The 55,794-nt window shown below is 38.1% G+C and overlaps 1 protein-coding gene and 1 long non-coding RNA gene across 3 annotated transcripts; one reads left to right on the forward strand and one right to left on the reverse strand.

Moving 5' to 3' along the window:
- Positions 1-11,473: 11,473 nt before the first annotated feature.
- Positions 11,474-53,380, reverse strand: LOC122820333 (inactive ubiquitin carboxyl-terminal hydrolase 53). 2 transcript variants are annotated; one of them, XM_044097661.1, is made up of 17 exons: positions 53,223-53,380; positions 35,703-36,346; positions 32,881-32,973; positions 32,222-32,356; positions 30,520-30,630; positions 29,423-29,505; positions 29,163-29,247; positions 28,781-28,927; positions 27,554-27,703; positions 24,975-25,146; positions 23,959-24,105; positions 22,333-22,479; positions 18,923-19,832; positions 18,376-18,443; positions 14,285-14,348; positions 13,564-14,189; positions 11,474-13,042 (listed from the first exon to the last, which is right to left on the reverse strand). In XM_044097661.1, the coding sequence occupies exons 2-17, from the start codon at positions 35,844-35,846 to the stop codon at positions 12,966-12,968; spliced, it is 3,159 nt and encodes a 1,052-aa protein (XP_043953596.1). In that variant the 5' UTR covers positions 35,847-36,346; positions 53,223-53,380; the 3' UTR covers positions 11,474-12,965. The 2 variants fall into 2 exon arrangements, with proteins under 2 accessions (XP_043953596.1, XP_043953595.1); XM_044097660.1 differs by lacking the exon at positions 53,223-53,380 and adding an exon at positions 46,733-47,001.
- LOC122820334 lies at positions 47,084-50,191 on the forward strand. Its single transcript, XR_006368768.1, has 3 exons — positions 47,084-47,207; positions 48,789-49,017; positions 50,019-50,191. It is a non-coding gene; the product is annotated as an uncharacterized LOC122820334 (long non-coding RNA).
- Positions 53,381-55,794: the final 2,414 nt, after the last annotated feature.

Raw genomic sequence — 55,794 nt, forward strand, 5'->3', positions numbered from 1 at the left:
ACCGTTAAGCCGCTGCGACTCTTCGACAAGAAAGACATCTTCCATCAAATTCTGATCCCCTTTCCTCCTCAGAAATATAGATTTGATGATACTCATCTCTCACTGCTAAAATAAGCACAGACAGATGTCTGATAGATATCAGGACATTTGTCAAACTACTACTTCCTTGTCTTGTTTTTTTTTTTTTTGTTTGTTTGTTTTTTTCACCCCCTTCCTGTCCAGGCAGCTGCTGACAATAAATCACCGCATCTGATTCCGGCTGTCAAAATGTCTGCACAATGTCACGGGTTTCCAGACGGGTCGGCGTGAGCAGCGTGGGCAAACGTTAGGTGAAGCGGCCGCAGAGGTGGTGCGTGCAGAGAAAAACCCACGCACGGGCACAAGGAGCATATGCACTTTGCATGCCGTCTCTGCGTGCAAGCATGTCCACTCCTGTGTGCAGGGGCCTTTTCCAAACAGGAATAAATCCAATCCATTACCTGCCGCGGCTCAGGGCAGCTCAATCGATGGCACGCTCAGTGGCTGCTGATGAACCTCCCTCTCTGACAAGGTGTATCATTCAGACCTGTCGCAGAGCAACGCTCTGGCATTTCAAAGCCCCAAGGAGACTTGTAGGGAAAATTTAGCCTTGTTTGTATGTTTGTTTCTACTTTGGTGAGACGAGGTCAGAACTCGACTGGGTTCACAGGGGGATTCTCAGTTAACCAAAATGTCATCAAAAAATAAAAAACCAAAAAACTTATTTCAGTAATTATTCTCACAGCAAAAGTAGTTTCAGTGTGAATTTCATCCAGTTTTAATGAATGTGGGAGATGGCTAATGAAAATACAAGATTAAAAATCAATTCAAAAAAGGATTTTTAATACAGAAATGTTATTCTATGGCCGACACGACAACGGGCATGACTGCTCACTATAAAGTTGTCCAGCAGGAAGTCGCTGACGACCTCCACAGAGACGGTAAACAAGTTGCATCCAAGTGTTGTGTCCAAGCACATCCGTGGAAGATTCAGTGGAAGGAAAACGTGTGCATTCAAAAAACTATGCCAGTGAACTGCTGAGTATGTGTCGTCAATACTTGGTCAGGATCCTTTTGTATGAATCACGGCCTCATGAAACCAATCAGCCTGTGTCATAACCCATTATGGACATCACGCTGCCATGAAGTTGAGACAAGTTGAGGCATATTTCAAACTTTACTGCAATTTGGCAGTCAGATCCAGAGAAAGCTATCGCTACTTTTATGTATCTGTTTATAAATTACATAGATTTCTTTGTATTGTCCGTGCTACCTACAAATTAACCATCTTTATTCAATGTGTCTTCTGTGTCAACGACAACTGAAATAGTTGTTTTTAAACAGTTGTAAATAAATTCAGGTAATAAGGAGTTAAGAAAGTCCAGGTTGCTTTAATAGTAGCCGTCACCTCGTCTTCGTTGAGTCTGGTGTCTCGTATTCCTCTTGACAATCCTCCATAGATTATGTATGGGGATTATGTCTGCTGGCTAATCAAGCACATGGTCATTAAAGCAGGTATTGTTTTTTTGGGCAGTTTTAACAGGTACCAAGCCGTGCTAGAAATTTCAATCATTCAATCAACTTCTACATAAAGCTTGTCAACAGTGAGAAGCATGGAGGGCTCCGACATGCAGACGACAGCACTGACTTTGCTTTCTATAATAAAAAAATTTAAAAAAACAACAAAAACTGTATCAACTCCTTAAGCAACTTACATTCTTTGCCTCTCCACTGTTCTCCAGACTCTGTGACCTTGATTTCTAAATTAAATCTAAAATTTGCTTTCATTTAAAAAGAGAACTTTGGACTAGTGCGATCCTTTCTCTTTGTTTTCCAGGGAAGACGCTTCCTCTGTTGTCTGTGCTTCAGGAGTGGCAGAGCACAAATGGCATGTGTAGCTCATGTCCTGGAAAAGCTTCTTGAAGCCTTATGAATCTCCTCAAAGTCTTTGCTTGTGCACCCTTTTCTACTACACTTTTTCCTTCCACTTAACTTGGAAACGGCAGCATACAAACAAACAGCTTCATGTACCGCGGTGGAAGGCGGTGTTCACTGGACAATTTTCTCCTCAGTAGTCTTCCTCATGATTGTCATAAGATTGCTTCTGGGTAGTGAAACGTCTTTGCATTATTGACTTTGCGTAATATTAACATTTTCTGGAAAGCAGAATTTGTATTAGCTGTAAGTCAGAAGCATCAAATTGAACTGAAATAAACACTTGAATTGAATTACTCTGTGTACGAGTTTCACTTTTTAAATTGTTTTACTGAACTATATCAACTTTTTGATGATATTCTAATTCACTTAGACTCGCACGTAACTATAATTTCTCCTCGTTTTGTGACTAGTTTGGCAGCGAGTGGAGCTACAATACATGTCCGTGATGTTTGAGCAGTGCTCGGCACTACTGAAAGCATGTATTATCAATTCATGCTTGGGTTGAACATAAACTGTAATTATATTCAGTCACACTGAATAGAAAAACACTGAATAATATCCCGTTGGCATGTCGAATCCGCACTCCTCTGCGAGCGTGATTTCTTATCATCGAGCTGCCACTTCCCTTCAACCTGAAAAAACACGAGAGGGACGGAGACGACGCGGAGGAGCAGTCAGTGTGAAGGAGGAGATCAAATGGCGGGGCAGTTATGAGATGTGGGTCTGATGCCTTTTCAGGCTGCTCTGTTTTGGCTGCCACACCAGTCAATCACAATTACAATGGCAAAGGGAGATGCGAGCAGTGGTGCAGAAAGAGCAGGAGTGATAATTACAATGCAAGGGACAAGATAATGGGAACACGCTGCACTCTCCCAATCATTTCATGTATCAGCCTCTGACTGACCCACCCCCGCACCTCATACCCCCGCTGACAACCAGCAATCACAGGTCATATTTGTGAAATCCAAAATGAATTAATTCGATGACAGCGGTGGGGGCTGTGATCCGTTTTCGCGCTGCGCACGCGTTCGCCTGCGTGCATGGTTTTGTCAAATGCCAAAGAATATTTACCTCTCGCGTCCCAGTCTCCCCTGCGAAATAGGCTCCGCGTGGCGTTATCGCTGCGGGATGAAGAGGAGGGGGCGCAAACACAGCTCCCTAAGCTGCTTGTTGAGAATAAGGTGTCACCAGGCTAGTCAGTCCTCCGTCTGAGAGGGAATAAATTTAGTCTTCTGCATTACAGGCATACGGCACTGAATAAATGTTGCTATTCGATGCAGGCCTTTTACATGTTTCACAGTTCAACAGACTGAAAATCTAAATTGCTCTAATTAGCCAGGATCTGACTAATCTGGAATAATAACATCATACCAAGGCTTTAAAAGATATAGTTTGAAAACTGAGCAAAAAAACCTTGATCACGCCATCCTTACAGCTAAAAGCTGAGGCTGCCTGTTGCTCCAGGCTGCTGGCCCACTGGCTAAGAGAAGAATGCCACACTTCTTCCTAGCTCACAAGAAATAACTTCGTTCAATCACCTATGGAAAATATTTCCTGTTGAGAAAAATTACAAAATCTCATGGTTCAAAATACATCCACTCAAAGTTATGGTGACCAAACATCCTTTTTAAATCTGTTCTATTCTCATAAATCTATTTACAGCACAACTGCAATCTTGAGTTTGAATGAGTGCATCCGCTGTGCGAAGGACGTATCTGAGCAACGCATACACAAGCACTAAGACCTTCTGCCTGGCTCTGATTGGTCGTTTCTGACCGGGAGCTGTGTATTTCTGCAAACTGCATCAAGCCCACTGGGAGAAGACTGAGGAGCTTTTCTTTTTTCTTTTTTTTTTTTTGATATTCTGGTTCTATTGTCTTGTTAGGACACAGTGACAGTTTTAACAAATATGTAAAGAGTGTTTATAAAAGTTACCTTCTGCAGCTTTAAGTATAGTTGTCAGTTTTGTGTGTTCCCTTCAAAGGCGCTCTATGCATCACTTTTTTAGTAACAATGTTTAAAAATTGCAATTAGCGTTATTAGTAATAAGATGTGTTCAAGTGCAAAAGACAGGAAGTTGAAAGAATACATTTTCATCTTAAACCCGACATGACCAGATGCTCCTCTAGAAGGAGGAGCATCTGGTCATGTCGGGATTTCATTTGTACAATCGTCTCCCGTCAATAAACTGAGAATTTCAGTAATACTTAGAAACCTCTGTTTTATTTTGCTGATGTTCTGGAGAAAACTAAAATGTTACTATACGGACATTTTTACTTTAACCACAAATTAGCAGAAAAATATAAGAACTGTACTATAATAGCTTGATGAAAATCCAACATGGAAAGAAGGCTGCTGAAAATAATGCATCGGCCCATAAAATCAAATGTATATGTTGGATAGAGGCACCAAACCTCCCTTGCTGGCTCTCAATCTGGATATTACATTACTATACAGAGAAGTTAATGTGTCCATCTGCTCCTCTCAAGTAAAGTCAGCTGGGAATTTTAATCATAGGATCATGTAAAATAAAAATGCCCCAAAGCATGAAGTAGCTTACTGAAAATGAAATTTTCTTATGGTCATTAGGGTTTCCTCTCTTTGCTCCTCTATGAGGTACGTAAGCTGAGCGCTGTGATTTGAACAACGCCAAGGCCTAACCCGTTCGAGCATCGGTACAATAAGTCATGACACAAACCAAGGAAGATCAACATATAGTTTTTATTTTTATTTTCTTGGTCAAAACTTTTTGTTTTCCTCTTCAAAAATTTTATGTTTCTACATTTGGGCCGAAGATGTTGACACATCGGAAAATTCCTTCCAAAAACTATGTTTCAATGGCACATTTACTCCAGTTGAGGAGTAAAGCGCGTGGAGGGATCCGACCAGGTCACGTCAAGACAGTTGTCCACATCACAGCACAATTTTAAAGTAAGAAGTTAACCTAACATGGATGCTTTGATTTGTGGAGAAAAAAAAAGTCGCTGTATCTAGAAAAGTATCGTGCCTTGATAAAGTATGGTTTTTGATAACTTCTCCCACATTACAGTAACAAATTTTAATGCATTTCACTTGTATTTAATAGAACAGACCAATACATCTTTCACCCAGTCAAGTAAGGTGGAGGCAGCATCCTGGTGTGAGAATGCTTTTCTCTGTGATGGACACAGAAGCTGGCCAGAGTTTCTGAGGAGATGTATGGAGACTAATAAATATTGGATAAAAACTTGTAAAAAAAATGTTTAAAAAAATATGAGTTTCACCTTTAACCTCTAGAACCCGATGGACCCACCGGTGGGTCCAGCTGCCATGTGACCTCGGCTCGCTTAGGGTGTTAGAGGTTAAGCAGGAAAATGATCCCAAATGTGCAGCCAAAGTGTCAATGGAATGGCTCAGATCAAAGCATGTTGGGTTAGAATGGCCCGGCCAAAGTCCAGATCCAAATTCAAGTGAGAAGTTGTGCCACCAGTTGAACACTGATGACCGTACACCTAACAAAATTTTACTCTAAAGCGGTGGTTTTTTTGACAACAATCAATGTCTTCGTCGGCAAACTATCAGTCGAGTGAATCTCGCATCCACAGCTCTGTGAGTAAATACACCAAGGAGGAGTGGAAACATTGTGCCTGCATTATCTGGTGAAATACTTGACTGTGGCAAGGATTCAACAAAAGTAACAAAGTGTGTAAAGCCCTTTAAATAACTACAGGATAAACTAGCATCTGTTTGAGCTGAAGTAGTCGTCAGCTCAGATCCCCCCCCCACCCCCCTCCCTCAAATAGAAACATCAGCACTTGCGTTTTTGTACACATCCGTGCATCTTTGTGTTTGGCACAAACACAGGGAGGGGAGGTTGAAGAGGCAGAGACCACACTGCTGTCAAGCCGCCTGAGGGAGAAGGCAGAGCTAATCCACAGTTATCAACACTTTTAAGCCTGCAGACTTCAGAGCCATTTGCAACCCCCTCCCCTCACCCCACCCCCCGCTGTGTCGGCTCTGCATTGGCTTTTCACACGAAGGATGCTCCTGTTTCTACCTGAATCCATGACAGGCTGTCTGCCAGTGGTGGCTCACTTTTGGGTTTCCAGGGAGACGGTAAAAGCTTCGCGCCTGAACGTACTGGGGGATGCAATGCGTCACGCCCCATTTCGGCTCCCAGGCACAAGCTGCAGAGTTCTCAATCCTGCAAAAGCTTCTCCTTCAACCGGTGTTTACCACATAATCTCAGTCAGTGACAAAGGACAAAACTGCTTTTGGTTTGTGCATCATTCTAAGAGCAAGACTTGGATATACACTATTCCTTTCTCTATATACGAGCCTTTTATTGTATCACAGCTTGTGTAGTATCTTTGTTGTCCCTGAATGGTAAAAAGACCAGTAACCACTAAAACCTTCAAAACTACCTATAATTATGGATTTAAGTTGTGATGTGATTCAAAGTGAAGCATTCAGTGCATCATTGTAAATAGTCATCATAAGCACTAAAATCTTGTTACGAATATGCATCCTATCATATAGTGCTACCCAAGTATGTGATTTTATTCATTCCTTTTTATCTTTAATGTATAATTTTTTTTTTATTACATTTTTGTACATCTGCATTTGCTCGTAATGGTACGCATTTAATTTTGACAATCACATTCTGTAAATTAAAAAAAAAGAGACAGATCTTTAATATTTTAACCATACAGTTTGTTTTGCATCATTATATTTTGACTGATCTATTTACATCTTTTAAAATTGAAACCACTGGCAAGAAAAAGCATTTGTTTTGTTGCAAAATGTACATATCCAGTAAACAATTTTACAACAAAAACTATAGGTTGAGAAAAGGATGCTCCTTTTTCCTTTTTACACAGATTGCAGCTGATGTTATATTTGCATAAATTTCTACAGTTCACGCCAACAACTTGACAGGGCTTATAAAGATCAAAGCAAACAAAAGAATGTGAACATTTTCCCTAAATGAGCACTAAGAAACTATCTGCCGGGGTCAAAGCAATAACATGCAATCAGTGTGGTCTCTGTGAAAGACTGCAAGATTACGGAGAGAAAAAAAAAATCTCAAATAATGAAAGGATTAGAAATTCAAATTGCAATTAAAAACACCCAAAAGTCACAGAGGGGGGAAAGTTAACAGAGCAAGTATTCTTAGAGGCAACAAGTCGAGTCTTTGCTCTGTACATTTTTCTACCATTCTAATCCTCGTTTGGCATAATAAAGAGCTTGAGCTTAAGTCGTGACTGATATTGATTTGTCCGAGGTAAGGATGACTGATGACACTTGATGTGGTTTTAGAGAGACGAGGGAATCTGAAAAAAAAGCCAACAACACCCAATCTGAGCAGCAACACGTGTCAGATTCCAATATAGTCAAAAGAAGGCAGAGTGGTCTTAGTCTAATTTCAGTCCATACATGGAAGGCACCTCCTTCAGTCTAAATCCAAAATGCCTCGTTTATATCCCAAAACAAAACTCTCTCCTATAACACTCTCTCTGCATTCACAGTTGCGGTTTTATTTCATGCAAAAATACTGAAACAAGTATAATGAGGGAAAATGTTATGAAACTTGCAAATGGATTGACGCTGGATGTGATAGAAAAACATTATGTTTTACCTCCCCCTAGTGGTAGATGGTGAGAATGCCAATCCGTGCACGCAACCTACTTTTTTTTCTTTTGTGTTTTATTCGCAAAAGAGAATTGTGGTTTGTTTCCCACTGGCAAAGAATTTAGGAATATAATGATGACAAGGATCTAAGTATTATTTTGACACAAGAGAACAAGAATTAGAGAAACAAGAAATTACCGTACAAACACATTACAGGGCATTAGCAAAGCAGGGCCTCTGAATCCTTGCTGTCCGACGCCTCAAGTTTGAAAACTGTCAAACGAACCACAATGCCATGGCTTCCTCACCCTCTTCAATTTTCCTCCAACCTCACAAGGTCCTATTTTTCTTGCCGAGCAATCAGATTTCACACTTTCTTCAGCCCCGAGTGAGAGCAAGCCTCTTTCTGATAATCCTGTTCCTACTCCTTGTCTAACAACAAGAACAGGGGCCCCTGTGGGCTGTGTGCACATGCGTACGCATGTACATCTTCCTTACTGGGCACAAGAAATACAGACGGGACAAAAAGAGCTGGGAGGGAAAAGAGCAAAAAGAAAATCAAGATTATAGGAAGAAGAAATGAATAGTGAAAAGAGTTTTATATTAGGACAGAAAATTTGACTGAAGCACATTTTTGAATAAATGGCAGTCAAATCCAACCAAAGATTTATATTGCTGTGTACTTTGCCTTATAAAATCCTTAGTAACCCTTAAAGTATATCCCATTTTGTTACATGACAATCACAAATTTAAATTTAAGTGATAGACCAACACAAAGTAGGGCAGATCTGTAAAGCAGAAGAAAAAGCATACACATTCCCTATTATTCCTTTTAGGATTTCTTTGAAGTTCTAGACTTCTCCAAGATTCCCAACCTTTATCTCAATTTAATGACTTGCTTACAATGCCCTAATTATCAAAAAAAATAAAGTAATTAAAGCCATGTTGTAGTATTCATGTTCCTGTTCAATATACTGTGCTACAGAGCCAACAAATAAACTATATTACATAGACAAAATGGTTACAAACAAACTCATAAGACAAGAAAAATCTACGAATACATAATGGTAATAATGACAATTTAAATAACAATCGGACATACAACCATAGAAAAATGACCAACTCCCTGATGTGCACAGATACATTCTCCTTAATTTGTGTTTACAAACAGCCAATTTTCCCTAGTTCGTATGGACTTCTACAATGCACGTTACTATAATGGAATTACTAATTTAAGAGTTGTAAAGGAAAAAGGTAGAACTTTGTTACTGAACTTAAGTAGATTATTTTTAATTAATAACACTTTAACGTTCCAAGAGTTGCAGACTTGAAAACAAACTAATAAATTGTGTGAAAATAAAGGGGCCCCCAATGTTTATCTACAAAGTTTAACACTGTCCCCAATGTTAAGCTTGAGCCATCAATGGTTATTGTTATGTCTGATGTTTAACAGTCAGTGTTATCGTGGCTGTTTAATGCCATCCGGGATGTTTAACTTTATCTCCGATGTTTAGCATTTAATAGCCAGGATATTTAATGTTGTCCCCAATTTTTTATTTAATCAAAGATAATGCTCAACATTATTCTTGATGTATAACTTTACTCCCAATGTTTATCAAATGTCAAATTTCATCTCCAGAAAAGTTTCCTTGTGCATTAAACATTGGAGATAAAGTAACTTTACTTTAATCTGTCTTTACTGTCACTGGTGGAAAAGAATTCCCATTTAAAATAACCAATGACCTGGTGGAGGGAAAAATAAAGCCTGGTGGCCCGCCAGGCTGATAAAACACTGGGAGAAACTCTGACCTCTGGTTGTAAGCGGGAACCCCATCTATATCACCATCTCTAAATAGGAACATATATACATATATATTTTTGTATTTCACCCAATACAAAAATTTATATGTATTTCTTCACTCAAAAACACATTTGATATTCATTGGAAAGATAAATACTATCCTAATGCAGCTATAGGATATGTCAACATAGCCACATTATATTTGTCCTAATAAGTAGGTATGTTATTAAGGTTTATTAGTGATATTTACAAAGCCTGAGCTGAATCACTTCCTGCCTCTAAAGTGCTAAATCCTTGGCAGCCTTCTTTCTTTCACATCACAACTGACTTTAAGCCAGGAACTTCAGATTGTAGTTATCGGATTCTAGTTACACCAAAACCTCCACAGGTCACAAGACCACAGCAAAAGCTTCAAACACAAAAAATCCAAAGACAGAAGGATTTACAACAGCAGAAACCTTCTCAGCTCATTGACTCTCAGCAGAGAATCAAACCAAACCAGCACACCAAGAGGCCTAGCGTTGGCCTTCAACAAACATTAGCATCAGCAGCATAGCACAGCAAAACCCGCAACTGCTCCTACCCTGAGATGTCTTCTGGACCCGCCATTGGAACAGTTGCTTGACCTAATCCGCCAGGCACCTTGTAGGGAATCCTCAGCTTGACGGAAGTGATCCTCACCTTCAGTGTAGTAAATCCATAATCGATCAACTGCTAGTCATCCTCCGCTTGATTGTAGTATATCCATAACCGATCAACTCCCAGCCATCTTCAGCTTGATTGCAGTATATCCATAATCGATCAATTGCTAGCTTCAGATGCCATTACATCTCCAAAGATGTTTCAGGGACGCCAGCAACCAAACAAACCGCCGCTGAGAGGTCATGGTCGGGTCTCTTCTTGTGTGCTGCTCTGTTTAGACACAAAAATGAATTCACTAACGTTATCAGTGGAAAAAGACAAACAATGTAGAATAGGATTTCCAAAAAATAACTTACCGAATAACCAACGCAGCGATTTCAAACATGACCCTCCCGCGGTCTTCTTGCCGTCACTGCGGTCTACTTGTAGGTCAAGTACTAGACGCCAAACTAGGCGTCTAGTACTGACACGATTTCAATCGGATGATCCACAAAAGTTTCAGACAAAAGGCTGGGCGTCCACTCGGATTCCGCGTCATGGGAGATCAGAAAATATAATGTTTAATCCAGGTCCCAAAGTTAATAAATATCAGACCAACAGTTTTGTGTCTCTGTGAGACCAGGCGCTAGCCGCATCTTTTTTTAAACGCTCACGTAGAAGCCGCGTCATATTTTTACCCAGCATGGCGCATGCGCGTCACGTTCATTAATAACAAAAATGGCCACTGTTGCCAGATTTGAAATTCTCCAGTCGAGACTCCGGGTAAAATTAAACCTGTAAAACCTGCAAAGAAGCAGTACGAATCTACACCTCTACTATAACTCATGTTAATAGCACTATATGTTTTATTCATAATCTATCCCCAATATAATTTAGAGAAACAGCAACATTTTATATTTATTTTTTATAGTGTAGGACTGAATAATTTTTTTAAGTATTCAAAGTTTCAAAATGTAAATTTTTCTAAGAACTACAACAGTTTTAGCAAATTTTTTAAAAGTTTAAAAAAAAGGAAAAAGAAGACTTTTGTACCTGATCAAATTGCGTATTAGCATGCATGACAACAGCTCAGTGTGGCTACACCCCCTCAGAACTTTCTGTCAGTTATCAACTGATTTCTTGAATTATGTCACAGCATCATGGCAGCAAAAGTGCTTCCCATACAGGAAGGGGAAAATGTTATTAAAAATATATAAAATACCAACAAAACTAGTTTTCCAAACCTGTCTTCCATCCACACAATTCTACATTTTTCTGTTTTTGGAACATTTTTTCATTTACCCCAAATTTAAGTCATTTCATATGCACACTCCTACATTAAATCACTTCATTTTCCAGATCAGTTAGGATTAACAAAAATGACTCTTATTTAAAAATGAGAAAACATTTTTACGTCATTTAGTCTCATAAAAATCAGACATTCACATACTCTAAGATTAAATAATTGGAGAAAGCCCACAGAAGTGATCTCCACAAGTATGGTTTATTCTTGGTTGAATTACATATCCCTCAAGGTTTCAAGTTAATCTTTTCAAATCACGGGCATCTTCCTGTGTTGTTATTTCCCCTGATTATAAAAACGTCTCAAAGAAAATTCAGAACTTCTCCAAACATGTTGAGGTTGCTGAGCTTAGATAACAGGAAAGCAATGAAACAATTCAGTTTTAATATTTTATCCAAAACTTAGTCTGAAATGATAAAAAAAAAAACAACAAAAAAAAAACAAAAAAAAAACTTAATTTAGAAATTGATCAGAAATATGCTTTTATTTTAATAAATGGCATCTGGTTGCTCAACTTTTAAAGCAGAGGCAGTAAAAACAGAATACAGATACCTTTTTGTTTGTAAGCAAAATAACATTACTGCTCCCTTCTGCACATACGTGTACTAGAGACATGCAAGTTGGCAGACTGCATGGGGAAGATGACGGTTTAACCAGCAGGTGGCGGCAAATCATCACTTTTTACAGCATCATGTTAGACAAATCAGTATCTCTGCTCCTACGTGAAATAGGACCACAGATGGCGCATATAGATATGGTTAAATAAAACTGTTTATTTAGACATCAGTTAATAAAAAATAAAATTAAATGTTACAAAAATTCTTTAAAATCAAAGAGCTGTACAAATCAAATCTTTATCATTTGACCTTGACATAGAAAAATACTAAAGGCACTGTGCATTAGTCTGATATATATATACACACACAAACAGAAAGGAAAGACTGTTGCAACACTTTATCCTTAACCTCCCTTAAAAATAATTAAGCCTTGACTGTTGAACTGCCCATGCACATAAACCGTGTTAAAGAACAACGGAAAACAAATACAAAACAGAATAAAAGTTAATACACAATTAAAAATAATGTGCTGTACACATGTCAAACATTCTATTTATCATAATCACAAGTTGCCTCCTAATTAATTTGTTTTCACCTTCACTGGCATTAGTGAAAGATCTTTTCAAACAAAAAGCTTCTCCTCCAAGAAGGCTGAGTTACTTAAGGACACAGACGTCTGTAAAATAGTGGCTTTTTTAATGTTTCCCTAAAACGACCATGCAAATATCTCTCAAACAGAAACAAGAACCTCTCTGAACGCTACAATGGGAGGAGTTAAATAAAAGCTTCCATAAAGTCTAGACAGAACAAGGAGAAACATGATACATCTTAGAGTGATTTGTTTTCTAATCTCTTCTTTGTTAAAGTGACTTAATCTGACACATTCCTCACCGGTCTAATCCTCCAGACATACAGCAAAGTTCTCAGGACGTTTTGTACCTTTATAGCGCTCTATTGTGCAAATTCACAAAATAAAGACAATCGCCTTCCTTTCTGCAATCTCTTTGGCATTCTGTTTTGCTATATCAAGCGCACTGAGAGGAACCACAGAAAGAGTTGGTGTAACAGTCATTCCATTCAGCGTCCGGATGCAGGAACATTCAAGTTCATTGTTCGATCATAGGAAACCGTGTTCATCCAGAAATTTGGGAGTAACTGGGTTCCACTTTGCAGTAGTCTTAGTTGTAGAGAAGCCTGCAAAAAGAAAAAGATGAAAAGAAATTGTTCAAATAGATAAAATAAAATGTGTCATGTCTCTACTAGAACTACCCTCAAGTAGTACATTTTATTTATGGAACCAATTTCACAGATAAAAATCTAAAAATTAAACATTAGAACAGTTTCCCTGTCCCTTGTAAAGAATTAAAGCCGCAGAAACAATTCAATAAATCTACTGTGGTGGAAAATGGCAGCTTCTTTTATAAAATCTCACATCGGTTCTAGGCATGGCTGACTCGTTTGGTGATTTTTTAAAAAAAAGCAAAATAAAGTTTTAAAGAGTAATTTCAATTTTCAAGTGCAACTCTGCTATAAATTCTGGTTGAATCTTTGCTGCAACACATCTGAATAAAAAGGCTGAATTATTTTCTTGGCATTTAAGGAAGTTCTGCAAAAACCTGGCCATTAACCATTTATTGTGTTCAGTTGTGTAGTAGCAGGGATGCATCCAGAAGTTGTTCTCGAGAACTGGAGTTGCAGTCTCCTGTGCTCTGTACCTGATTCGGTTGTACTGTGACCTCTTCCTTCTGCGTCGCTCTCCCCTGATGAGGTGTGGTCCTCTGCTCTCCTGTACAAGCCCGGTTTCTTGTGGTATTTGGCCCGGTAAGTATCTGTCATGCAGCTGTCCACAGAGAAGAAAGTGGTTGGGAGGACCATGTCTGTGAGGGAGGAGGATAGGGAATCTGCACTGTCCTCCAGTCTGGGTTTTGGACTGGGTAATCTGTCCTCGCTCTCACTGGCTGACAGGTCGTTCCTCTCCTGGTCTGAAGACCCCGACTTAGAACTGGCGTCAGAGGAAAGTCTGTGCTCGACGGGCGTCTCGATCCATCGCCGGAGAACAGACAGGCTGTTTTTGGGCTGGTTGCGGGGGCAGATGCCAGGCAGGTTGGGTTTGGGAGCCAGAGGTGGATGATAGCTGTGCAGGGAGTTTGTGTGGCCAGACTCGTCTTGCTCAGAGAGGGGTCCGGTGAGGTCATCCGAGCTGTTCCACTCAGAACTGCTGGTCTTCAGAGAGTAAGGAGGGACGGGGCTTGCAGGGCTGCCGTCCGGATTTTCCTCTTGCTCACTATCCAGGCCATTGTTCTTTTCTAGGATTCCAGGCGTATATCGGAAGGCTCTTCTTCTGTTAAAGTACAAAAAATAAAAACCCTAGTATTAGTCTTGAATTTGTCAAAAACATGTTTTCGACACCATAGAACTTCAAGAAATGTTTGCTACCTTTCGATGGGTCGACCAGTGAGGACGTTGACATTTGGTAGATCAGGGGATTTTCTTCCTTGATCTGAATAGAAGAAAAATAAAAACAAGTAATGTGTGACTGTTTTCTATTTGCACATGAATTTCTTTCGGTCTGTCAGTAAAGACATGTTATCCAACAGGGGTCATGGTGAGGCCCGCTCTGCCTGGTGCCGGGAGAGGAAGTATCAAACCAGCTAGTCTGGCACAGCGCCCTCGGGCCCCCTGTGTACCACTCTGACTGTCTGATGCAGCCAAAGTACATGGCCCTTCAAAGGAGGGAATGTGAGTTAATGTGCAGGCCCAGACAGCCCAGGCCAACAGATCCTAAAAGCAGAACTGACCCAGAATGAACTCAAACAGAAACTAAGAGACACAAATAAAGAAGAAAAAGTATATTTTCAGGGTCAAGCATGTGCTATAATGAGTTGTATGGTGCTTTGCAAGTATTTTTACCTGTGGATTCTTTACCATTTTGTTGCATTACAACCAAAAACTTTAAAATTGTTTTAGTATTCAGCCCAATGAGAAAACGCATTGTAGTAACCACACGTAACTACAATTACAGCTGTAAGTCTTTTTGAGGAATGTGTCTTCGTTCATGCAGAAACTGACATTTTTGCCCAATTGTTGTTTTTTTTCCAAATAGCTTAAAAAAATTCTGATTTATTCAAGTCCCAAATGGGCAATTAATAGTACAGCAAATATATATCTATAAATATACCAAAAAATATAAAGTAAAAAAAAACAACAACAACAAAATGTGCCAAAAAAAAAAATCTGTTAACATTAGTTTTAAAGTCTTACCAGATTCTAAACTGGATTTCGGTCTGGACTTTGAGTTGGCCACTCTACCTCATAAATATGCTTGGATCATTATTGCTCTCTCTGGATATTTGTAGTTGTTTCCCTAAATAAGCATGTAACTCCATTCATCTTTCCCATTAACCCTCAGCAGCCTCCCTGCCCCTGCTGTTAGAAAATATCCCCCCCACCCCACTGCCTGCCCAGAAACAAAGCCACCACCATGATGTTACATCAGTGGCTTCAACTGACAACACATGGTGTCCTGTGATGCATGTTGGCACCCGTTACATGGGTGTTGATAGAATGAAGAAGATTTTGTGAAACATCAAGTCCTGTCAGGTTTTTGAAGTGTGTCTGTCAATTTTTTATGCACATTTATGGCAAAATAAAAAAAAAAAAAATAAAAAAATAAAAAATAAAAAGTTAAAAAGCATTGATAGATCTCCTTTCACTTTACTTTGAATGCGTCTATCACATAAAATACATTAAATTGCATGGTTGCTACAGGTTAACGTGGAGAGGCTGAAAAGGTGAACATCCTTCAACTTTCCGGGAGAAAAAAAAACTAATTTAGAAACAAGTCTATGGATTGGTGGGGAGAGGATGCTGGTGGGTGTGATTTAAGGGACTGGAGACAGACATCAGCTGACTAACAGGACAAGCAGCAGTGAGTGAGGACCATCTGTGATGTGTCAGCATAACCCCCTCTTTCCCTCCTCCTCCACTCTTGCTCTCTCTCTCCAAAGCATTAGTGGCTAAATCCTTTGTGCTGGCATGCAATTACGCCGGGGTCAGATTCCCAGACTTTAGATCCCCTCCACAACACTATTGCATTTTTAAGCCACTAAGTCCATGTGGGCAGTTTACAATTTGATGCCCCTGATCTGGAGAGTTGGCAATCCGCTGTTCCAATACGATTCTCAAAAATAACAAAGAGGGACGAGAGTGTAAGTGTGTTCCCTTTGGGAAATCCCTGTGTCTTGATGGTCACATCCACCTTTTCTAGTGAAATGCTTTCAGGAGAAAACTCTGGAAAAACCACATAGGGCTGTTAAAACCAAAGCTTATTTACAACAAGCGTCTTTAACTCTCACATTAGCCAGTTTTATTAGTTTGTTGTTGTTTTTTTTTTACATAAAAAAAAAAAAAAAAAAAAGTTTTTCCACTTTGGTATTACAACTAGAGCAGCAGATGCCAGCGAAACAGATGTACTCTGAATGTCCTGCTGGGAAACCCTCTATGCGCGCCGATTGCATGGATTAAGCTGTGCTTCTGGAGCAATTAGGATCTAAAACTGCAGTAAGTGGTGTGCCATAAATTCCTCCCTTCCCAACATTCCTATTATAGCTGGAAAGGATCATGCCAAGTTGCTAAATAAGATTTGAAAAGGAACCAAGTAAAGCTACTTCTGTTTGATAAAGATGGACCTTCCGAAGATAAAGAGGGAGAAATCCAACCACGAAGTCCTAAAGCACAGATTTTAAGTCTATTTAAATGTTACTTTTCATATCAAAAAATCCCCAAAAAGTAAAAAAAAAAAAGACTGAAAGTCTACAAAGTATCTATGCAGGTCTATAGTTATATTCATCACAAGAATTGATATGTGTGGTAAAAATGTAAACTGACAGCTGCCCTCCCATTTGAACGTGCTACCAGAGGGGATTTCAGACTTTAATGGACTTCTAGAATGTCCTGGTGTGACTCTGAAAAATGCTGCCCCCGTTGCTGAACTCCAGCCAAATTGACTCTGGACGCATTTACTGCAGCTTGTCATTTCAATTTGCAGGCAGTAGGGTGTAAATATCCCAGCTGGATCTTAAAATAGCTTAGGGGACACTCATCAATTGGATTTTAGGTCAGGTTTAGCCCGAGCGGTTAATATTTTAGGACTTTGCGAAAAATCTAAACGAATCTTCTTAAATGCAGTAAGGCTTTCTTCGAAAAAAATAAAAAGAATGATGATACTGCAGTAATTCTCTGGAGACTGTAGGGGGCCTATGTGAGTATATTTGAGTTAGACGAGCTACAGAAGCATCTTATCTTTAGTTTTACCAAACATAGGTCTGAACAACGCTGGGCACCACTAAGTGTGGATTCAACAGCAACATGGAGTAACTGCTGTCTTATTGAAACTGTACTTTGTTGAAGTCATGTTCTAACTCTTGGCAGGTAAACTCCTGATATTTTCTGCTTGGTAGGGCACAGCTGGGAAGCCTTTTACATGTTCACTGATTACCAGGGTTAAGTCAAAGCAGTCCTGTGGTGAAATTTAATGAGTGAGGTTTTTTTTTTTTTTTTTTTTTTAAGCATTTAGCTAATCTGATATTTCTTTCTTTCTTTTGCGCATATGCTGTATACAGCTGAATGTAGAAAATGTGTCCCAGAGATAAACCAGTCTAATCCCTCTGTACCCTAACTGAAAGATAAAATAAAAACACCCCCACAGCATGATTCATACTGAGCTCACAGTTTAATAGGTTTCTTTATTTACCAGCTATGATTGTTTCCAAACTCATTTTCACAGCAGCTTTACCTAATAGATCTACATAATGATGGTGCTACCTGTGAGAGTAAGACATTTTTCACTGCAAGCAGAAAATTCAAATAAAACTACAAGTACACATTAAGTTGCATGTTGCACATGGTGAAGCTGACTCTGGCTGTAAAGGGGTTAAATCCAGCCCATGAGGAGCCAAATCTCAGGCTGTGACCTTAACATTACTGATGGAACAATAAATCAAGAAAACTGCTCTCTGCTATCTTAACGCTGCAGATTCTTACAACATAGACAAGAGCTTTTCTTCAATGTCAAGCCAAAGCCAGGCTGAAAGGGAGATGCTTCAGCCTTCAACATCATCATTCCTTCATTTACATATTTATTTATATAACAGCCAGAGTAATGTTTGTCTTCTGTAAAAGATTGTACAGGGCTCGGCCTTTTTTTGCACTTTGTTGTCAAGAAAAGCCAACAAACACAACAATGTCACCTCACTGTAGGTGAAGGGATCATCTTTTTGCCACTCCAGAAGAAAACACGTCCTTTGCAAACTGTCTCCAACATCTTGTTATGGTTTATCTATTTCAATTAATCAATTGTTCTTTTCTTTCTTTTTTTTGCTTTTCTTTCAAAGACTGGTTGATTCTTATAATTTACAAAGATTGTAATAGTATGGTTTCATTTTAATATTCAAAGTTCAGAATGATGCAATACAACAATATACCAGTTATAGTTTTGAGCCGTTATTTACAAAAGGAAAGTCACTTACCGGTAATAAACTGAGAGTACAACACATCAGGCCTCAAATCATCTTCTCCTCTTGGAGGAAAGTGATCCCTAAAATACAGAGGGCATACATTATTCATGTATGTCTGGAAGCTGCAAAATGTTATAAAACATTGGATTTTTACTAATCACTAAAATGAAATGCGATGCAAGGAGAGGACAAAAAAGCAAATTTACTCCAAAATAACCATGACGCATCTTCACAGAATGATCTGCTGAAAAAGCAACATTTGTCAAGCTAGCAGGGTGAACAACTCTGACATGTCTATATTAAAGCTCTATGTGTTGGAGCAGGAATGGACCAGTAAACCAGGATCATTATCTTCAAACAGAACCTGTGTCGTGATCAATCGGACGACGGCCCACCATAACAAAGTGTGTGAATGTGCCCTTTGTGTGTTTTATCTTAAATAGGTCTCACTATTCTTAGAGATGTTCTTTGTGTTGTGGCAGGCATGAAGTATTTCATACATGAAGTCAGTTTTGGGGCTACAAAAAAAAAAACAACTAAACTTGACGGTTGACCTTACCTCATTAGATGCAGCTCTGGTATGGGCCGGAGGTCCTTGGAGGAAAGACCGTCAACAATGGGGGAGTCCAAGTTTGCTGAACCGTTGCTCAGCCTGTCACTGCTCTCATATCCAGATTCAGTTCTCTGGATCTTCCAGTTGTCGTTGCGCAATTTAAGGTTAGCCGAGCCCTTTGACCTGTCCGTGTCATTGTGGCCATCCCGGGTGTCAGAGTCCAGCGAGCTCCGGCTGCCCCCGGTTTCGTTCTTCTGTTCGTCTTCGTAGATGGTCATCAGGCTCTTCGGTTTGCGTTCTTCCAATGCCCCCCATGTGAGGTCTCTGTCCTGCTCGTGGTCACGCGACGGTGAGTGACTGCTTGTTCTTCTCCGTGGGCTGTGGAGCCGATGCTCCTGTATCTGTGCGTTCCCATCATCAACGCTACTCAAAATGCTGTCCACGTTTAGTGCCTCCCGCATGGGCCTCCAGGCTCTGCTGGAGTGGTTGTTGCTCCTCCCGTTTCGGTCCCGGGAATCTTGGCTGCTGTCCGTGTCGTATCCGTTGATGAGGTGCTCCGGTCTCCGGCTCTTATTCCCGCTCCTCAAAATGGCAGTGCTGGGCGGCACTTGAAGCCTGGTGTGGATGCGCGGCGGGTCGTGAGAGGAGCGCGGTGACCGTGGCGGGTCATGAGAGAGCCGAGGTGAGCGTGACGGGTCATGAGAGAGCCGAGGTGAGCGTGGCGGGTCAGAAGAGTGCGGAGTGTCGTGAGAGGAGCGAAGTGGATCATGTGAGGAGCGGCCGCCAAGGTGCGGCACTCGCTCTGTCCTGATGGGTCCCTTCCCTTGGCTTTTGTACAGCCGAGTCTCCAGGTACTGCTTGAAGCCGTTCTCTGGAGGGGAGGCGGAGCGGGAGTAGGTCCTGTCATGAGCCGGATCTGAGGTAAATAAGTTTTCAAGAGAGAGCACTTTAATTATTACATGGTATGATAATATAAAATAAACTTCACCAAAACTTTGAAACCGATACGTCAGGTAAATTAAGACAAAAAACATGATATTGAAAATAAAGTCTTCCTTTTCAACAGTTCATTTGTAGAAGAACATACGGTACAGAGACTTGCAAAGGTATTGGTAAACTTTGAAATTTGTGAAATGAACCTCTATGAAACATGGTGGCAGTAGCATTATGCTGTAGGGATGCTTCCCTTCATCATTTAGCATAGGCATTAAAGCTGTATTCAGTGTATAAAAAAATGAAGCTTTTCTTCTAACATTAATAAACTTGAGTGATGTAACCAGGTCTCTGGATGTCAAAATGTGAGTAGAGACCCTAAAAACTTGCAGCTGTTATTGCAGAGAAACTAGTTCTCCAAAGGAAACAGGAAGACTAAATTCACACATCTGACACGCTTCTATTGTTCGCAAACATAAAACTTCAATCACAAAAGATTCCAATAAAATCCATGAAAGTTTGTGCATGTTACACGGGAAAATGTTAAAATCAAGAAACTGCAAATAACCTCGCCCCAGTTGAAAGTGGACCTACACAGAGTTTTAAACACCAAGATGAAAAAGCTGCAACAAGGTCCACAGGAGGCAGAGCACGAACATAAAGGCAAAGGAGGAGGACAAAAATAATTGGTGTTAATTATGTTTGCAGATGACAAGAAAGTGTAAATTTGAGTCAACATGAAGTCAATTTTCCTGCAGAGTTTGTTTAGAAATGTCAAAGCAGTGACACTTTTCTGCATAAATGTATGCTTGTTTTAGTGTGTTGTGGTGCCTAAAATACAATAACAGCTACTTTTAAACACAAGTTTAAACGGTAGCTCTATGCATTTTTGTGACTATGCAAGTTCAAATGACAAGTCCCACATATCTTTAAGCATTTTTCTTTCTAATGCGCACAGCAGTGTCATTTTGGCATAACCGTCTAAGTGGCTGAGAAAAATCAATCTACTCCAACTTTGTGTTTTAGTGTTCAAAAATTGAATTTAGTACTTAATATAACTGGCAGTCCTTGGAAATAAGCCTACAGGAGACTGACTCACTTCATTTTGCTGACAGTGTGCCAGAGCTAAATCACTTCAAACTTGGCTCGCTATACGTACAAAGTGTTGAAGAGTTTCTGCCGCCGGCTCAAAGTTATTAGCTGTATGCAGAGATAAGGACAGTTTTAAACATGTGGACTCAAAATCTGATTTTGACCAGATCAGTGAACGCACTACAGCTACGAATTAACAAGTCACTGTGGAAACATAACTCTTTGATTTGGAAGTTGAAACAGAAAAGAAAATTCAGTTATTTATGAGAAAAGTGGAGTCAGTAATAATAAATGAAATTCAGACTCCCTCTTTTAACAGCCAGAGACCCTTCTGCAGATAACAGGAAGGCTGTTCTGTTTTGTCTTGTTGAAGGGACCAAGATTAGGAAATGAAGGTCCAAACCATATCTTCCCCCTCACAACATTAGGCTTTATGAATTTTAAATGGATCTTACTGAAAAACAATAAAAGTGATATGGAGAACTTCTGCCTTTGCAGGTGTTAAAACAAAAGAAAAGAAAAGAAAAAGTCTCGTATACAAGTAAATGACAAATGACTGACTGTTTTTAACTGCACCAACGGCTCAGTTGCAAAACCTGGAACATTTTACAGTTTTAGTAAGTTTCCAATAAACCAGGAGCTGTTTTTCTGATGTTCATTTTAAAATAAACATTTTGGAATAAAGAAAGTTGGGGGGGAAAAATAAATTGAAGTTTTGTTACTTATTTATACTCAAAAAGATAAAGGAATCATCTAAAATCCATGTCAGCATGCCAAAACCTCGGCCAAATGTTGATCAGAAACAGGCTTTTTTTTAATAATCTGTGTATCTTTACTTGTAGAAATTACAGTGTCACCTTCAGCTGAGCCGTTTATCACGAGTGACACTAACTTGTCGCTAACTGACGCCATAGCAAATGATATGAAGCATTAGATGTATGCTACAAACTGTGCTCCATAATCCCCCCCTTCCACACACACATAAAAACACTTCATTAAGAGAGACAAATCAAATCAGTCAGGCACTGATGAAAACATACAAACCCAAGCTGTGAATTGCATTAGAAAACTTAGGGCTAAAATATAAGTTAATAATGGATAAAATGTAAGGGTACTTTTCCGTCTGTGGATTTCAGCCGTTTTCTGTTTTTAGTAAAAGTTGTCAGTATTGATGTAAACATGAGAAAGAAAAAAAGGGAGTTTGAGAGCAAGGAGGATCAACTCTGGCTCAAACAGATGTCAGCAGCTTTAATCCCCTTTCTGACACATTGCTCCAAAACCGAAAGTTACATAAGGGCATGACGAGGGAAAAGGGACAGCTTTCTGTTCCACTACGCCTCATGTTTCTCATGCCGAGTCTCCTATAGACCCACATACGGGTGAAAACCCACCTCTGTGGCGATGCTCCTGGCTCCGCTGACCACCTCTGTCAGCATCTCTCCTGACTGGATGCATTCCTCTCAAATCTATCGCTCTCTGGGCAACTTCTCTGGAAAAATCCCTGAGGCGTCCTTTAGGATCACTGGTCTCACGTTTCACTACAAATTAAAAAAAAAATCAGCAATAAAAGAAACAGCACAAAAATTCCGCATCCCACATATTTTACTTTCTTGAACCATGATTTGTTTGCACTCTGAAAATGAAGATAGGAAAAACACCAGAAAATCCCTGAGAAGGATCTGGTGGAAAATTCCAACAGTGCTGAAATCCTTCAGTATCACATTACTTGGTAGGATCTGTGATCACTACTTCCTCCTGCTCGTCACCTTTATGCTTTCAAGTCTCCAGCAGCCTGAAGGCAGAAAGTGGCCCAGACACCACTGTGCACAGGACACAACTGCTGGTGTTTTTTTTTTTTTCATCTGTACCTTAATTTCATTGTTTATTTATATTACTTTATTAAATGTTTTTATTTCCATATTATCTAATTAATGCTATAGATTTATTACTAAATAACTAACAGCTTTGCAGTCTTATTTGTTTTGTTCTTGACATTATTTTAGGTTTCATCACAAATACTACATTTTGCATTTATTTTTTATTTCTATTGTAACCATTTATGGAGGTTTTACACTTTCAGTGTCTTTCTACATACAACATTTTATTTTCTTCATTCTTCACTATGTGGTCGTTTTTTCTCAAGTTCTCATCCTCATAAATAGTGTGATGCATGTACAATAATTTAAAAATAGTAAAAAAAATCTATTTCATAATTTCTGTTGTAATGTCTGTTGTGTCTGGTTTTAAGATCTTTGCACATTTATATAATAATAATAATAATCAAAAATTATTAAAAATATTAGTAAAATAATCAAGAACTATAACAAAATAACATTTAATTTTACAGCAATAAATTATATGATTTACAAAGACATTTAATTCTCCCTTCCAGTGACTGAAATGCCAAATTTCTACTTGTTGCCAGAAACCGAAGAGAAAAAGTGGTAAGAGAAATGTTAAAAGGCCAGAAAGGGACAGAAATCAAACAAAGTAATTTGTACTTCCAGTTTTTCCTTTGTTAGTCAGTAAATTCCAACAATTTGCTTTTTCTTGACCTCAACAATTTGAATTTGCTCATTCTTGCTCTTCTGCCTGCATTTTCTTTTCTTCTTTTAAACTGTGTGATAATAATATTACGCTACATGTGTGCAGAAATGACTGGTCTTCGTGACCTTTCTCCCCAACATGAGTCCCCAACCCCTTCTGCGTTCCAAACATGGCCAGATTTAGTTTTACAGCAAAGACGTTTAATTATCACTACCCCTGGTTGCCATGCCAGATCTCTGCTTGCTGCCAGATTCTGAGGACAAAAATATTTATCAGCGAGGCAGGCTTCTAATGAGCTGAAAAAGGACGGAAACTAAACAGTGTGACTCATCTAGTTCAACACGTCTAGTTTTTCCCTTAAAAGATCTCAAAATGTTAGTGAATTTATTTTCTTGTCCTTTGCTACTTAATTCTTTGTTCTCATTATTCAACCTGCACTTTGAGTATTGTAAATTACTTCATTCCTTTACCTTGTCCCCGTCCACTGCTGGTCTGTTCGCTGCCCCTGCTGAGAGTCGAAGTGGTTTTCTTTTTGTGAGGCTCGTGGTCCGGCACAGCTTTCAGATTCTCTTTGGTCAATTCAATCTTCTTGGGTGCTGGAATTAGAGACTCAACACCTGCAGGAAAGAAAACACATTGTCAAGCTCAACTTTCTCACAGCGCTATTTTGTTCAGGAGTAAAAATAGAGACTTCAACCTTGAGCATTGAATGAGAATTGAAACGACAGTATCTTCAGCCATCATCATGTAGTTTTTCCGGCTGTTCTGACAGCTCTGATGGATACTGAGCAGCTGCCACAGATTGGAGCTGGGGCACAGCCAGCACAGAGAGTTGGAGGAGGATCTTTAAAGGGGATGAAAAAAAAAAAAAAAAAAAAATCTCCCTAACTGCACAAATCCAGGGATAAATAATCCCAGCAGTTGATATGTTTTCATCACTACCGCCTGGCTACAAATGTAACCAATATGATTTTAAAAAGTGAAACACTTTCAGGTCCGATTTCAAGACTTTTCAAGATTCAACTTCCCAGAGATCCAAGTGGGTCTGTAAAGATTTAACACCAAAGTTTACTATGAATTTAATATGTTTGTATGTACAGGTGTGGGTTTTACTCATGGAACCAGAACAACCAAACTGTAGCAGAAAAAAATGGATAGAGGGATAAACGGATGGCTGGACAGATGGACAATGACTAGAGGAACAAACGGATTGAAGAAGGAAAGATTGATAGAGGACAGATGACCAATGGATGGAAAAATGGACTGACCAACAATAGGCAAAAAATGAAAAGGATGGACAAATTAACAGATTAATGGACTGATGAAGAAAGTGACAAAAGGACAGGTAGATAAGGAATGGATCGACAATGGGCCAAAACTGGGATGAATAGACAGAATGACCACAGGACATTAGACGAGTAGATGGGTGAAAAGAAGGACAGTGGAAAAAAAAAAAAAAAAAACAACACTGGGCAGCAAGTTATACCTGCCGCATCTCCATTGACGCTGGTCTTGTGGGTGTGCGAGTGGCTTCTGTTGAGTCTCGAGGCATCTTCTGTGTGGATGGCACTCCCATCAGGGTTGGAGTAAAAGAGAAGTAGAGGCTGGAAGTGACCTTTAATGCATTTGGTGACCACATCTTTCCACCGAGAACCAATCTGCAATAGAGACAAGAAAACAAAAAATATTGGCAAAGGATTTAAAGTCTAAATTAATATGATCCACTGAGACAAAACTAGGCAAAAACACCAAACTGAGTATGGGAAAAGGGTGCAAAGGTAAGGTTGTTTGATTATAGAATAAAATAGTATAATTACTTAGGTTAAATGATTATTTAAAGGATTTTTCACAGAGTTTGTAAAGAAATAAGCATTTACTCCACTTGGAGAACAAAAAATTGGCTTGAAATTAAAACTCTTCTGATATCTTCCTGTTGAATCTTCACACTTAAAAAGGCATTTCATCAAATGAAGGAAAAATAGATTTAGTACCATTTTACAATTTTTGAGAATAAAATTCTAAAGATTTTAAACTAAATTATTAGTGTTTCAAAAAGAGAAAAAAAAATACATTAGATAAAAAGAATATGTGTCTCAACTAATCAGAGTACAATTATTTTTTATTTGTTCCTCAATTTGGAAATAGTTAGGGTATTATTATTTGTGTCAAGTGAAATAATAATAAAAAAAAAAACACAAGTTACTTTGACCAAACCAATTTGCTCACATTTTAGGTCCCAATCAAGTTCATATCGAGATCCAGTCAACTTCCCTGTTAGTTGTCAAATGTTAAGTTTCAGATGAAAAACTTGAGGATCTGGGGGGTAAATCCTGTTAAATCATTTCGGTGAATTTTTTAATTCCTGCAGTTTTTTGTAAACTAGTTTAGTAATTAGCTGTCAAAGTGAAACTTATAATCACCACAATTTCTACCAGTTTCCCTTAGCAAATATTCCACCAGTTATTCTGGCCAATATAAGGAAACAATAAAAACTCCCTGGCTAATTTAAGCTCCAAAATGCTTACTGTGTTCCTAATCTTCAGAAAAAGCTATTTTATGAAGCTGGGGGGGAAAAAAAAAAACACGGCAAGGCGACAGTGTCGCAGTCATTCTGTGACAACTGTTTGAGGACTCCTAGGAACGCTGGCGAGCTGCGATTCAGGTATTTGGCAGGAGCTGAAGCAAAGTAGCTCCTCCATCTCGCTCAGGAGGGTTTGCACACGCAGCACAAGCTACTGATGGATTGACGCAGAGCCAGGCGGCTGCTGCACCACCGTCCCCGAGAAAATAGTGAGCAGGATGAGACAATGGGCTTGCTCACACATTCGTATCATAAAAATGGTTTAAAAGAGGAAAAAAATCTGGGAAAAAAAACAACTGAATTTCCTTACAATATATATAAATAATACAGTATTCTGTGCGACGTTTTCTCTAACACAATTGAAGGCATCCATTAAAAGCCTCAACACAGACTTTAATACTCTAAATGCAGTCATAAAAGAATTGAGGAGCTTCTCTGTTCTGCTTTCAAACTAGGCCAATGCTCACCAACTCATTAGGCACTAATGATTTAAATGGTGCTATCTTAACCTTGCAATAATCACAAAAAATATAATTTCTTTCTATAATTCTCCCTTTTTAATGTGAAGGATCAGCAATACATTCATGTACAAACAGTGGAAATTTAAGCAAGCTGCAATATGTAATTTAATAGTGCTTAAATTGTATGTTGTGGCTTGCTTGAATTTATTCGTTATGCTTTATTTAGAGCTTAAAAATAAATCTTCTGATAATTTGTTAAATTGCCCCGTAGGGGTCACACAAGGCTTCTTTCTTGGAAGGATCTTGCTGAATCTTTATATTAATGCTTTACCAGATACCCCCATAGATGTTCATGGTAAATGTAAGCAAGCAACACAGTTATTTTATACACACAGAAGCATATTCAAGTCCAGTATCAGCTTTGAATCAAGTTCAGAAATGGCTTTATAAATCTGCAAGTTTCCTTTCATCTCAGTGTCTTTTGAAGGGCTGAAAATCTTGATATTATGAGTCATTTTGAGTGATATTGTGATATTCTGGACTCCGTTTTACCTTTTAAAAATCACAATAAGTCACCAAAACTGCTCAGTTTAATTTTTAAAACCTTGAATGTATAAGACCACAATTGAATCTGGGTAAAGAACTCAATTTAATGAGATTTGAGGATTGTATTAATTTTAAATATGCTTGTTTTGTACATAAAACTTTGCATAGACTTGTTCCACTCTTTTAAGTGAGTTTTCTTTAAATGAATGACTGGAGGGACATAGGCACCAGATGATGATTTAAAAAAACCACATGCAGGAACATTTGGACAAAAAATTATTAATAAAATGTTGTAAATATTGGAAAAGTTTACTATCATACAACAGGTATCCTCTCTTTCTTGTTCTGTCTCTCTATTGTCTTCATTGAACGGGCTTTACTGAAACATATCTATATATCTAGGATCCAACAACCCTAGATATATAATCTTTCATAAGTAACCTCTGTGTCAAGTAGACCAGCAAGTGACCTCCTCACCTCTTTCACTGTTGCATCATCAAAGAAAACCCATTTGGAGGATTTGGTGTGGAAGGCGAAGGCACAGTAGTGGTGGCTGGAGTAGCAGATCATCCCCACAAGCAGCAGCTCTCCCTTTTTGGCATGCTCGTCAGTCACCCTGTAGAAGAGCTGTGGTCGCCAACACACACACAAATAAAATATTTATACCCAGGTGATTGATGCACAAGTAAGCAGGAAATAAAGCTAAAACTGTTGTTCCTTCCTAGCTCAAATAGACCAATAGCAGACCTTCACATCTATGTGCCAATCTTCCTACAGTTCTTGCTAAACCAAGGGTTATTGTCTGCATTTGTTGCACAAACATTACAACGACAGCGTTGGTGAATAGTTTCTCTCAAACATGTTTCCTGAACAATGCGCTTTCTGTTTCCTGTCTTAAACTTAACAAGAAAAAGGAGAGCTTTCAAAGCAAATCAAGAAGGTGTAGGACTCCCTTTAACACCCAATAAAGTCACATGGACTGTTCCAAATGAATAAAATCTTTTGTGGTGGATTAATGTGAGGGCAGGTCTTAACAATTTTTTTCTGATGGTTTGGCTTTGAAACAGTTCAAGAGGGAGCTGCTAAGAAATCAGTCTGAAAAACGGCATGTAATGTGTGGACTGCGTCCTGATCTGAACTCCGCTGATTGATTTTTGCTTGTAAAGTTCAACCACACAGAGAGTTGATGTTAGTAGAGCCACTGAGGACTAGTTTGTAAATTATGTCATATTGTAGCTTGTAGTTCAATATTAATGTCCAACAGGAGACCTCAAGTAACACATGGCCACATTTGGGCCTAATTCCTGATTGAATGTTTATCTCTAAACAAGCTTCAGAGCGTTTTCTTTCTTTCAGTAAAACATGTAAAACCTTCATGTTCACTTCACAGGCATTCTCTCACACAAAGATGAGAGGGGGGCCTTTCTGACCATCTGTTTGATCGCCGGGAATTGGGCGTCAACTGCTTATGCAGCTGCACAGAATTCCACAGAAGTAATTCCCCACTTTATTTCCAACAAATGTCTGATTGTGCTACAATAAACTGACCCTAGAGCTGTCAGAAGGCGTAGTAGTTGCGTAAATGGTAACCAGTACCCTTTCCATACTTTTAATCAAGCCTGATGTTTTGGTGGACCCCACAGAGCTATTTTAATTTAGCTGGAAACTAAATTACATGTAAACCACAGCTTAAATGCGACTCACCGCAGAGAGGCTGAGATGAGGCCCCAGCGAGCGGATGACTTCCTCTGTGAGATCCGATTGTTCAGAGTCCCACACAAAGCCGATGGTAACTATTTCCGGGCAGTTCATCAGGACCTGTCTGATCCGGATCTTCTGACCACAGTTGCTCTGAAAGAAAGAAAAAGCAAAACAACAATTTCAGTCTCATTAAAACCACAGTTATAAAATATTTCAGAAACTGTGAGCAATATCAAGTCGTTGAATATGTAGGTGCACTTCAATTTAGAATACAATAAAAATATATATGTATCACAGTTATACATATCACATTTGAACAGTTTACAAAAAGCCTCCAACAAAATGACAAATCAGTAAAAACAAATGGATAAAAAAAAATACTTACTGGACAATTTCTAAGGTCCCCAATTGTACTTGCTGCTTGTAACAGTTCCCCAAAAGACTCATCACGACGCTGATGCGTCTGTTGACTAAGAAAGCAGAAAACACAAGATTTTTTTTCTATCAAAACATAATAGAAAAAAAAAATAGACATAATATGACCTATAGTGAATAGGATAAAGCAGCACTGCATTCTATTCACTGTAGGTCTCTTATTACCTCCTTTTAATAGGAAAAAGGGGCTTTAAATATTTTGTCCCTTACCAGAGTGCTGTGGTGGAAATATAATGTACCAGCTCTGTAAACGGCAGAGGGTCCGATGACGCCCCACAGCTACGGCACACGGACTGAAGAGGAGAAGGTCAGTGAGCAAAAAGGCAATAAAAGAAAGCTTATATAACTTCTGCCAACGACCATTTTATTATAGGCAGGAAATAAAAAACAAACCATTAAAGATGTATGCAGATGACCAAATGTGTGATTAAGTTTCAGTATTATTTGCTGCTTTGGGGTCAAAAAGTTAAGGGAGTCAGATCAAACGTGTGTTATCAGCTAGATGTAGCGAGAGCGTTTGTTTAGGACAGACACAGAGTCAGTGATGGGCATCAGTGCCACAGAGCAGGCTGGTGTGCATAGCTGGAATTTATGCGTACAGCATCTGTGCCACATCCGGTACAGCTGCTGCAGCAGCAGCATCATGCAGCCTGACAATAAAACACCCTCTGTAATCCACAAGGGGTGAGCCAGTGTGAAAACATGATGGATTGGATTTCCATTGTCTCAAGCATTGATTCATGTAGCACTGTGCAAGCGTATGGGTGCAGGACTCTAAATCCTAACGCCGTCTAAAAGTAAGTTCAGACCGTCCACATGTCAACCCTGAAGGCCAAACAGACACAATCATACATGGTAAAATTGATAGACAATGACCTAAGTAATAAAATATTGAGTATTTGTGAGTGTTAACAGTTGACAATACAATGCTGGACTCCAGTTTTCTCTGGTGCCCTCCATGATTTGATGAGCTGTTAAGCAAAATGTTTTCACTCAGCATTTCTGGGAAAACCTGATCTGATCCAGAGAGATACCAACCACTTAATCTCAGAAGGAGCAATTCTACTTTCTCTAAATATGGTCTAACTTATGAGTCCAGTGCCAATCCACAGTTCAGACCGTAATGGCAGATTGTATATAATTCAATCTGAATCTGTATGATTACGTTGTATGGATTTTAAAATATATCACTGTATATAAATTCTTTTTGCTGTGCATTAAGATGGCATTTGTTGTAAACTGATAGTAGGTAAGAAAATGTAGTTGAACTCAAAACATTGATAAATACCTTAAAGAAACCTACTGACCTGCTCATAAAGTGATATAGCAAACTTCTGATGCGTGATACAAGAGTTGGAGGTGCAGGCATCTGTCTCCTCAGGCACAATATGCAGGTGGATCCTCTCCAATATGTTTTCCTAAGAAAGACATGGAAATGCCTCAGATATAAAACAACAAACTCAATTGGAGTTTTTTCAATAACGTCTGTAACGTCATGGTGTAAACAAGCAGCTGCACTTCAGATTCTTTTTATTTTTACCAAGCCCCATAAAGTGCAAGAAATATTAAAGGCTTGCAAAATACTACGCCACACAGTATAGGCTCAACCTCAGTTTTTAAATGTGACACTGTTTCACAATGTGCCTCTTGGTGTGATAAGACAGTAATAGAAAAACAAACATATAAGAAACAAGTTAAATCAAAACAACATGTGCACATGTCCTATTATCCTTGGAAACAACTTTAAAATGCCTGAGAGTGGCCTGTTCATCTGGAGTACAATGGAATGCAAGTAAGAAAACAAGGAAACAATGCAGCAGTCACATCGCCCAGGGCTAATATGGTGAGAAAATTGTGCAGAACAAAAGCTAGGGAGCTTGTGAGAATACAGAAGGAGACAGGTACAAATGAACCCAGCTCACAAGTAGAACCAGTCAGGTACTGAGATATTCTCAAAGGCCCAGAAAAGGTCAGTAGTAGAAAAGATAGATTTTCTTGCAGCTTGCAAATATGCATCAGGAGAGTGACTTTACATTCAGACACATTTTGGTTTACAAAATTTTTGACCCCAAATGAGGGTCAAAAATGTGCGTAGTACATTACCTACGCTAGTTTTCTATGCCTTACTATTTTGTGTTGCACATTGGGGGACAAGATGTCCAGAAAACACGGATATGACATCCTTATGTCTGCTTAGGGCTCTCAGAATAAAAACAGAAAACTGAGAGGGAAGTAGATAACTGCATCACTAAAACCTAAGTACAAAAATAAGTAAGCAAGTAAATAATAAAGTAAATGAATTAACTAGATAGAAGGTAAATATATAGGCCTTTATATAAGTGCATGTGCAAATAATAGGTGAAACCATGAAAAATAAACATGATAGAAGTAAATAAGTCAGTAAATAATAAACAAGTAGATAAATATTCAAGTTACTAAACCTAAAAATAAGTTAGCGCGGGGAAAAAAATAATCAAAAAGCAAAAAAGAATGGATTAATATCCATTAAATTGATTGCCATGAAATGAGTACTTTTACATTTTGGTCAATTATGATGTCAAATACTATTGTTTCCAATTTCTTAAAATTTCTACATATTGTCACATTTAATGTCTATTTTGAATATTCAAAATAATGTGTGGTTCAGTGCCCCATCCAGGCATTTATAGTCCACAAGAAATTCATGTTGTCCTATTTGAAAGTCTCCCTTTAGATCCATTGTGATGAGGTTTATGCAAAACTCTGATGGGTTTCTAGGAATTAACACTGTAGATAACATAAACTAATACAAACAGACTAAAGAAAACCTTAATATCAAAAATAATAAGCAGTGGTCCAAACACAGCCAAAGTGCTTATATAACCTGTCATGATGATATTTTCTCCTATTGTGGAAGAAGTTGAGAGGGGAGGGGATAGGGGGGACAGAAGCTCTTTCAGTGACCTCCCCCAACAGTTTGTTGCAGAGAGTTGCCCTAACTGCGTGGCAGCATAACGCACAAACACTTACAAAGCACTCTGCGGCATCATCCATAAAGCCCAGCTGGAAGCGCTGCTCGTCCTTAAAGGTCTCTGCCAAGGCGTGACGCAGGTTGTCAGAAGGCAAGGCGCGCTCCCGACTCTGCTGGAACTGGGAGAAAAGGCCCTGACGAAGGAGGAGAAGAGAGGTTCACACATGGACAGTGCCACATTGTGTTTGCAGGCATTCATATATCTGGATTCATACCGCTAGATTTTTATTAATAGTCACTTTAAAGTAAAAAAAAAAAAAAACTTAATGTGAAAAGCACAAAGCAGCAAATGACATTTTTCAGACATTTCCACGCCATCCCTATGTTGAAACATGGTGCTGGCAGCATCATGCTGTTGGAAAGAAATTATTCGGTAAACAGAGAAACTGGTCAGAATTGATTGAATTAAAAGATAGTTTTACGCAAGAGAGCTAAATCATGTTTTCTACTTTGTGTTGGTCTACTTCATAAAATAAAACATATTGATGTTTGTATTGCATGTCAATGAAGGGGTATGAATACTTTTGCAAGGTAATGTACAATATTAATTTCTGTGATCAGGTGTACAATGCATCCATAACGGCAGAAAAAAAAAAGAAAAGCTTCATGGATATTTTTGCGCTTATGCTTATTTAGGAAGTTGCTAAAAATGTCGTACCTTTAGTGCACAAAAAATGCATGAGTCTCCCAGACAGAAATGCCCCGGCAGCTGTCTCAAGCTGCGTCTGAAGATGTCCAGATGCCACAGGACCTACAAAAAGCAAACAGAGAAGAAGGTTAATCTCCAACATCATATCTAATCCTCTTGATTGTAGGAAATCAGAGGATTTCCTACAATCTAATCATGCAAACACTCTCAGAAATAAAATAAAAAATTCTAACAACCAGGAGCAGAAGTTTTGTTTTTGTTGAGTGTGAATAATCTTATGTAAGAGAGCGAAACACCCTTGGGTATATTTTGTTATATGCATGACATTCAAAATGATGTCTCCAAGGTCTCAGAATCGTCTCTCATGTGGAGAAATACAGCCAAAAGCGATGATCATCTCCAACCAGCTCTGGGTTGTCTGAGCCTCTGAGTCATGGTCTTCTTTGAGACTGACCTAACTCATGAATGCTGCAATGAATCATCTCACCAGCCAGGGCTTCAGTGGTCAAAAGCAACAGTAGAGAACATTCATAAACTGCTGGGAAGCTCGGACAGATTTAGACGGTGACTAAGCCCCTGAAATCACTACAATAAAGACAGTCAGAGGGTGGAACATGTTGTACTGCGACACCTATAAAATAAATGAGCCAACAAAAATTTGGATAAACATTCAGCTATGTGATATTTAGGGCAGCATTTAAATTTCTTTTCCATAATTTATTTTAATAGTGTATTTTAATTTACTATTTTCCAGGTTCTAAATAAAACATAAGGGCTGAAAAAAAGGTGATCAGAGGGGCCAGTTTTTAGGAAGTCCTCCTTCTGCGAGTTTCACGGCTTGTTTATGCATTCCTAACCAACCAAGTCTTCAGATTCTTGGTTTTTAACCATTTGTCTTTCTGATGGTTTCCAGTTCTGTCAGATTCTTGGTTCCTTAAACACACACACCACTATTCTGGTAAGAGGGTTTTCTGGGTCAGTTTTGGTTCAAATCAGTGAAACTAAGAGTAGTTTATGCCACTTGAGGCCTATTTTTAACATTTTCCTCTTCCCCTCTTTAGTTCTTTCTTAATAGAAAGTTTCTGTACGATTCTGCAATTTGTTGGCTTCTAGTCTACATTACTACAATGTTCTTTCCGTTTCTAGCTTGTTCCAACTTGCTCTGGGTCACAAGAATGAAATTAGATTTTAGCATTTTTCAAATACACTCAGAACAACAGTTTTTCAATCCTAGTGAATCCTAGATTGGGTTGCGGTTTTCTCTTATTCAGTCCAGATTTCTCTCTGAGTTTTCTAGTTGGACTCAGTCAAATGCTTTCCTAATGTCAAAAATCTCATGAAAAAAAAAATTAAAACAAATTACACTGTATCTATATTTAAAAATGTTTAATATATCACAACCAGTATTTTATCAAATCTGATTCAGGTTTGATCAGTTTATGTATTTTACATTTTCAACTGTCATTGATAAAATTAAGTCCAGAACCTATAAAATCTACTAATCAGAATATTTGTTAATCTTAAAATCTAAATCTCAAACCACATCAAAACTTCAGTGTTTACAGATTTACATCCAAAGACAAAACAAAAATTATGATATCTAGCAGACTTAAAGATACTTTAATTCAACCAGGAAGTCTATTACTAAAAGCTAAGGTTGTTAGTGTTACTATTTTTCAAATTATTAGTTTCTTAAGAGCAGTTGAATATGTCCTTACTTTTTTAAAAGATTAATAAATGCAGTTATTGTGCGTTTTTTTGTAATGATAAAGTAACTTAAGTAGCCGGGGACATGAAGCTTCAGCCAAACAACCTATTCCCCAAAACAGACAGAAATACATTTTAAAATACTTTTTATTATCAGTTATATTGTTACATAATAAATACCACAAGATACAATTTGAAGTCTACATTGCCCAGTTCTTCTTCCAGTCAGAAGTAAATCTACTGGGGTAGGAATAATTTTGAGCTCAACAGTAAATGATCGTTGGTGGGTTCTGTTTGTGCATGACTTTGCACATCATCTGCATGTCAAAAGTATTTTTTTGTTTGTTTAGTTGTTTTTAAATCACAGCCAATTTATGTCTGACTGACATGGCAAAAACTGTACTACAGGCAGTGTGCATTATTTATTTGATCTCATGAATCTGAGTTTTCTGCGACTGTTTTTTCTCCCCTTTAAAATGACATTTGCAATAAAAAAAGATGCTGCTGTCACTCAATATTTGTCCTTTTTAAAACATTTTTACACACACAAAAGCCTTCCTCAAAATATAAACAAAAAAGTACCGTAGTAAGCTCAAAATTTTTGAAAATCTAATATTCAGATTTTTTAATTTTTATGCTAGGGAAAAATATATGTCGAATATATAGGTAAAAATAATGCATGTCAAATTTTCATCTATAGACAGTTTTGATTTGTTGATAATGCAGACCAGGAGATTATTAAAATTGAGTCGTTAAATTTTATTTTTATTTATTAATTTATTCCTAACTTTTTTGTGTCCTCTCTGGATGTTTAAGGTCCTGCAAACCTCTACTTGCCATTTATTTTCCTTCCTGTACAATGAAACTGTTAACTTAAACTCACTAGTCTTGGTTTTAGCAATTATTTAATTTTAATCATTTTAGTTCAAACTTGCCATATAAACAAGAGAATACGGCAAACTAGATTTTGGAAGTTTGAAATTATTATAAAGCTCTTAATCATTCCTGATGACTGAATAAGTCAAACTCAAGCCCTAAGTACAGCTAAAGACAAAAGCTCAGACTTCTCAGACAAGCCACATTTTTGCCTAATACTCCTTTCTACCAACAAATGTTTCACCTACCTGTACAGCACTGTTGAGGAAGCAGCTGTTCTGGCCCGGCTCGTTTAGCAGTCCCTTGGTTGGGGCCAGAGACATCATGCTCCCTGGCTGGTAGGATTTCCCCAGATTGCCCCCCTGCTTCCTGAAGAACTTGGCCCATGCCATTGGTTAGTGGAGTCTGCTTTCAGACCGGTGGGATAGTTAATTAGATAGAGGATAAGGCAGGTTGTAGCTGGGATCAGATCCCAATTTGGCCCAATAGTCCAAGGTTAGATTATTCTACAAGCTGCTGCAGCTCCCCAGCTACACAAAGGATTCTAGTCAATGTCAACAAGTTCTGTTTACCCTCTCTGCAGTTTTAATAATCTTAAGCAACAGAAAAAGGGTAAAATCCAAAGTAAACGTACAAAGGGGGAAAAAAGTTACAGTCCACGTCTTTATAAAGGCAAGGCTTTGGTGGCGAGTTGTGTTTTTCTTCTCAAAAGATGCACTTTCTGGATGCAGATAAACAGTTCAATCATCCGTTAAAATAGCAGGACAAAACTTCAAACTGCCTTCAAAAGGGGACGGTAAAGCTTTCAGCAAGTTCGCCATCATGGTGTACACTTCCAGTTACTCGTCTACCGCAGAAGTTTTATCCAGGTAAAGCTGAAAGCATGTCCACTCTGTGAGGGCAAAAAAAAAAGAAAAAAGAGAGAGTTAGATCCAGAGAGCTGTATGAGGTCAATGTGCAGCTCATTACCAGTGACAGCAGAGAGTTCAATATTATAATTTTATATTAATTGTCGATTTGCCTATTTGGTTTTACAAAAAGAAAACGTGCAACTGATCCAACCAATCACACAAAAATGTGCAGCCTCATTTCTGTTTTCACATTGATGTCGAGCTGATCTTTGCAGGCATGTAAACAAAGCTTACACATTAACTTTTACAGACCATCTTTGCACCAGAGGAGTGTCTAACTGAACTCGGCACAAATTCAGACTGCATTTTGAATTCAGACACGTTTACTTTTAATCGCCCAATGTGATTCGTTATTTAGTCTTTACTTAACTTCTGCTAAAAGATAATAACTAATGTGTAGGATTGACAAGCCAAAATCAGATTTTAACAGACTATGATTGCTTTAAAGCACCTTAATACATAAAAGAAAAAAATATATATATTTATGGTGGAAAATGATGGTCTCTCCCATTTGGGTCGGTGTTAAGTAAAGGGATTGAAAATATCTCTGTCTTCTACATGAATGAAGATGAGGATAGATGAACAAACAGATGGGGGCTTCATCTGCAGTAATGCAGGTGCGGCTCCAGTTTATAAAGTTATTATTTTTAATAAACGTGGAAAAATGTATCTAAGTACATGCTATTGGTTATGGATGCAAAATAGTTGGAGTTGCTGAGTACAATCAATTAATGGGGAAAAAAAATACAGATTTTTTTGTATTTGATCTGAAAAAAAAAAAAAAAAGGATTTATGATGGATCTATTTATTTCCCAAAGAGTTCAAATGTCAAATGTTCACAGAAGCCAGGCATTTTTTTTCTCCTAATCCAACAGTAACACTAGAATTTTATCAAGTCAAAGCGATGTCATGATAGTCACCGAATCAGCCATTTTTGAACCCATTTGCAATCAGAATGCAAGTTTCTTTTGTTAATTTATTCTTGGCGTCCCTTCAAGAGCTAAACTAAGACACACAGATCCGACCCATTTTCCATTTTTGCTCTTTTTATTAACAATTGAACACTTGGAGGACAATAAAATGAAATTCAGATTTTTGGAAGATGTAATTCTTAATTTTAAAAGCAAGACCTGGAACTCAAGAGGCATCAAAATCTGCAGCAATTGTGTGTGTATGCTATGCTCTCTGGACTGAGAGTCTCACTAGCAGACTGTGTTGAAAGGTTTGATGGATGAATATGTTTGTGCTGAGCAAGGCAGTGGATGCTGTCTGGGTTATTACATTAGGGAAAGCACCAAGAGACTCAAGGAGTAACAACTTGTGATTTTCCACAAGTTTGTTGGTGATTTTAAAGGCTGTTTTATTCTAAATGGAAACAAAACTCATCTTGAGGCTCTGGAAATCTGATCTATGAAAGATGTGGTTACAACATCAAACATGTACAAAGCAGCCAGAGTGATAAATCCTCTCAATCAGTTTGCTTTGTTGTAAATTTGTTTCTTCATTTATTTTCATCCCAGTCTACTTCCTTTTCATACCAGAAAAACAATTTTCAACCTTACTGCTGTGTGCAAGTTTATTTATCTCAATAATTATACATTTTAATGAATTATGGACCAAGTTATAGAAATGACAATGCTACTTTCTCACAAACAATTTTTTAGGATTTTCTGAAGATCAGAAAATAATAAACTTCAATGTCACTTGACAGATTGTGACCGCTGATCAAACCAAAATAACTGTCATTATTTACTGGCATCAAATATTCATATTTATCTCTCCACTAAACTATAAGAAAACAATATAAAAAACTCAAATTATATGTATAAAGCCACCACCAATGTGGGGACAAACTGATGCAGGGTACACACCAAACTCCAAAAAGGTAAAAGTTAGTTGATGCAAGTATAAGATGCCCTCATAGTTTATACGAAATCACAGAAGGTAGATGCTCAAGAAAGTCAAGCTAGCCATGACTAAAGACTAAAATAGTACAAGTATAAAATGACTAGAGGGTGAACTGACCAGCACCCACAAGAATTTTTCCTGTTTTAAGCACAAACAGAACAAAGATTTGTTTTGTGTCACTAAGCAGCACAACAAAACGTTCTTGTTGAAAGAGTCCCTCAGACCACCAGTTTCTGTCTAAACCGGCTAAACAACCCTGACTTGGTGGAAATTCAGGAATCATAAATGGATCATTGGGTTGTCATAACATAGTGTATAAACATATCCAACAGTTAATTTCACAACCTGAAGTTTAATGTTAATACAGCAGGATTACCATTCAAACAGGCGTTTCAACCAAGCTGAAAGGCTACAGTCTCGCAGTCTGAACCAGAAGGTGGCACTCTGAAGCAACAGAATTCCAAAACAATCACTACAGCTGTTTTAAAATAGTTTCAGCATAAGAAAGAAATGCGTACAAACCACCCGTACTGTACAGCACTGATGTCACATGTTCTTAACTGCTGGTATCGGTGTGACGCAAGTCTTCAAGCTGAGCCATACATCATGTTGGAATATGATGGAAACAAATAGCAACTACACGAGAAGAGCTTGGAAACTTTCATGTTACAATCCCTCTTTGTTAAACCGTGATATTGCACAAGCATCCAATATGTTCTTTGAGAGTTAAACTGGACTCATTTACCAGAGAAGGAAGCTACATCAGACATCGTTGAGTCAACATAACTCAACGTCAAGCTGATGGCATGGAGAGTGATGCCAGCACATGTTTTGTGTTGTGATGCTGCTGACAACAGCCAGAGTGTATATATGGCTGTGCCTTTTATGAGTCTAGAAATTTTATTGCATTACAGTGGTCCATTTGAAAAGCTGCCAGCCTCAGTTACATTATTTATATCAGCGTTTTTGTCTCAGCAGAACTGGCACTTGCTGACCTCAAGCCAGTATTGCTGTCACTCATCCAAAGGATCATACACTACTTTTTGGAAGATATGGAAACTAAGCAATGCCATTGCAGTTTTTTTTTTTTTATTTAAACTGCATTAATCTGAAAGCAGGATGTCAATGCAATTTTGCTAGCCTGAACTGACCGAGTTGCAGTCCAGGTTTGACAACTTGTAACATGTGTTTGGAGGATAGAAGGAAATATTAATGCGCCTGTTAAATTTGATCACAAGCTAAGTATTTCAAGGTAAAGCAGGAAAAAAAGCTCCATTGTGTTCAGCTACAAAGAAAAATAAAATGTCTGGCTCAATGTTCAGAAACCTTGGTGGAGAAAATGACTGCTAACTGGTGTTGTTCAGATGCCAGGTTTACATCATTGCCCAGTGGAAGCCAAAATGGCTGTTAACACCCTTCCGTTTCAAGTCCAAGGTGTAAAAATGAAATGCTTTTCCTGGGACTGATTGGTCTTCCAACGAACTCACCCTCATAAGTTCATACATAATGCACTTTCCCACTAAAACCCTCCGACTTCATTTCCAGATGCAACTATAACGAGGCATACCTCACATAACACCGATTTGTTTGTTTTCGTGCATTTGGCTTGCATAGCAACTTATTTAAGCTCAGATTGTCTTGATTGTATTTTGGCTGATTCTACACGCCAAAGCAGTTTTTTCCCCTCCTTTGAATTTCAATTTGTCATGTTCTGAATAATCGCATACAAAAATCCAGCTCAGCTGGATGCAGCAGTGAGACTATGGAAGCAGAAGTATGTCTGATATGCGAGAAAAAAATATGAAAAACACATTTCTAAAACGAGACACAGTGCTCAAACAGAAAAAGCCAACCCAGAAATAGGAAAAAAGTTCATCTCATACAGTGCACCTTGTTCATGTTCATAGCTTTTTAACATTTTGATTCATTCAAATCAAAAGTATTAATTTATTTCATTGGTATTATATGTGATTGAAGAGCTCAAAGTACTTAAACATAGTGGAGTATTGGAATAAATGGCTTTTAAACTTTCTTTTTTTTAAAAATACAAATCTTAAAAGGGTAGTCTGCCTTTGTATTTAGCCCTTTTCACTTGGATACCCCTGAATAAAATCCACTAAAATCAATATAACATCATTGTTAAGTTTGTCAAAGTCAACAATAATTGACCTACTTCCCTCTCCCTCGCTATTTTTTTTCTAAGTTAAAACTTATTTCTCACATTGTTATCTAGTGTAGACAGTTCATAGCAAAACACTGCATCCCTTTTTATATTCTTACATTTAAGTCTAGCAGGGAAATGGTGGCGGGAACTTGCGTGGGTGTCATCATGCTGCAAGGAGTCTAGCTTAAAATAACATTGGAGCTCATTTAAGAATACCGTGATATATATTGTGCATTACGATATAGCCAAACTATATTAGACTACACATCAGGATTTTAGATTTTCCTCATACCCACCAGCCCTAACCATATGTGTACTTTGAGCTCTCAATATAAATCCAGCTCAGAAGTTGGAAGAAATACAGCATCAAAATCACCAGGGAACACAGCAGACAACTCATGGAGAAAGTTGAGAAGTTTGAAGCAGACTTGGATTATAAAACAAACCATCTCGTAGAACTCTGCTCAATCCATCAACCAAAAATGACACATCTGCAAACCTACAAAAATATGCCACCTAAAGTGACAGTTTGAGGAAGAACAGCATTAATCAGAAAAGCATCAAAAGGCCTCTTGGTACCCCTGGAGTAGCTGCACACCATAAGCCCGTCTTTTTAATGGAAGAGCAGCAAAAACAAAGCCATTGCTGAAAGAAAGCTTTCATATTGGATACCACAAACATGCAAGAAAATGCTGTCATTAGGTGAGACAAAAAAAAATTAACTTCTTGGCCTAGTTGCAAAAAAGTATGTATTTCAGTAAACTAGAACATTATACCAAACTAAGCATTTTATTAGCAGCATCAGGATGTGAGTGTGCTTTGATTAAACAGTGAGAAGAAAGCAGGTCAGAGTTCAGAAGAAAAACACTACTGAACTAAACAAAGCAAAAAGTATCTATTTGAAAAACATGATGTACTTATTTCTGTAAATGTCCAAAGATAAAATGCATCTAAGATATCAGTTACAGTAAAAAGACACAAGAAAGCAGGGATCCAATGATAAATCAGCCCTGATTTCCTTCATTTTGAGAGATGATTTGCCACATGAGAACTCAATCTTATCACCTCTGCAAAGGTTTGCAAAACTACTGTTACCAAATTAGTGACTGCATTTTGCAACTTTTCCCAGAAAAGAAAAAATCTGTATCCTCCAAAACCGGAATAGGAAGGTTAGGCTTTTGAAAGATTGTGACTGGCCAGAAAACTGCTATAAGTGCACGCCAACTAGAGCCTAATAAAAAGGGTAGAAACTACATGAGCCAATACAAAGAAAAACTGCTAAAACATTATTTAAGAGAATACTGATTTATTAGCAAGTACTTTTACAGCAACATCTTTTATCTATCAAAACAGTGTCAGATTGATAATTTAACTTAATAAGCCTAAAGATAAATCACTTTCTCGCTTCTTCATGTCAACTCGATCAAAAACGTGGAGCATCTCTTTTAGAAAGCCCAAAAAGAACGTTTTTTCGCTTCTTGTGAGCAGTGCGGTAGGAATCCCAGGTTTCCTTCTGTAAACAAAAGCTTTCTCGTATGTCAAACCCAGGGAAGACTCATCCCCCCGCCCTCCTCCCTCCACTTGTCAAAAGGAAAACATCTCAGGCTGACACTTTAAGGCGTCAAACCAGAGTGAGGGGTAAAGCCCGAGGAGTCTGTAAAATATGGAGAAATACGACAGAAAGGCGCGGGGGGTCCCGTTCTAAGATTAATCTATCAGAGATCTGTTGATGGATTGCCTCATTAAGGAGGATACAATTGATCTCCTTTATATGGTAATGCCAGGACCTGCTGATGAATCAATCTGCGGTTAACTGAGTCACACTTATTCGATGGCGTTATGAAGTGAGAACACAAACACGTCAAAGAGAGAAGAAGCACATGTTGTACTTAGAAGGCCTTCACTGTGACTGTTCAGCTTTGACAATCATATCCCCGTAAGTTAATAATTCAACCAAATCATGTGTTTTAAAGGCAAATGAACAGTTTTTTACTATTTTAATCAAAAGCAGCTATTTAATGTCTTTATTGCATTTTTTTCCCTAAACCAAAAACTTCAATAAAATTAGAATTAAAGTTCCTTCACAGGTAGTTTAATTTAAAACATGACAAAGTTCAGGGAACGGATCATTAAATTCGAATTGAAACAATCTGGAGAAACTATTTGTTTACCAGGTAGTAACTTGGAGCCTGTTTCGAGAAAGAGAAAAAGAAAAAAAAACATCTTTTGTTTGTTTTTCTAATAAAATGCTGCTCCCCAAATCCAAAACATTCCTACTTTGACATTCAGTTCATGCAAAGTTTCCCACCACTGAATTCACATTCTTTCTACTGGGAAATGTGACAAATTACAACACTTTGTGTATTTATTAAGCTGCCACAACCTGTCAACACATGCTTCTCATTTCAGAAGCAAGCAAAGTTCTCAGAAGTCCGAAGCATTTCTTCAAAGAATGAAGTCGCGTTTTTTTTCCCCTTTTCTACTGCTCTCTCTCTTTATACTGGCTTTAAGTTCAAGCCTTCCAGGAATTTTTGTGGAGTTCAGGCTTATGCCGAGAAGCTTTTAAAGAAGCAACAATAAAACCTGACCCTGCATCTAAAGAGAAAAAAAAACAAAAACAAAAAAGGAACCAGTGAAACATCTCTAATTCCCTTCGGATAGGATTCAAGCATTTGGGCAACAAAGACGTTATCCTTTCCTGTGTCGGCTTCCTGCTCTTCAGCATACGGTCACCATGATCGGCCTTGTAAAACTAAACTGGCCAGTCACACCACGCGGGGTCAGCCATTATTTCCCATGGCCACAAAGGAAAAGACTCTGTGGAGAACAAAAGCAGTACTCCCAATTCCAGGAACCAGCTCTTGAGTAAAAGTTTTGACTGAAATACAACATCCTCCTGTCTGCTCTTGGAAGTACTTCCATAAGATTTGCCGCTTTAAAAACACCTCGCTATGAAAACCAGTGTAGGATTACCTCAGATCCTTCAACTGTACTAAGCTAAATTACAGCAACAGAGTAAGCATTTAGATGGATTTTACTTTTACACTTGCTACTAAGCATAATCCAGTTTCAAGGAATTCACTGTGGAGAGATTCCCCCCAACAAGCGTTGTCGAGTCCTGTCAGTAACCTGTGTGTGACCTCGAATTTAAAAGAAGGATGAATAACTAAGGACTGCTTTTAAAAGTTGTAAAATTATTAATAGGTTATCATTCTAAGCACAGCTCTAGGCTAGAAGAGAAGGTTTGCACACACCCTATCAAAGGGAACATCCTACATGAACTGAAGGAACCTCCCTTACATTTTAGGAACTTTAGTCATTCCTGATTTCTATTACCTTCAGCTATAAGAATGACATATCTAGTATTATCTAATAAATAGACACTAGGTTGGGCAAGGTCCCTTACTTATTTTGCCTGTATGCACAATAAACTTGATGGTGAAAAAAATCATAGGTCACTGCTGGAAAACTACAGGTATGTCCGGCCTCTTGGGGATCACTAGAATAGTCATTTGATGCTACTAACAGGCCCACTGGTAGTTTGAGAATAATGCCCTACCCTCTCAAATATAAAGAACGAATGTGGGAAAGCATCTCATTCCCACTGTTCAGCATGGCAGACGATTTGTAATTATGTGGGTCTGTTCCTCTTCCAAAGCACAGGGGAACCTTTTTAGAGTGGATGGTATCATAAACATTATTAAATAACACGGCATTTTCATAAAAATCGGGTGTTTTGGTCATTATCGAGTCTTCTAGCGTAATAAAGATCCAAAACATAATACAAAAATCAAAACAGTAATGACTTTTCAGCCAAAACCAAAGCCATATCCTGTAGAAAAATGAGTGAAGAGAGCCAACAAGACGAGAGCATGAGGATAGACCCAGGTTAATCTACAGAGTTCCTGCAAAGAGAAACGGTTAAAGATTCTTCCCTCTGGATACCACAACCTAATGAAATGTCACAGGAGAAGATTAAGTCCTGTATTCTTTGTGAAAGAGAGTTTAAGTATAGACAGCAGGGTGGTAATAACTGACAATTGCTTAATTACAAAAAATAAATAAAAAATTACTACTCCTTACCATGGAACTATTTCAATATATAAATGCCATCAAATGAAAGGTTGTCATTTAATGATCTACCAGTATGAGATTATGGAGGAATTTATTTTTTACCTATTTTATAAAATCTTACATATGGGTTACTAGCAACTCATTATTGGTCAGACTTCAAACATGACAAAGCTTGAGAGAGCAACAATTATTATTCTACACAACAGGCACTTTTTATTTCAGAACTATATTTATACTTAATTTTAATATTTCATGGTGCAGGTATAGCAATAAAATAAAGTAAAAGGCAAATACTTTTTTAAATTTCTAAGTAGAAATTATTGATCATCTTACGATTTGCTACATTTATGTATTTCAACCACACAAGTCTATGATAAATATTTCACCATCAGAATCTTACACCTGTCATACCTTTTACACACCTGACAAACCGGATAGAACATGACGGCAGCTGTGGCCAATATTTGTCGGACTCGTGCAACATTGCAAACACCTGAGCTGCATCTTCAGGTGTTTGCCTAATGTTTGGCAAACACCTGAACTGGATGTTTGCATCGCGATTAAACACCTGTACCTGATAAGTGTGCTTCTTTCAGGTACAATTGCTCAACACGCTTGCAAACAAAGACGTGACGGAGTGCTTAGAGAGACAAAACTGGTTGGTCAGCATGCCACTGTGTGTTTTTCCACAGTATTAAGTCTTTGTGGAAATGTTCCAAAAAAGACATGAGGACAAAAGCATGAGAGTCCGGGTTGTATTCATGGCTAAAGATTCTATGATTTCATCATGACTGTGCTTTGTTTGAAGAAACTAATCTGAACTCTTCAAAATGGGAGTAAACTGACCCAGTTTACTTGGTGGATGAGACAAGTGTTCTGAATGAGATTGTTAAAAAGATAAAATGTGTCACCAAAACATAATAAAAGTTGCGCAATACAAGTCTGCTCTTAGTTCCCATTCCTGACTGTTGGTTTTACAGACCATAAAGAGGCAATGAATAGGTGATGTTTTGAAATAAAATGCATAATACTGTGTTAATAAATATATTAGAACTACTTAGTAAGATATTTTTGTGAAGAATAGGTGCTTAAAATGAGCCAAGTCATCTTTTTATTTAAATTAATATCAAGCTACGTTTAACAGAAATGTTTAATACATAAGAGACCAAATCTAATTTGTGGGGAATATGAATGAATTATAACCCAAGCTCCTTTATTTGCGAACTTAACTTGTAAAGGTATCAAAAGATATCAAAAGGGCTAACATTTTGTCAACACTATTAAAAGCTCACATGACGTGTAAACATCCTAACAACTGTAAATATACTTAAACGTTGGTATTGTCAGTAGCTTGTTTGTGTCAAAACATATGTTAAAAAAAACAAACTATAATTGTTTGGAAGTTAGTGTGTGGTAAGGAATTAGTATTCATCTTAATATTCTCAGGTATGTTGAGCCAAATGCTGAGACATAACTTGCGTCGGGATCTCAACACTAAAATGTAAACCATACCTAAACACTTAAAATAGCCGATTTACGCTTAATATTTTTGTTGATAACCGCATTATAGCTGTTTAGTAAAATCGTTTTTGTGAGGGATATGGGTTAAATAAGAGAGATATTGAGAAAGTTGCGAATTTTAGTCTTAAACGTAAACGCATCTTCGTATTTACTGTGAAACATTGGGTAATGCAGACCTCTAGGCGGTAGGTTCAACCTAAACTTCTTTATTTTGTTGCTTAAGTAGCTACGTGACTTGCATCTACATGCATACATGGAGCTAATATCTACCTACGCTTAATATCATAAGCGTAAAATATACCTCAAGATTAGCATTACCCCATGTTTCACACTAAAAACAAAGATGCGTTAATACCCAATAACGTAACTATCAATATTTAGCATAAAACACACCTACCGTAACGAGCGCGTCAACTGGCGACTTTTAAAAGTAACCACGATATGAACTCGTACAAGACAGACTGTCAAAATTACAACTATGTTGGATTTTTTTTCTGTAAACATCTTCACTAGATATTTTGAAACTTGAGAGATATTACGCTAAACATGGCTAACCAGGCTAGGCCTACCTGGTTTCACCTGAGCTCCAGGTACAACCTGCATTTCATTTCCGCCCCACGTAGCTACTCCTGCCGCTGTTAAACATCAGCGAAGAAAGTTTCAACAACTACACGAGTCATTAAAAACAAAAGGCACTCACCTTTGCGAGAGTGTTTCGTCCAAATAAGCGACAACAATATCCGTTAAAGTGCTAAAAAGCTGATAAGCCGACGAACTCTGAATAAATGTGTGTCAAGGCGCAGAGAGACGCTGGAAAAGTACTCCACCAGTCCGGGAGTAAAAAAATAAATAAATAAGAAGTGTTGTTTTACAGCGCTGAAACTCTCATATGACTTCCACTTCGGACACGTCACGCTCAGTTCAGCTGCGATATTGTTCCCGGTGTGAAGCAGAAGCCACAGCTGCGGGCGGTGGTGGGGTTGAGAACTGACTGGTCTCTCCGTCGACTTCGGCACCTGAAATACTGGATTAGAGATGTTTTCGGAGCTGAGATGTCAAACCCCGCCTCTTCAACAACACTCGCTCTGCAGTCTGCCATGCTGCTGCTGCTGCTGCTGCTGCTGCTGCACACCGCTGCCACGGCTACTGCAGGCTGAGACTCACGCAGTTATACGGTAGCTTACAGGCAGTTTGCGCCCCTCTGTTCTATAGGCTACTCTTCTAGCTGCTACATACGCGCCTATTGTTGACAAACCTTTGCAAATCTACAGTCCGCTGCTAATGTAGCCATGTCGCATGAACTTTTTCTCATTTTTATTGGAATTTAATTTGATTAACCAACCTAATGTAGACCAGTTGTTTTCTAAAACAAAATCTGAAAAGTGTGGCATGCACATGAATTCAATTTAAAATATATATTTTATTAATCTCAAAGTGAAAATAAATATATTTGTAACTCGTATTAAAAAAGAGATCCTAGATCCTGATGGCTGTGGGATCTCATGTAGCAGTCTGTATTGCAGCGACTCTCAAGAGGCTTCTGATCTGACTGAAGTCACTTAGTCTAATGAGGAGGATTGTTAATGTTGTTAATGTTTTTAATTTGTTTTTGCCCAATAATCTCCCCGGTGGTCCACAGAGCAGACACAACCTTCTTTATTACCTTGTTGATACCTTTATTGAGTCGCCAGCTCTGATGTTGCTACCCCAGCAGATAATCGCAGAAAACAGTGCACTCCCCACAACAGATTTATAGAAGATCTTAAAGCCTCCTTTACGCAGAACCCCTTAAACAGCATTCTCTGCAAATCTGCATAAAACAGAAACTGCAGAGATCCACTGCTCAGTGGGCATACTCAGAATTGTATCAAAAGATGTTTTCAGCTCAAGTGGACATTTTTATTTGTAAAATAAAAAAACTATTCTTTTTTTTTCACTTCAAAATTAACTATGCTGCATTAGTCTATTTACGTCAAATCTAAATTAAACAAATAGAAGCTTGTTTTAACACGAAAGGTATGGCATTCCTCGTTTATTAGAGAGGTTTTTGCTTATTTAGTCAGTAAGCAACCATGCATTCGTAATGCTTTGGCATTTGAAGAAAAGCTTATGCGTCGCAGTGTAGTGGCCTGGATTAAAACATGCTTTTTAGGGTGTTAAATGTTTACCTGCATGGTTACACACCAACAATGTGTTGACAGCTCAGACACAGATGATAATTATGGAGGGGTGGAAAAGAGTCATGTAAGGCTCCGGTACCCAGACACCATCTGCCTGATCCTGTTACATAAAGAAAGAAACTGGAAGGAGAGTGCAATTAAAGCATTTCCAGCCCCTCCTTTTAAGCACAAAAATAAATCCATGTCATGTACCATGACTTAAGCTGGTCACATCCCTTTTTTTTATTATTTAAAACACATATTAATTATATTAAGTAGTTTGGAATGCTGCCAGAGCAAAGAGAGGCCATTCATCATGTGGGGTTATTGAAACATCGAAGGTAATGAATTTAAATTCCTAGTGTTCGTGTGGGTTATCCTGATTATGAGTGTTAGATGAATACTGCATAATAATCTTAACAGCAAAAAGTCTGCATGACTAATAGAGCACACACTGCAGAGTAAGCTGCCATGGTCAGGTAGACAAATTGGAGAAAAAAAACAACTTTTAAATAAAAAAACGAACTCTCCCCATCAGAGGTAAAATGTAAATAATCTCACTGTTTGTCTTCATTCTTACTCTTATGTGTGTTACAGAAACATGAAACCATGATCGAAAGAAGAAAATCCGGGATACAAGCGGCCGAATTGAGCTTCCTCTGTTTGGATATCAAGTTAAGAGCTTGTCTGTTGAGAGCAACTCTGACAAAACCCACAACTGATTGAAATGGCGCCGCTGCTTCTTTAAATCAAAGGATCCAGTTCACGAGGTTCTTAGAGGCCACTGCATACTTGTGCCTCATCTCCACTGAGCAGTACACCACAGGTTGGTGTCATTCGGTACGGTGTCTCAATTTTGGATAAGTAGAAGACAGTTAATAGATAGCTGTGTTTTGGTTTTGAAAGGAAACGGGAGGCTGTTCAGACAACTCCAAGGCCTCTCCCTTTTGAGGTTTTCCTAGTCATATTCCTCCTAATAGCAAATTCTAAAGTACTGAGGCAAAGCACAAAACTATTGATGTACATGACTCGTCTGAGAAGTTGCAAGATAAAAATCATCATCAAATATGTAATGTACAGGATACAAGTAGCTGGAATGAGCCTTCCTTGTTATGTGATGGTTGCTCAGATTAGAGTTGCTGTTCCTCACAAAGGAGTGAGATAAAAAAAAAAAAAGTCTTGATCAAGATGCCTCCTGGACGCCTCCCTATGGAGGGTTTTGTTATCATCCCACTTGGAAAAGATAGCAGACTTGGAGCTCACTGAAGGAAGATTTCTTTGTATTTGGGAAGGCCAGATGGTCCTCCAGAGTGAACCAAGTGTCCATCACTGCAGAATAAAGTCTGGGATGGAACCAAATGTAAGCTGAGTCTAACATTTATGTCCACTAACAGCTCAGATCCCAACATGCGTCCTGCTGGTAGTAGATGAAGAACATTTTTGCAAATCTTTATTGCTGCTTTTGGTTATTTCAAGCCCAAAAGTTATAAAATGATAATTAAAAATTATTTTTAAAAAATAAGAAGAGGGGGTCAAAAAGTTTTATTAACTGCTTCTCAGTTGAAATTTCACATAGTTTTGGTAATTTCGTGCTAAGCAAACTGCTGCTTAGCACTTTTTTAAGTTACAATTGTTTGTTTGGCCATTTAAACTACAGAAACAATATGTCACAAGCCTAAAATATGGCAGGAATTTGTGTTATTAAGAACATAAAACTGAAGATTGATTGGAGGCATAATCCAATAATAACGTACGATAATTGTTTTAATAATCTACATGCTAAAAAGAAAAAAAGCCTCTGCTTTCCTATTATCTTTCATTCATTAGGATTGAGGAAATGGGCTGCCGTGATGGAGTGTGCACCAAGGGGTCACAATGTATCAGCATGATCCAGACTTTCCCCAGGAAGTACTTGAAAGAGCCCATTGAGGAGACGTTTCCCTCTGCACTTGTTTCCTCCAAGGACATAATGCTTCTGCTTCCTTTTAAAATAAAAAGGCAGCTCCAAAGAATGGTGCTACAATGCTTGAGTGATGTAAAGCTTTTATGATTTTGTATTAACCTGTATGCACTTTATCACCTAATTAGGTATTTCATTGCCTACAGTTTGGGAAAACATTGAGAGAGATGAAAAAACAAGGAAAGCATCCTGGACTGCTGGTGTTACATTTGATTTTATTTACATATGGGGGTTTTTTTGGATGGGATTACCAACGATATTACTTAGAGCACAGATTTACATCACATGTTCCCCTCCCTTTGCTCTGCATGAAATACAGATGAGACAGCTCTCAGATATTTTACTAAGCAATAAAAATCTTTCTTATCTGACCTGGCTAGACAGATTGAGATTAAGTTGCTGAATTTGTGCACTGTCAGCTTTGCGGTTTTGATTCGAGCCATAAGGCTACAAACGACTACATCATTGTGCTGATAAATCATCGCAGCTCTGGCTCGTTTGCTCTGGAATGGTGGCATTTTGACCTATGCCACCAGCTGTGGAGCCGTGTCGATATCTATGTCATTATTTTGACTGACTTGGGTTGCTTCAGTTGCTCAGTGTTGTGGAAGTATTTGTCCTGTTGTTACCAGCGACCTTTTAATATCAGACAAACATTAGTAAATACAAATTTCAGTTTTCAAATTCAAGGAAAAAAAAACACCCAAATCAGCCTGGTCCCAAGAAAAAAAGCTACTTTCTCCTTAAGTTCAAACTTTGACTAAGCCAATGCAAAAGGTTTATTTTGTTTGTTTTTGAGCCACTCAGAAATAGAACTGCTGTGCTTTCAATCATTTCCTGCTGCGTAACCCAAGTGTGCATGAGATTAAATGACACACCAAAGGTTACATATTCTCATTCAGAATTTTCTTGCAAAGAGCAGAATTCATGTTTTGGATCAACTCACAGACCATCAAACTACCAGCCCTATGCTTAACTGTAGGTATAATCTTCTTTTTCTGAAGATTTTTCAGGATTGGTTTTAAACAAGGTGTAACCAAAGAAACTAAGGTCTGCAGTGTATTAGACTTTGTTCTGCTTTGTGATCTATCAAAATTGCGCTTGGAGTAATTTTGGTAGGCTAACCATTCCTGGGAAGGTTCACCAAGAAAATTACCTTTTACTGTTTTATTCTCGTCATCTTAGATTAAACAGATAGGTGTAGCAAAAAGCATAAAACATTGGAAGTCTGTAATAAGTGAGAATTTCCTCTTGATACCACTTTGAATGGCTTTTTAAATTCAGATTTATTTATCAACAACTTTGCCAGGTCTGGAACTTGACAGTTTGCAAAATAGATGTTTCACAGGATGCCAGTGACTTCTGACCTTGTGTTTTCCCCAGTGACCAGGAAAATACTTGCTGAACACAGTAGGTAAGTACAGCTCAAATGACAAACCTCTGTCCTCTTTTTGCCCGGGGTGCTATCTCTGCAGTGGCCAGTGTATTGAATCATTGATGATTTTGATTGTTTGTCTGGGTCACTAAATTCCACTTCATCCCAAATGTGCTGAAGTTTTTGAGTGGTGGTATTTTTAGCACTGATGTCTGCCTTTTCAGTCAATACATCCAGTACTTTACAGATAGAGTGGTGTTCTACAAATGTGGAAAAGTCCGGCTTTTAGATATCTGTGCTTAAAATAAATAACTAAAATGGACTTAACTTGACCAATGAAAAAAAAAAATTGCTATTGCTGTTAGAATATGAAGGATTTCTAATATATGCAGAATAGTTTTCTGTTCTAGTACTAGAAACACCAAAATTTAAGTATTTAACTGAAATATGAACTTAATCTTCTCCCACTACAGCTTCAGTAATAATAAATGTCCTAGTTTGTGTGCATGTTTGAGTATGCACAAGAATTTTGGATGCGTTTTAGTTTCATGGGAAATGCAATTAGATCAAGAGGAGCAGCATGCACTGGTGAAAAAGTCATGTTAGGGCAATTTATTTTGACCAAGTACACAAACAAATAAATATGGGATATCTTTCTACGTAAGCACTGGAAGGAGTTGGGTTAATCTGAATCAACCAAGTTTAGATCTTTTATGTAACAGTTAGGGGAGGTAAACAAGATTAGGAAGACTAAACAAAGCAAAGCTTTTAATGTCTTCTGTGAATACCATTCATTATGTTCCTACCAAAGTACTTTTAATGAGGAAAAGCACAAATGTAAAAGCCTTGCTATTGCATAAGAGATTAAACATGCTGCAATGATACAATGAAGGAGGTTTCACCTCTAAAGCAGCTTGTGATATCTAAAATAGGATTATCATCTAAAAATATTGAGTACGCTGTTTGGAAGAAAAAAAGTTTGTCAATAATTGGCAGCTTTAGTTTTATTTTGGAGAAATGGGAGTCTGCTAGAGTAGCCTCAAGCTAACTAGCTTTTTCTGTTAGTCTGTTTTTGCTAGCATGCTAGGTTATGAAAATACATAACCTCACAATGTTTTTAAAAGGAATCATGATTGCTGTTTTGCTTTGAGTCTTACATGTAGCATCAATGGTAAAATCAGGTCTTTTGCTCAGTAAGCCCCAGCTGCTATAAGAAAAGCCCAGCAATGTCTCTCCATAGTGCACTCTGACATTTTAGGGGCAACCTTACATTTCCACTAAACAGCAATTTATAGGTAGAAAACAAGAGAATATGAGGAGAAAATACAAAGTGCTGTTTGTAGTTTCCTTTGTCATAAAAGAGGCTAAAGTTCGTTATCATGACAATTGTTGACGGGCCACTCAGCGAACAGAAGAAATTGTGGACGATGGCGTCAATTTTATGCGCTGTTTTTGAATTGTAGCCTGTCTGTTGATTTAGAGGAAGTGAACAAAACTACTGAGTCTGTGTTGGTCACGGTTCTAAATATTTCATTAACATTAACAGCCACCTCATTCGCATTGGCACTTCACTCTTTGCAGTGGAGGTTTACATTACAGGCAATTTCCAGGTAAGTTTCTTAGCGTCAAACTGGCGTATTATACACGCAATCGACAAATGCTAGCGAGTAGGTAAAACACTTAAACACAGTCCTACCTCCAGGAAGTCATCATTTTTCAACAGCTGAGAGCCCAGACGCCCTGTACGAAGCAAATAGCTTAGGACAATGGCCTTGTTTTTAACCAGGCTACTGTTGAAAGGTTCTTTTTAACTTCAGCTGTTGTTGAGTATGACAACTGTATAGGCTATCCTAACTTTTCCCTCTCTGTCTGGGCACAGAGAGATTTATTTGCATTAATATCAGTACCATGTTGTAAAAACAAAATTGGCCTTTAATACCACTGGTGATTGCAATCATAAAATCATGATAGCACCATTTTACATGGTTTCAAATGAACCTTAAATACAATGAAAATATTAAAGTATGACTCCAAGAAGAAGCAATGTAAAAAATAAAAAAAGTAAAAAATTTTCTCAGTAGTTATCAAAGGGTGGATTGTACTTTGTGTGGTTCTGTTCTGTTCTGCACTAGGAGCAAATAAACAAGAAAGTTCTTGGATATGCTTAGATTTCTAAGCCTAAGTCAAACTGTGAGGAAAAAAAAAATTTGTGCGGACTTTGAGTACTTTTAAATCTTTATCTAAGTTCTAACCAAATAAATAAAAATATTTGTAATCCAACAAGGCAAAGAAGAGGGAAATAGTTCCAAAGGTCACTCCCATTCTGTTTTGTTGTGAGTTACAGATACACTTAGAAAATAAAACTTCTTCGAGGGAGTCGTCAGCTTCATTCACACATGGACTCACTTTTTGGTGGTGGATTTATTTATTTTTTCTTCTATCACAGAGTAGGCACCATTGAGAGTGACTCAATCAATAGAATTAAGCTAGATTTAACAAAGATGGACTTCAATCAAGTCACCTACTAAGTTCACAAGTAAATTATTTTGATAAATGTAAGACAATGAAAATGTCATATGAGGTAATTTGTAAAAGAAAATATGCTCAAACCCTTTTGTCAATAAGTGCAGCGTAACAAACTGTGGAAAAATCTAAGAAGTGTGAATACTATTTGGTGGCACAGTAATTTTGGTTCTTTTAATCATAATTTTGCTTATGACTGGCTTTGATATTAGCAATAAATATCACCATAACAAAAGTTCCTCCTAATGCCTTTCATATGAAAGAGCCTTTCCACTGTCATTTGAATGGCATTTTATCATCATGATGACTTTGCAGTATAACAATACAGGCACATTGACTTCACAGCAATAGTAACATACCAAACAATAGAGAACATGAAGACCTATCTTTGTCTGTACCCATTTCTGTGCTCATTTGCATTTTCTTTTTACCCCCGAGTTGTTGTTTTGTTTCACACTGTTTTAGTTGCAGAAAAGTGGATGACATGAGCACATTCCTTCCCTTTCTTTCCTGCAACTGACCATGTTTCATTAATGCTGGAGTGCAGCCAAAGGGGTGACTGTGATATATTTCACTGCTGTGTCTGCTGTATCCACGGTAGCTACAGCACACAGGAAAGGCATGCTTCGGTGCGGAGTATAAGGAAACTGAAATGCTTCTTGTCTCCCCCACAAAATAACGTAACCAGAATGTGGTAGTTGAAATGAACCGATATAATGGAACCCGTTGTTTGTTTTAGATTAAAAAGTTTCCCGTCACATTTGTATTTCAGCTTATTTAGCTATTTGTCCTGGTCGCGGTCGTTATGTTCTAATTCTCGACTGACCATTAACCAAACCAAGAAGGTTAACACATATTGACCATTTAAGAATATAGATGAGGCCCCTGAGGCAAAAATACAGAAGCTGGATTACTGTGAGAAAGCACAGCTATAATTGGTCTCAAGGGCTTGGTGAGTAAACAGGAACACTGTTTTGAAAGTTAATTTCACTGTAGAGGATACACACTTCCCAATATGTGCATGAGGGTCCTTCATACTAGCTTGGTTCAAGAGTGGATAGTGTTTGTATTACAATAATTTATGCACTTGGCTGAATTATAACTTTGCACCTTTAAAGATATTCAGCTAGAACCTAGTTTAAAAATAATAATTCATGAACTTCCACAAACAAGCACAGCCACAAGGGCTGTTTGTTGTTGTTAGGTGTGCAGAAATCCTCCTAACTAAAAGCTGACAAGCAGGAACACATTCCCAAATTCTCTCTTCAGTCATTTAGCCTCCTTGCCCTTACACCCCCACACCTAACCTCACATCTCGCCTCACCACCACACTGTATCACAGCATATTAGCCATCTGCTTGCAAAGCAAACCTATTGTGGCATCAGTTGAGAGAATAAAACTAAATTAGCGTTTGTTAGTTACAGTACCACACAAAACATAGTTCATTTGTGAAGGAGCAGGAAAACGATGCATGTTCTTAAAATAAAAAAATAAAAAAATTAAAAACAAAAGAAAGATGTGGCATGTATTTGTATTTACTCGCCATGAGTGAAGACTTTTCACAACCACCTTTTACAGCATTTACAGTTGCACTTCTTTCCTCATCTAGAGACTGATTTATCTCTTCCTGCAACCCTGCAAAACAGTCTAAGCTCAGTCAAAATGGGTGGAGTGCCTCTGTGAACATCATTTTTCAAGTCTTTTCACAGGCTCTTAATTGGATTTATGTCTGAGCTTTGATTTG

Source organism: Gambusia affinis, linkage group LG18 (genome assembly GCF_019740435.1).
Source record: "Gambusia affinis linkage group LG18, SWU_Gaff_1.0, whole genome shotgun sequence".
Taxonomy (NCBI): domain Eukaryota; kingdom Metazoa; phylum Chordata; class Actinopteri; order Cyprinodontiformes; family Poeciliidae; genus Gambusia; species Gambusia affinis.

Coding starts and splice junctions, on each gene's coding strand:
- LOC122820333 (XM_044097661.1), bottom strand. CDS start 35,846: ATGGCATGGGCCAAGTTCTTCAGGAAGCAGGGGGGCAATCTGGGGAAA. Junction 29,248..29,422: donor ATTTCCACCACAGCACTCTG/GTAAGGGACAAA, acceptor CTGCTTTCTTAG/TCAACAGACGCATCAGCGTC. Junction 22,480..23,958: donor CAGCAGTGGACGGGGACAAG/GTAAAGGAATGA, acceptor TTTAATTTGTAG/TGAAACGTGAGACCAGTGAT.